Source organism: Sorex fumeus, unplaced genomic scaffold (genome assembly GCF_029834395.1).
Source record: "Sorex fumeus unplaced genomic scaffold, SorFum_2.1 ptg000036l, whole genome shotgun sequence".
Taxonomy (NCBI): Eukaryota; Metazoa; Chordata; class Mammalia; order Eulipotyphla; family Soricidae; genus Sorex; species Sorex fumeus.
This window is the reverse complement of record NW_026606093.1, coordinates 1,241,339-1,308,269: the sequence shown is the minus strand read 5'-3', so window position 1 is coordinate 1,308,269 and position 66,931 is coordinate 1,241,339. Positions and strand designations below refer to the sequence as shown.

Below are 66,931 nucleotides of genomic sequence, written 5' to 3'. Positions count from 1 at the left end.
AACTCCTGGTACTAATCTCGGCCACTCTTGGGTGTTAGTCTCCTATTTTCTTACTTTATGTTCCCCAGATAAATGCAACCTTTCTATGTCTGTCCCTCTCTTCCTGACTCATTTCACTTAGAATGATACTTTCCTTGTGGTATACCCTTGTATATAAATTTCATGACTTCATCTTTTCTAACAGCTACATAGTACTCCATAGCAACAATTTTTTTAGTTGTCTACTTTAAAAAAAATGTATTAGTGAATCACCACGAGGTACGGTTACAGACATACAAACTTTCATGCTTGAATTTCAGTCATACAATGATCGAGTACCCATCCCTCTACCAGTGCCCATCTTCCACCATCAATAGTCCCAACATCCCTCCCACCACCCCCACCCTGTCCCCTCCAGCCCACCCTGCCTCTGTGGCAGGGCATTCTCTTTTGCTCTCTCTCTTCTTTTGGATGTTGTGGTTTGCAATACAGTAGCCATAGTGTTAGGCCTATAGTCTACTTTCAGCCCGCATCTCCCATCCCGAGCGGGCCCTCCTAGCATCCTTTACTTGGTGGTCCCTTTTCTATCTGAGCTGCCTTTCCCCCCAGCATGTGAGGCTGGTGAAGCAACAATTTTAATAACTAATTCGCCTTGAGTAATGAAAGGGAAGTTATGAGAACCAGAATCATAGGACGTTTTTCGAGCTAGCCAAGGAAAATACATTCTTGTGTGAGTCTAAAGGTACAGTATCCTTCACATTTTCAAGCCATGGAAGCCCAAGCACCCAAGTGCTATTCTGCCTGCTCTTCTACCAGCCAACAGTTCTTAAAATCTCTCTTTTCTGACACTGCTCTTAGGTTAGTTTTCTATCCTATCACAAATTCTAAGGTTAGAAAACTTTTCTGCAGGTATCATCATTCAGTGTCATTGCCATTGAGAATTAGTGCTAGAGGAGAGTTTATCCTTGATCTTTAGATTAATGTTAAGGACAAACACAAAACCATAGATAAAAGCATTCCTAGCAAGGGAATCTAACATTTCCTGAATGTTCTCATTTCACACCAGTAGGTGTAATCTCATAAGGCAAAACAGACTAAATTGACCTGTTGAATACTAAGTTTGAACACAGCTAAGCCTTTGTTAAAGGAGAGTGCTTTTTGTTTTGCTTTTTGGGCCGCATCTGGAGATGCTCAGGGCTTACTCCTGGCTCCGCACTTAGGGACCACTCCTGCATTTCACGGGTGACCATATGGGATGCCGGTGATCAAATCCAGGTTGCCACATGCAAGGCAACCCCCCTGTCCACTGTCCCATCACTCCAGCTCCCTGGTAGAGGAGAATGATGCATTGTTTTTTGTTGTTTGGTTAGTTGGATTTTGTTTGTTTGTTTGTTTGTTTGTTTAAGGTCATGTCCCAAGTGCTTTGCCTGCAATTGCTACCTCTTGCCACCAGGTGGGTCTCTGTTTTTTCAGCGGACAGAACAACCAGACACAAATATTCAAATCCTCAGGCCCTTTACTAATCAGCTCAATAAAAAAATCACAGAGATTCAGATAAGTAATTTATAAACACAGTTTCGCAATGCCTAGCAAGATTTAAAGAGCCTAGACACAGTCAGGTCTTTCTTTTTACTCATTCAGAAGATTGTCCCTGACTGGGAAGTACCGATATGTCACTTTCTAAGAAGAACCAGTATCTCTCTTCCATGCCTTTGAAATGCATTTTTCTGGAGTTCGTCATCAGATTGTATCAAGATCTTCTGGAGTTTATCACTAGATTGTATCCAAAAAGTAAGGAATTTTCTTCCAATTCTTAATTTTTGGGTAGTGTGTGTGGTTTGGGGGCTACACCAGGTGGTTTCAGGGCATACTCCTAGGTCTGTGCTCAGGAATCACTTCCGGCAGTGCTGTGGAACCATAAAGAGTTCTGGGGTTAGAACCCAGGATGGCCATTTGCAAAGCTAATGTCCTCCGTACTGTACCATCTCGGCTGCTCGTTCCAATTTTTGATCTTTCCACAACTGCATCAAGCTTGTCTTTCATGATAACTTCAGAATTTCCTATTCTTTTTTTATAGTCCCAGTCACACATTTACAATAGTTTTATCATTTATGGTTTCTGTTCACTTCTTAGGCAAAAGTTGTGCCTCAGAATTGGATTCCTTTATCCACAGTGCAAAGTTTCCTTTTGAGGTAATATTAGTAATTTGTGAATCCAGAGTTTGTGTTGCTAAGTTATTTAAAAACAATGAAAACATCTTCAAGGACCAGAGAAAACAGTACAGCGGGTAAAGCTCTTGAGTTTGACACCCCGACCCCCACCCCAGCACCACACCTGATTCCCCTGAGTACTGCTGGGAATGGGCTGGAGCGATAGCACAGCAGGTAGGGCGTTTGCCTTGCATGCGGCCAACATGGCTGACCCGAGTTCGATTCCTCCGCCCCTCTCGGAGAGCCCGGCAAGCTACCAAGAGTATCTCTCCCGCATGGCAAAGCCTGGCAAGCTACCTGTTACGTATTGACTATACCAAACACAGTAACAACCAAGTCTCACAATGGAGAAGTTACTGGGCCCGCTCGAGAAAACCGATGAACAACGGGATGACAGTGACAGTGACTGCTGGGAAGGAACCTTGAACATGGAGCAGAAGCAAAACCCTACATGACTGGATGTAACCCCAAAACAACAACAGCGGCCAAAAACCAACTACAAGCCCCCCCCCCCACACACACACAAACATCTTCAGTTCTACACCTCAAATTTCAGGCTATTTATCAATCAAACAAAACCTTATTCATTGCAATAAACACTCATAAGAGCATCCTACTAGACAGAAATGCGAACAGAACTCAGCAAAATAAAACCAGAAACCTGCCAGCTTTTTTGGTCTGTTCGCGACTGACATTCTAAGGAAGAAGCCACAGCACACTGCGAGGAGCTGCAGCGTTTGGCCCTCGCAGGAAGCCACGAGCAGATTGTCTTTGTCCCTCTTTTGCCCCCAAGGACAGAGCTAGAAAGGGCAGCTGTGCCTAATCTGGACAGGCTTAGGGTAACACTTAAAAAAAAATTATCGGGGCTGGAGCGATAGCACAGCGGGTAGGGCGTTTGCCTTGCATGCGGCCGACCCGGGTTCAATTCCCAGCATCCCCTATGGTCCCCCGAGCACCACCAGGAGTAATTCTTGAGTGCAGAGCCAGGAGTAACCCCTGTGTATCGCCAGGTGTGACCCAAAAAGCAAAAAAAAAAATATCTTAAGTAGAAAAAGTTGGTGGGTTCCTGGGCCACTTGAGGATGACATTTGAAAGAGCTCTTCGCTGTGCTTGCACAGAAGAGAACCGGGTACAAGTGGGGTCTTCACGCTCCATCCTCCGATAATGCAGCCCCTGTCCCACTTGCTGGGGATTGCAGGGCAGGGTCCCCACGGCAGACATTGTGGGGGCTTCAGGGTGTCTGGTTTGTGTTGCTAGAGGAAGAAATGTACAACTGGAGCAAAGGTGGGTGGAAGAAGGCTGGACTCTTGCTCACATGGCCTCAGGAGAAGCACGACGAAACAGAGGCCGTTTTTCCAAGGCCAGAGCAGAGAGCTTTGATAGAGTGCTGCACTGTGCGGTATTACAGCACATTGCAGTGTATTATAATGCTTTAAAGGAGTTGGGCTCTTTATGTAAATAACTGTGACAGTAATATCTTGGAAAGTCTAATGCCTGGTTCTGTGTGTCTTCCACACCACCTCAAAATGTCTGGGGAATGGTTGATGCTCTGCGCGCTTGGAGTAGAAGGAAGTCTGGCTGAGAAGTATTGGAGGAAGGAACTTGAGCTGAGAAGTATCGGAGGCATGAAAGAGGGACAGGAAGGAAGAACGAAAGAGAGGAGACAATGAAAAAGGACTCAGGAGATTTGAATGCTGGGAGTGAAGGGTGTGATGGGCAGTGGGGAATTGTCAGTCGGGAGCTTGGTCCAGAGCTGGAGAGGGTCCTCCCCATCCCTGGACAGCTGCCTTGAGCCTGGCAGACAAGGTGCCCTGGCTGGGTTGGCATGGGGAAGGGAGGCACGCACGGTCCCTTCTGTTCCCTCCTGAGGTTGGTTTTGGCAGCAGAGCCATGAGAAGCTGACCACACGTTCCCTTGAGCTTTTCAAGGACTTCCTAGAGGGAAGGCCCACCGCACTCTGTGGGGCAGAATGAACTCGTTTCCCCAGCACTTGGGTTCCCTGGTGGGTGATACCTGCTAGGTCCAGAGGCATGTCTCCCTCCTAGATTCTTGTGATACTTCGGTACTTCTTCCTTTGATACTTGATACTTACCAGGAAGAGGTCATGGGTCAGAGGTTAAGGGGCTGCTTCTGAGAGAGACGTGAGATGTCACGCCCTATCCTGGGAATTCTTGATGAAAGCTCCAGAATGGCCATCTTCGTAACATCAAGCCCACTTTCTTTTAGGTTGTACTTTATTTATTTAAAATCTATATCCGCCCTAGTGGCCTTCCCCCGTTCTTCTCAAATAACCTTAGTTCTATTAGCAATGCGCACTAGTTCGTCTTTTTATTTTGTCTGCTCATCAAACGTATATCCTTATATTGTACACAGGGGTGGAATCAGTCAACATTTATCTTTCCCTTCTGATTACTTTTTTTCACTTAATTCCCCTGAGCTCTTTTCATTCTGTTGATAATGGCAAGATTTTATCTTTTTTAAAGAAAAATAGCTGAATTGTATTCCACTGTATTAAGTTGCTGGGCCCAGCAAGCTACTGAGAGTATCCCGCCCACACAGCAAAGCCTGGCAAGCTGCCCATGTGTATTCGATATGCCAAAAACAGTAACAACAAGTCTCACAATGGAGGCGTTACTGGTGCCCGCTCAAGCAAATTGATGAACAATGGGACGACAGTGCTACAGTGTATTAAGTTACCACAACTTTTTTGTTCATTTGTTTGTTTGAGGGCCACACCTGGCAATTCTCAGGGGTCACTCCTGACTCTACACTCAGGGATCACTCCTGGTGGAGCTCAGGGGACTATCTGGGATGCCGGGGATTAAACCTGGGTCAGCCATGTGCAAGAAAAGCACCTTATGCGCTGTACTATGTCTCTGGTCCCAGTATCGCAGCTTCTTTATCCAATCATCTTTTGAAGGGCACTTTCATTGCTTCTATTTTTCTTTAATTGTAAATAATGCTTTTATTATTATTATTATTATTAACTACTGAGAATATCTTGCCCACATGGCAAAGCCTGGCAAGCTACCCATAGCGTATTGGATATGCCAAACACAGTAACAACAAGTCTCACAATGGAGACGTTACTGGGCCCGCTCGAGCAAATTGATGACCAACGGGACGACAGTGCACAGACAGTGCTTTATTATTTATAACCACTGGAATGGTTATAACTTTTCATTTTAAGATTTTTTATATTACTCTGATAGAAAGATACACCAAAGTGAGATTTCTGATCAAATTAAATCTTCTTAAATTAGCTCCAGAGCACTTCACAAAATGTTGCCCTAGTACACTTTCCTGCTAACAGCACAGGAATTTCGTTTTTCTCCATATCTTCTCCAACATGTCGTTATTGCTGTTTTGGGGGCACTTAATCCCACTTCCTATTGGAGAAATGGAACATGGGGATAGTAACCCCCTGCCTACTTCTGAGAACAAACACTCTACCCTAGGCAGCAGGGTTTCAGCCGACCACCTCCTTACACCCCTGTCTGTCCCTGTTCTCACCCTCTTCTCAACCGCTATTTAGCTCTGGGCCCCTCCCAGCTGGAGGTGAATGCATCTAGTGCATGAATGAGTCCAGCTGTCTGTAACTGCGCACCCAGACTCTCCGTGACCCAAGGCCAAAGCATCTGCCCAACAATAGCTCGACCATTACTTTTATTCTTAATTGACACGTGAATTATTTAGACATCTTGGTGAAAATGGACATTTTGATTTAGTAGATTCTGCTTCTCAAACAGGTTCCCACGATAAGTTTAAAAAAAAAGTTATTTTGGTTCTTGGGCCACACCGTGTGGTGCTCAGAGGCTATTCCCAGCTTTGCTCAGGAATCTCTCCTGGCAGGCGTGGGGCACCTTACAGGATGCCGGGATCAAAACTGGGCCCACCACAAGCTGCATTACCCACTATGAGACAGCAGCAGTCCCCCCCCCCCAAATTGTTTTATTGATTGAGATTCTGTGGTTTATACTACTATTAGCAGTGATTTCCAGGATAAGTTTGAACCACACTTTCAACAGAAAATTTGAAAGACTGTGACAGCACCATGCTAGACGTGGGGAAATGTTAAAAGTGTATGTTATTGGGACTGACGTAATAGCATGCATGGTCCCTTGATCACTGCTGAGAGGACCCCTAAGAAATCACCAAAAGTTGCTACGATGCCGCCAACAGGTCCACCTGTACCTGCGGGGCGAGTGCATCAACAGCCTGATGGTGTCTTCAGGCTTCCTAACACCCCAAAATCGCCGCTGTGCCTTTGGCAGGACCCCAACAACTTGGGCCCAAGTTTACCAAGAAATTAAATGGCCAAAAGTCAGGTATGTGGGAGCCATGCCCAAGCCACCTCTGGCTCAGCTATGCGAGCTCTTTATTGGCCTTGTCTCAGAGACCCATCGATAAATCTCGAAAGAGACCAAAAGCCAGAGTTAATTTTGGACCTGTGCATGGCTGAACAGACTGGGGTGAATTGAAGCAGCGGGTTGGCCTGTGCCTGCCCAAGCAGACCCCCCCCCCCCCAGCAGCTGCTTGCTCCCACGATCCAAAATCGCCGCATACCCCTGACCTGATTTCACCATCTCAGGATGGATCTCACCAAGATTTAATCTGCTGAAAATCCGGGTGTGCGGGTTTTCTGACTGGAGTCTTCAGGCTTCAATGGAGTTGGAGTTGGCTACCTGCCCCCCACTTCCCAATCAATACACATGGAAGCACTGGCTGTCACCCCCACAAGTCAACTCCAGCACTACCCTCTGTAAACTCTCTTCCTGGCCTTGCTTCAGAGACTAATAAATAAATATTGAAAGAGATCAAAAGCCAGAGACACAGCAGTGAGCCCCAGAAAACACCACAGAGCTGGAGATCTCTCGGGGCCCCATACTGAACCAATTTCACCAGGGCACCCCAGATGGAGCAGGTGTGCTCTCCCCACCTACTCCAGATGGAATCCCAGCGACCAAGAGCTTCCACAAGCAAGGCCCAGGCACGCTAGTTCCTGCACTAAGTCTCCAGGCCGCATGGCAGCAGAGGACCTGGGCTGTCCCTCCCCGGCTCCCGGCCCTCTCCTCAGCCTGGCTGTCACCCCCACAATGTGCCTCCAGGCGCCATCTTAGTGTACCAAAAGCCCTGGTCCAGAGACGCCCAGTTGAATCACAAAATGGATTAGTGCCCTACAAAAATGTCTCTGGAACCCAACCATTTACAATCTAGGATTTCAGAAGCGGCGCCTGCAGCACCCAAGATTTTCAAAATGAGCAATGGAGAATAAATGATCTAGCATCTGCCCCTGGCAGGCAGGCTTGATTTGTGATGGAAAACTTGAGCAAAACACAAATGCCCAAAAGTAGAGAGAGAGGACTGGGGAAATTGCCCGCCATGGAGGCAGCGTGAGAACTGGGATGGGGTTGAGGGATGTACTGGGAACATGGTGATGGAAGGTGTACCCTGAATCTCGCACATGAAAGCTTTGTAACTGCATCTCACGGTGACTCAAAAAAAATAATGTGGAGTTCATGCCCAATTGAATCAGCTTGATCAATGGCTGAATACATAGCAGTACTCCTACATTAAAAAAAAGAAAAAGAAAAAAAAAATGTACCAAAAGTAATCCCTGAGTACTTTGAACCACAAGAGTATGACTTATAGCCTCTGTTTTCAAGGAAGATTAGAACTTCTCTATATACTCAGGAATGAATGAATGTATGAATGAATGACTTCAGGTACAACTCTATGATACTTCTTGGAGTAATAAGTGAAAAAAATAATTTTTTTAATTTATTGTGTGGCTCTGGGAGGATCTAATTCAGACTTCACACAAGTAGGGCGTGTGGTCTGCCATTGAGTTATAGCCTCAGCTTCTACACGTGCAAAGATTTTAAGGGAAGGAGACAGATGAGAGGTGGAAGTCATGCATTTTCCCCTGTCCATTTGTTGGTCCTTCAGAATGTGTCCCCTGGAGCCACTATCCATGACTTTGTGTGTTCTCAGAGCAAACACACTCCGGCTTTTAGAGATGGCTGTGGCTAGACAACCAACAGGTACTGTAATTTCATTGCACCTCTGCACAGAGTGCTCCAGCATCTCTGCATTGGACTTTTATTTTAGTTTTTTGGGGTCACCCCCAGTGGTGCTTAGGATGTACTTTTGGCTCTGTACTCAGGGATCACCCCTGGCGTGGCTCAGGGGACCAGATGGGATGCCTGGGTTGGCCACATGCAATGTAAGTGCCCTGCTCGCTGCACTGTCGCTCTGGTACTACTAATATTAGGCTTTTGCAGTCTTTCACTCTAGAGCCATAAAGAGTTGATGGAAGAGATGCACTTCCCTTTTTGGCTTTTGGGCCACACTTGACTATGCTCAGGGTTTATTCCTGGTCCTGTGCTCAGGAATCACTACTGGCCGTGCTTGGGCGACCATCTGTGGTGTCGGGGATTGAACCTGGGTTGACTATGTGCAAGGCAAATGCCTCACCTGCTATACAATCTCTGTGGCTCTGAGGTGCGTTTCTCTGAAAGCCACAGTTCGGCATTTTAAGAAGCTGCAGGGAAAAGATTCATTTAAAAAAAAAAGTGAAATGGGAAGCTCGTATCTGTCTAAATGACAGCCTCTTCTTTAAAAAAAGTCTTTAAAAAATCAGATATCTTCCTTTCACCACTCTTACCTCCTACTCCCAAAGGCCTATCTAGCAGGAGATAAGTAGAAGAGTGGGTTAAAGAAGGAAGGGACTTCTGGGCCAGGCTCTGTGACAAGCAGTGGCAGCCCCGGAATCTGTCTCTCATGCCAGGTAATGATTTGATTCCTACTGCCATGTCCTACTCCGGGTCGACCCTGTGACAGCCCCACCTTGCCCCGAGACCCCTACCCTGTCTCCGATTCGTTGGTTCTTCTTGGGAAAAGCCATCCAGAGCACTCTGCTCTTAAAAGCCTCATTTCTCCTTGGAGACTTGCTTCTCCGAACTCTTTCGAGCTTACTTGATGATTTTCAGGAAACTGATTCTTCTTCTGCTGTTTGTTTGTTTGTTTGTTTGTTTTTAGGGGACCTTTTTGCAGTCATTTCCCCCTTTCTACGACACATCCAAAGACTGCCTGTTAAACCCTCTGTCGCCCCGTTTCGTACAGAAGTCGGCGTTCAGCACAAGCACTAAACCGAACTCCTATGGCACTGGAAGAGCATCGAGGAGACTGGGTGGGGTTCTTAATGCTGTTTGCATTTGTGAATACATAGTAAGACATTTATGCTCTGCTGGAATGGAATGTACACCATAAATCTGGAAACGTTATCCTGGACAGTTCTGGTCCTGTTCCTCTGCCCCGCAAATGCCAAAAGAAAACATAAACACATCTTGAAAGGATGTCTAAGCTGACTGCAGCCAACAGAAGCTGAAGGCAGCCTGTGAGGGTGCCCCTTTCTTTCTCTGTCCACCGCTGTGTCGTGTGAGTGCGGCCAAGGCAGGGTGAAGTGTGTGCGTTCACCACCTGCCATATTTGGGGTGGGCTTCTTGCTCGGAATGTGGACCCTTCCTGGCTTTATCGCTATTTTAAAACGAGATCTGTGTAGAAGGACAGAAAGACCTTTTCTTTACCGTCTACCTCCAAATTTCTTTCCTAATGAGGGTATGTCTACATAGTCTAAATTTAATATACCCATGAAAGAAAAATAAATAGAGGACTTTTTTCCCCCTACACTTCACAAAATGACCGGATGAATCCATCGGTTTCACTCAGTTTGGTCTCCTTCGGGGAAGATGCAATGATTGTGTGTGTTAATTGTGTCTGTTAATTACTCACAGTTGGACCCGCTATTGGCCACGAAGCCCGTGCGGGGTTTACTCAGGTTCTATTCGGGCATCGACGCTTCTCTCCTACCAAGGCGGGTGGGGGGCGCAACAGCTCTTGTCCTTCATTTTCCCTGTTTCTGCCGTCTACCTAGCACTGCTAGGATCTAAGATTTTTCACCTTCCACCAACACACATCTGCTTTGTGCTTAATGGGGTCCTTTCAAAAATGGAATATATACGTTCCTATTCCTTTGAAGAGACCATATTTAATTTGAATACTTCACTGGATTTTAAATTCATCATTATGAACCACAGGGTCTGCAATAGATATTTTAAATCATAAACTCTTTAGAATTGCTGAGGATTGTAAGTCTATCGTCCTTTAGGCTATCACATTAAAAAATTCTTTGTGTCAACCTTGTTTTGCTCTCCTGTCTGTCTTTTCTTTTATCCTTTTTTATTTTGGGGGGGGGGGTCACACCTGGCGATACACAAGGGTTACTCCTAGCTCTGCACTCAAGAGTTACTCCTGGCGGTGCTCAGGGGACCATATGGAATGCTGGGACTCCAACCCGGGTCAGCCGCATGCAAGGCAAATGCCCTACTGGCTGTGCTATCGCTCCAGCCCCTCTTTTATCCTCTTGCTGTTTTCCAACAATTCTCCTCCGTTATATCGTTTCCTGTACCTTGTTGGTGACTTTAAATGTCATTACCTATTAATACAATATCTAAATTATAAATTAATGAATACAGAGTATGAGGGCTGCTGCTATACACAAAATGCTTTAGTGAATTCTGGCTAAGAATTTTTTTTGGGGGGTCACACCCAGCGATGCTCAAGGGTTACTCCTGGTACTGCACTCAGGACTCAGGAATTACTCCTGGCGGTGCTTGGGGGACCATATGGGATGCCAGGAATCGATCCCAGGTCGGCCACGTGCAAGGAAAACGCCCTACGCGCCGTGCCATGGATCCAGCTCCTCTAGCGAAGAATCCCCCGAGGTGATTCTCCCCTGCTCACAGGCACATACTGAACCCGCTTAGAAGGCAGATGCTCTACCTCTGAGCTACATCCCTTGGTCCCTTTGTTTGCTTCGTTGCTAAGTTCTGGAGATTGCTGGACAAGTAATCTCCAGATCAGTGATTCCCTGAGCCCCCCATCTTGTCCTCCCCCCCCCCACACACCACCACCTCGTCCACTCATATAGGTTCAGTCCCAGTCTGAGTCACCAATAAGAGATTCTACAATAGTAGTTGCTTGGATTCATGGACATTTACTTTAGAATTGAATCAATTTACACAGTTTATTTTGACTTTGCCGATTTAAAATTCAAATTTTATTTTGCTTTGGTCAGCTCTTATCTCAGATGAAGAACTTCTTTCCCACCACAGGGAGTGAGGAATAAAACTGTGTATTCACAGATTAATCATGAGAACTGGGAATTCTCCAGAGCTCTTTCATGTGGATTCAATTCACTGTCAGATCCCAGTCACAGAGACAGGATGAAATCAAGAGCAACTTAGCAATAGAATTCTATATATCATTGCTGCCAATGAACTCCATCAGTTGGAAATAGGCTTTATTTATTGCATTTTGGTGTTTCCACTGAAACCTTTGTTTGGCTTAATTATGGCTTTATCTATATGAGGTTCATTGCATAAATACCCAGCCTTACTGTTACCTATGCATTCTGCAAGTCATATTTTGCATCTAAATGCATTAGTCTACGAGGGGGTTACTTAAGTCCACATACATGCTGAAGCAGTGTTCAGCATTGTCCTGCCCTTGGGCCCTTCCTGACTCATTGGTAAAGGGAGAGCAATGACTTCAAAGGAGGCAAAAAACAAAACACACTCTCTCGCACACACACAGTAGGTAACTTAGATTATAATCGTGGATAGAGATATCATTACCCAGGGGATTAAGAAAGGCGGAGGGGCTGGAGTGACAGTACAGTGACTGGACGCTTGCCTCACATGGAACGTACAGGGTTCGAGCCCCAGCATCCCACATTGTCCCCGGAGCCCTCCCAGGAATGATCCTTGAGAGCAGTCCCTGAGCATCACCAGGTATGGCCCCAAAATGCAAACAAAAAGCAATTCAGGAAGGCAGAGACTGTTGTATTGTTACAAATATTAGGGGCGGCTTCTCAGTCTCTAGCTAGGTGGGCATGAGAAACGTGCCTCAATTGACCCTTCTACCATCCAGGTGGAGAAGACAGGCTTCTTGGCCCCAGGCAGGGGTGGAGGGGGGCGCGCAGGAAATGGAGGGAGTGAGACCAACTTTCTCCTGGCAACGGGTGGAATTAGAGAAAGGTCCAGATGTTACTGTAGAGGAGGATAAGAAACAAGCCGAGGAAGGCTGAGCAGGTAGGAAAGATGTGACCTGGGGCTCCCTTCCACATCCACCTTCAACCACACTGGACAAAACATGGATGATAATGTATATGCATAAATATATATATACACACACACATTTGTTTTCTAGCCAACACCCTTGCACAGAAATCCTATACACTTGGAAACTCAGAACTCTAAGAAGCTTCCAAGAACACAACAGAGGGGGTGGGGGTGGGGCAACCCCCCATGGGAGCCTGAAGTGAGGATGGTGAGAGAAGTTTCTTCCAAGCGCTCTTAGCTTCTAGAAGGAAAATTCGACACTGCCTGGAAAGGGGTGGGGGGTGGGATATGAACTCGAGACCCCGATTCAGAACGTCTTGAGAATTTACTTTTTGCCTAAAGCCCTTGGGGGGGGGGGGGCTCCTAGGTCTTCTAGGGACAGAAAACCTCTTCAAGAGAGTCTGGTGGGGACTTTCGCTCCAGGTACAGAAGGAGACACCGAAGGCCTGGGGAAACTCAGTTGAGCCCTAGCCCAGGTGCGCGGCTCCCCTGGACAGGGGTGGGGAGGGAGGAGCAGAGGGGTGCCTTCTCGGACACAACTAGGGAGTTTTGGCTTCTCCACCGTCTCACCCACCGGACGGGGAGGCCGCCTTGGCCAGCCACCTCTGGCGAGACCCGCTCAACCCTGGCCCGCAGCGCCCACTCCCGCCTTGGGACCCCCGGACCCGTGTCGGGAAGACGCCACGCCTGAGCCTGGAACCAGAGTCCCACCTTAAGCGGCGTGCACGGAGCGCCCCTCCCGCCCCCCGCCTCATCCTCCTGCGCAGGGCCTGGTGCCTCCCCACACACGTTCCCACCGGCCTCCCTGTGCGGCTACGCCCGGGCCTCTCCCCTGGCCACGACCGTGTCTGCCCCCCGTTCCAGAGGGCGCCTAGCTCCTGACCAAGCGGGCGCGGGAGACGCGCGCCCGGGTGGGGTGGGGTGGGGTGGGGGGCTCGCGCCCGTCGTGCAGAGCTCCCAGGTGAGGGCCGGGCCTGGGGGCTGGGAGTCGGGGCGCGGCTGGGACCCCGGGAAAGGGCTGGAAGACAGGTCGGGGCGCCAATCTGCAAATCTGCAGCGCCGTGGGCCGTGAGGCCTCAGGGCGCAGAGGGCGTCCGGGGCTCCCCCGGCGCCAGGCCCGAGGTGCCCGCCCGCGGCGCCCTGCGCGCGTCCCCTCCTCCCTGGCGAGGCTGTCCAAGTCCCCCGTCGCGGGCTCTCGGCCGGGCCTCTGCAAACACCCCCGCCCCTGCAATCCGGGCACGAGTCCGAGAGGGAGGGGTCCCGGGCTCCCCTTCCCGCCTGCGGCCCCGAGGGGCGAGCGCCCCGCCCGATCAGGCCACTCCGGGGTGGGCGGCGGGAAGCGGGGCCGCGCGGGCAGGTGCGGGCTCGGGCGGGGGTCTCGGGTTACAGCCCGCGGGGGGCCGGGGGCGGCCCGCGGTTTGGGCACGGCCGCCGCCTCCGGAGCGCCCGGGCGCATATAACGGCGCGGCGCCGGGGGAGGCGCAGAGAGCGCCGGGCCGCCCGACCTCCCGCCTCTCTCGGCTCGCGGCCTGCAGGAGGGCGCGGAGACCCCGACCCCGCCGCGCTCCTGCCGCCTGCGCCCCGCCAGCCCGCGGGGACCATGGCCCGCCTCGGGGCCCCCCGGACGTGGGTGCTGCTGACGCTGCTCGCCGCCGCCGTCCTGCGCGGCCAGGGCCAGGATGCCCGTAAGTCACCCGCCCTCCCCGCCCCTCCCCGGCCCTCGAGGGGCGCGTCCGTGCCCCGCGGCGGCGGCGCCCCGGAGCGACCTCGGCGAGCCCCCCACCCCACGCCCCCCGAGCGCGGCGGACGCTGGAGCGCGCCGGGCCGGCGCTCGCCAGGCTGGACCCCGGGCACCCTGGCACGCGAATCCCGAGCTCAGCAGGGCCGGTCGTGGCACCTCGTCGGGGACCGCTCCTAGGAGCGGCGGCGCGGCCGGGCCGGCGAACTCGGGGTCGCGTCCAGGCGTCCGGGCGTTGGCGGCGGGGGTGGTGACCGCGGTTGTTCCAAGGGGCACTGAGACAAAGGCGATGCTCTGAACCCAGTGGCCTGAAATTCGAGGCCACAAAGAGCCCTCGGCGCCTCTCGCAGGACCCCGCTCCCGCCGATCGAGCCCCCGCTCCCCACCCCCACCCCGCGCCGAAATGTGCAGGGACCTCCCGGAGAGGCGTCAGGACGGCGGTAACGTCCCACCCCGAAGAAGGTGCCTTCTCGGACCCCGGGAAATAGCGCCCGCCTCCGCGCGGTCCCCCCGCTCAGCCTCCCTCCCGCGAGTGGCACTTTCGGTGAACTGTTTTGCTCCCAGAGCTCGCCGAGCCGTGTGCGTGTGCGTGCGCGTGTGCGCACCGACGGCTCTTCGCAGCCGAATGCGGTCACGGGCGGGGCGGCTTCCCCGTCAGCCCCCCGCCCCCCCAGGCCCCGGGGACCGCACCTTCCCCGCGCCTCCTTCGGGAATGACGGCCGCTGTCTGGGATTATATTCAGAACGGACGAAGCCTGGAAAGTGTATTAGGTAGAGAGGATTTTTTTTCCACGTGTTTGGGCACTTTCCGTCGGCTGGGATTCTAGCCCCGTCTTTGTACGGTGCAGATTGTAAATCAATCGCAGGGGGGGATTTTTTTATGGGGGGAGGATCAGAGCTCCTCTTGTCCAGGAGGCGCTGGGCGCTCCCCCTGGCCGTCAGGCTGCCTGCAGAGAAGGCTGTGACGGGTGCGCCCCGAAAAGACTTTGCATTCCTGGTACCTCTGGCCGAACCGCCGGCAGAGCCGGGAGGGCGTGGTCCGGGCGCGCTGGCCGGCGGGTGCCCGGGCTGGCGGCGGCCCGACCCTCGCTGGAAGACAGCATTGTCCGAAAGCCCTCCTTCCCGACCGACTTTATTTTTGTGCTGCATTTGCATGTCCCCACGCACAGAGCTGTCCTCTCGGCGGTGTCCGCCTTGGAGAGCAGTGGCACTGTGCGATCCCGGAACCCTCCCAGGCCCTCCATCTGGGACTGGAGCCGCTTGGTGTGGCAGGGCGCTCGCCCCGTCCCGACTTTCCAGGGCGGGAGTGAATTCCACAGGTTGGGTTTCTTTCTTTCTTTCTTTTTTCCTTCCCTCTGGCCCAGACTTTCCAATAGCTTCTTCTCTCTCCAGGGGGCGTGCACTCGAGCCACTCGCCGACTCGAGCCCTGGCACCTCCAGGCTCGGTCACCCCCTCCCTGGCTCAGTGACGCGGAGCAAGTGCGCTGCGCGCGCGGACGTGGGGAAAGTGGGGGACGCGGGCCCGGGCGCGCTGCTCTGGCCGGTCCTCCCGGCCCCGACCCGCGGCTGCCGCGCACTGCCCGGGTCTCCGCGCGCTCCTGGGCCCGGGGGGCCTCCGCCCGCCTTTGTGCCACTCGTCTGCGCCGGCGGATGGAGGCGATGACTTCCAGATGGGGCTGAAACGCCGCCCGTGTTTGTGCAGACGGTCCCTCGCGGGGACCGTGAATCGGGCTCTGTGCGCTCGAGCAAAAGCCCCTTTCATGAGCGCGGCCGGGTCCGGGGCGCCCCCTCCCACCTGGCCCCCCTTGTGCCTCTCCAGGCGCCGCCTCCCGGGCTCCAGCCCCGCGCCCCAATTCCCCGAAAGAGGTGGCGGCTAATTGGCGGCGAGGCAGCCCCCCCGGCACCCCCCAGTTCCCCGAAAGGGGCGACTGTTCCCCGGCTCGCCACAAAGAGCCGCTTATGCCGCCGCGAGCGCGCGGAACCCGATCGGGCGCGCCGGCCGCTATCGGCGCGGCCCACGCGGGGGATCCGGTTACCGCTCCAGCCCCGGCCCACCCTGCCGGGGTCCGAGGGCGCCGGAGCCACCCGCGCCGGAGCCACCCGACCGCAGGCCTCTCATTTGCTTCTCCTCTTTCTCCTTCCCGCCCGCTATTTTGGCGGCGGGCGCGCCCCGGCAGCTTCTGGGGTGCGGACCTGGAGGTTGAGGGGGCAGGGGGGCAAAGCTGAGTCTGAGGTTTTCGGTCTCGGTGCGGAGCCAAGGGCAGAGCCGCTGCGCCCCCGCCCGCCGAGCCGTGGCTCCCGCCCAGGGTTCGGCTCCCGCCGCTGCCCCCGCCGTGATGAGGAAAACAGCGCCCGGCTCTCCGAGCGCGCGCCGCCCGCGCCGCCGGGGTCGCAGGGGGAGTCCCGAGGGCAGCCCGCGGGTCCCGGGCCGCCCACCGCCCCACCGCCCGTCCTTTGGCTTGTGGGCCACACCCCGGGTGTTTAGGGCCACACTCGGAGATCACTCCCGGCGGACTCGGGGCGGTGGAACGCCGGGAGGAACCACGGCTGGCCGCCTGGGAGGCAAGCGCCCTCCCCCGTCGCTCTTCGCCAGGGCGCCTGGTCCGCATTCTTCTTCTTCTTTTCTTTTCCTGTTTTTGGGGGGTGGGGGGTCACACCCGGCCATGCACAGGGGTCACTCCTGGCTCATGCACTCAGGAATTACTCCTGGCCGTGCTCAGGGGACCCTATGGGATGCTGGGAATCGAACCCCTGTGCAAACGCCCTACCCGCTGTGCTATCCAGCCCCTGGTCCTCATTCTTGAGGGACTGGTTCATCTTAGAAGTACAGAGGAGGAGACCCCCCCCAGCCCCTCCTGTCCCTGCCTCCAAATAGGACATTTTCTTCTGAGAGGGTCAGGGTGTCCAGGGAGGGCTATACTTACCCTGCAGCTGGGGGGGGGGGGGCAGTGCAGAGCAGGGGCCCTTTGGGGGCCCATTGCCTCCCAAGGCCTTGTAGTGGCAGACCTGAGGTTCCAAACAGTTTTTCTCCTTTCCTTTTCTTTTCTTTTTCTTGTTTAAGTTTTGGTTTTGGGCCACACCTGACTGCTGAGGGCTGACTCCTGGCTCTGTGTCCAGGGGTCACTTTATGTGGTGTCAGGGATGGAGCCTGGGTGGGCCCTACCCACTGTACTATGTCTGTGGTCTCCAAGTGTCTTACTTGAATGGTGCCCCCTCCCAGAAAAAAAAAAACTAATCCAGATCCTAACCAGGTTAAAGAACGGGGTAGGACCCCAATTCAGATAACCCACCCGTTTGCACTCTCAGGCCTGGCTGTTCATAAATTCTAAAGTTGCGAGTAGGATTTTCTACATGCCTTCCAAATTTGATTTGTTTTCCTTTTTGAGTCACATCCAGTGATGCACAGGGGTCACTCCTGGCTCTGCACTCAGGAATCACTCCTGACAGTGCTCAGGGATGCTGGCTGGGACTTGAACCCGGGTCAGCTGCATACAAGGCCAGTGCCCTCCCCGCTGTGCTATCGCTTCCAGCCCCTGCTTTCCAAATTTGAGCTTTAAGTTGTATCTCGCAAATCCCATGGTCCTAAGAAGGCATTAGAAGTAAGAATAATAATAAGGCGTCATCACTGCCGCCCTAACAGGCGTCATCACTGCCGCCCTAACAGGCGTCTTTCTACTTACCTCTACTTTACCTCAGGGAACCCCAAGTTCCCACCCTAGCACCCCTGGCCGCGGCCACCTCCCCGGGTCAGTGGGGAGCGTGGGGTCCAGCAGCCCATATCGGCCTTCCTTGCGGACTCAGGGTTCTCCCTGGTGCATGGGCAGCCGAGGGCAGGGCACGCAGTGTTTGTCGGATCCATGGGAGGATAAAGTCCACCTCAGCTAAAGAGTTTCCAAGTCCTCCGTGTTCCCATGCCCGCTGCCGGTCGTCCCCCTCGTCGGAATGCCACCAAAGTTGACTGCGATCTTTTTCTCTTTTTCTTTTCCGGGTGCCCACCCCTCCCTCCCCTGCCCTCTGTTTCCCCTGCACCCCGGGTGCAGAGGAGGCCGGCAGCTGTGTGCAGGACGGGCAGAGGTATAATGATAAGGATGTCTGGAAGCCCGAGCCCTGCCGGATCTGTGTCTGTGACACTGGGACCGTCCTCTGCGACGACATAATCTGTGAAGAAGTGAAAGACTGTCTCAGCACTGAGATCCCCTTCGGAGAGTGCTGCCCCGTCTGCCCGACTGACCTCTCCACTGCCAGTGGTCGTAATTTATTTATTTCCTGTTCCACATAAATAAATTACTTGCAGGGGGAGCAAACGACTTACCCATGGATACCGGCCACTTCTGCCAACCAGAGGAGCTGGTGATTCATGGGGCCCTCGCCTCGGAGGTTGAAAGGAAAGGCCACTTCTCGCTTGCAGGGTGACACTGAGCCTGAGTTATTCGAGGGTCCCTCCTCATCAAATATCCTCCCCCCCCCCCAAAAAAAAGAACGTTTCTGAGACACAGGGGAAGACAGATCGGGGATACCAAAGCATCCTCTCGGGAATCGACTCTGCCACTGGCTATGGCCACCACCAAGGGGAAAAGGCCCATTTGGCGAGTCCAAAGATGACTTTGCCCTCTAGTACCACACTTCAGCTTGTCCATGGAGGGATGCAGAGTCCATGGGGGGGAACACCTATTTGGGGGGTACACTGGGCAGACCGGGTCCCTGTCTGAGACACATGAGCTTTTGTCTAACTCTCCTGGAGTTCCCGCCATAATTAGGAAACCGTGAGGGACGGGATGGGACAGAGCCTCGCGCCAGGAGTTCAGTGGTGAGGGGTGGACACAGACAGGGCTGGCCCAAGCCCCCACACGCACGCTAGCATGCCGTCACTCACTCCCAGCTCCAACCAGGCTGCTGGCCGGCGCCCACGCAGGGGACAGCTTCCCTATGTTCAGATGCTCGTTCCATCTCCCGGCGGTGGGGGTGGGGAGTGGAGACACGTCTAGGCGTCTCAAGTGGACGTGACCGTTTCCTGCTCAAGGCGAGAGGGACTGAAAGGGGAGCGAGAAGTCGCCTTTCCTTAACACTTCACCCATGCCAGGCAGCTGCGTTTATGGCCCAGGTCATTTCTGAGGGGCCGTTGTGAGTGAAGTGTTGATTTGCTGCCACCAAGGGGGAAGGGTCACCGCGGTGGGGTGTCGCTGGCTGCGTTGCCTTCTCTAACTCCTCTGCTATGCTGTTTTTTTCCCTCTTTCTTCCCCCGCTGTGTGCTTGCTTCCAGGAGAGCCAGCTCAAATGTAAGACTTTCCTAACTACTAACTTTTCCTGGGAGGGCCTGGGCTCCGAGGAAGAGCTTCCTAGCCGGTGGGAGAAAGAAAAGACGGACCCTGTGTGGGTTTTGTGCTTTCTTTCTCCGCGGCTGATTAGGCCTCACGCCTTTCATGCTCCCCCTGCCTGCCCCTGCTCCATTCTGCATGCCCCCTGCCTTTTGAATCACAGAGCCTGGGGCATCGTTATTTCCCTGGGTCCTCCGCCATTTACCCCAGTTACCCTCACTAGGACCCCATTTACCCCAGTTACCCTCACTCCCCAACTGAAGGGCCCAGTGGTGCACCAGGAAGCCGCCTCCTTCTCTGGTTGTTCCCTTTTCTTTGTTCGGTCCCTTAAAGAGTATTTGAGTGACAACTTGTTCTTCCTGTCTTACATTCTCTATTTTTTTCCACTTGCAGGGCAACCAGGACCAAAGGTGAGGGTTTGAGTTTTTTGTTTGTTTGTTTGTTTTGTTTTGGATTTATTTTTGCATTTGCCTTTTTATAATCTTAAATGACAATAATAATTAATAATAATCATAATGACAACAACAATGCCACGCAAATGCAGCCTGTGATTTTTGAGCTTCAGGCAGAGGTCTGGGCAGGGCTTTCTCTATCTGGGGTGTGGTACACTCAAATGGTCCAGTCTTCTTTCATGGATTCCTTGTTGATATTCTAGGGCCAGAAAGGAGAACCTGGAGATATCAAGGATGTAAGTACAAATTATACTCACACTTTGATCACGCCAAGTGGCTCATCTTCTTGGGCTTCCCACTCACTTACCATCCTCTGGGGCTCTCTCACAGATTGTAGGACCCAAAGGACCCCCTGGGCCACGGGTAAGTTGAGGACACATTCCCTTTCCCATCCCTTCCTTGAGTGACTGAGGAGCAGGGCTGCTGTCTCGCTGGGACCATAGCCTCTTTCTGTACCTTCAGGGACCTGCAGGTGAACAAGGACCTAGAGGTGATCGTGGTGACAAAGGTGAAAAAGTGAGTAGACCAACCGCGCTCCCAATGTGTGTGTGTGTGTGTGTGTGTGTGTGTGTGTGTGTGTGTGTGTGCGCTCCCCGGGCCTCCCAAGTGCAGCCTCCAGCCTCCCTGCCTCCCCAGGGGCAGCCGGCTCTTGTAGCAACATTGCTTCACACTGACACCTTTCCCTCTTTCTGCTCAGGGGCCACCTGGACCTCGTGGCAGAGATGGAGAGCCTGGAACCCCTGGAAATCCTGGTCCCCCTGGCCCTCCTGGCCTCCCCGGTCGCCCTGGTCTTGGTGGAGTGAGTATCCTTAGATCCCCTTCCTTTGGGCTGTCCCCCCAGAAATGTGGCTTCTAAATTGCTATTCGCGTTCACCTGGCCGGCTCCCAGGGCTGCCAGCAGTGTGTGCAGAGCCTGGCCGCAGGCTTCTCCCCAGGCCTGTAATTCAGTGGACTCACATATTAGGCATGAGACGGTGGAGCTCAGGGCGGACTTTTCTCACTCCCGGGTTTCTGTAAGGAAGGTCTTCAGTTACCTGGCTCCTTGGCGTCTGCACTGTGTGGTTGGGTCTTGGGAGTGGCTGCGGGGGCCGGGGGAGAGGATGACTGGGCGCTTGTAGTTCCCTGGAAGAAGAGTGACCACTGTCCTTGGAAGACATTTAGTCTTGGTCCCTGCCAAGTACATTCCAAGCAGCTATTCATTCTCATGAAAGAACCTCACTGAGCGAAGGTGTGGGACTGAAGTCGTTTTTGGACTCAAACCAATCAACAAATCATATTATTGCCCAGTTTGTGCAAGTTTGCCATTTTGATGTTTGCTCTGTTTTGAATTTTTTAAATTAATGGCTCACAGACGCCTACTACATTCCTTGCTAAAATATTTCAAGACTGTTGATTTTAGCCTTTTGCTGGGTGCTTCAGGTACTCAGAAGACCTTTAGAAGTGATGCATTATAGCATTTTTGCAATTTAGGCTAAACGCACTTAAGGCTTTAAATTAAAAATAATTTTAGAAAATTGAATGCCGGTGCTTGACGCTTTGCCAAACGTCCCTTCACCTCTCAGGACAAGCAGTGATTATGCTGCTATCATCTCCAAAACTATTTCTCGGGATCCGCTGGCAATTCTGATCAATGTGAGGTTAATCACTGACAATTCAAGTTGATCTCAAAGGAGTTTTTGGCAGCGATAGCTGACGTAGCCAAGCAGGAAAAACCTTGGACCTTTCAAATTCCTCATGCTGTTGGGTTAATTTGCAGAACTTTGCTGCCCAGATGGCTGGAGGATTTGATGAGAAGGCTGGTGGTGCCCAGATGGGAGTAATGCAAGGACCAATGGTAAGAAAAGACACCAGTGCTTTGCGGCCAGAGGGGCAGCAGGAGGTGGCCCTGAGCAGGGCCAGAGACTGACACTCCCGCTACAGACAATTGCTGGGAGCAGCTCTTCGCCGGCACTCACGTAACGCTCAGTTAGTCAGCTCGGTGCGTTTCTAATGGCCAGGCCTGCGTTTCCATGCTGGCTGGAAGTGACTGAGAAGGACGAGGGGAGGGAGATGTACAGAGCCTGATGTGTTAGAGGGCCAGTAGCCGTTGCTCTTGGAAGGAGAACTGAAGGATGCAGACAGCAGCCACTGCTCTCCAGATCCATGAGACTTCCCGCAGGAAATCTCAGCCCTGCTGCAGCTCGACTTGGCACTGGCTAAATGGAACTCAGACGTTAGTAAACATGGCCGCTGTCCAGGGGAAAGCCAGGCCAGCTTCTAGGTCTAAAGGGCGCCCGCAAATAACAATAGATTGTGCATGAGGAGTGGGAAGTGAGCAGGGGCAGTCCTGGGAGGCCCCTGCCCACAGGCAGCTCCTCGTCCTTTCTCTGGGCCTTGAGCTCAGGGAACAGGCCCTCGGGAGCCCCGAGAAGCCCTGGCAGTCAACCTCCTCCTTTCCTGTTTCAATGCAGGGCCCCATGGGACCTCGAGGACCACCAGGCCCTGCTGGCTCTCCCGTGAGTGCTGGTCTTGTTCTTTGGGGGTTGTGCAAACGCTCTCCAGTTCTCTGGTAGTCAATTCGCCTTTGCTTTGCTGTTGTAGGGTCCTCAAGGATTTCAAGGCAACCCTGGGGAGCCTGGGGAGCCTGGAGTCTCTGTAAGTACCGACATGGTGTACCGGCTGTTCTCCCAGAGAGCTCCCAGGGGGTCCCACTCGCCGGCTTCTCTCTACCGGTCGGGACCCATAGGAAATTCAGTGTCACTTCTGCACCAGTGGGACGGAGAAACATCTGTGGCCAGGAGTCCCTGCTGCTCCATTTCTTGAGCTCCCTGGGTTGGCCACCGGCTGCTTCCTCACAGAACCGTTTGGGGGACGTCGGTGTGGGTGCTTTCCCATCTGTCTTCTTCATAGGCTAACTTGTTTTCCAAAGTTCCAGTCTCAGAATTCTGTCCTCCGGCGAGGTGTTTGCTTCCTTCCATTCCTGAAACTCTTTCCTTCTGTTCGCAGGGCCCCATGGGACCGCGTGGTCCTCCTGGTCCTCCAGGAAAGCCTGGTGATGATGTGAGTAGAACCGAGTCACAAGGCCAGGGGCAGCCCCGGGATGGGCTTAGAGTGGGTGTGCATTGGGGCAGTGACCTGGGTGTCTGGGCATTCTCAGGGGGCAGGACGGGGCCCTCGGGGTACTTCAGACTAGCAGCTTGGCCCACCTGTGTCCTGAAGACCGCTTTGGACCTACCCGTGGGGAAGGGAAATAAAACATCACCAGCTCCAGGGAAGGAAGTTGAGAAACGGAGAAGGGAGAGGGGAAATACGAGAAGGAAAGATGTAAAGGAAGAAAAACAAAGGGAAAAAAGAAAGCAAAGAAAGAAGGACTTCATAGCCCCAGGTTATCTTAATTGTAAATAAGTTGGGAGCCGCTCAGCCCTGAGTCAGGATGTCTGCAAGGGATGCGAGAAGTGGCGAGCCAACGGCTGGCGGCCGGCAGTCAGGAATCCCATCGGACTGCGAGTGTCCCTGGGGTCAGCGCGCTGGCTGTCAGCCGCGGGAGTCTGCCAGGCAGGCAGGGGGACAAGGGGCTTGCTCGGGTGACGAGCAGCGGTAGCAAAGACTGCACCCTCAGCCAGCCAGACTCCCAGGAAGGCTGGCGTCTGAGGGGTGAGGGGATGAGGAAGTCGAGGGTCGTGAGGACAGGCGCTGTCCCGAAGGGTCCCTGGGGTGTCCCTGGGGGAAGCTGAGGCATGTCTCTGTCCCTGCAGGGTGAAGCCGGGAAGCCTGGGAAGTCTGGTGAAAGAGGCCCTCCAGGCCCTCAGGTACAGCCCCCCCTCCCCAGCCCCCTCCCCCCGCCCTCCCCGCCCTCCCACGCCCCGAACATGCAGTTCACGCAGCTCCAAATTCGGTCTGAAACCAAATACGTTTGTCACGTTCATGAGCCTGGCAGGCTGGGGGCGGCGGGGGCTGGACAGTTGTGTAGACCCACTTTGCATCAAGAAGGTACAGGTACAGTGGGGGGCATGTGGGATGCACCCCAGGACCTGTCCTAGGCTGGGCTCCCCCTCCGCTTCCCGGAGGTCCCTGGGAAGCCAGCCTGGAAGCCTCCTGGCAACCCGAAGCAGCTTTTTCCTGGTCGTTTGTTCGGTGCCCCACACATCTCTTTGGATTACAGGGTGCTCGCGGCTTTCCCGGAACTCCAGGCCTTCCTGGCGTCAAAGGTCACAGAGTGAGTATCCTGGACAGGGCGGTCGGGATGAATGGGTTGCCCAAGAGGAGAGAAAACAAGTCCTGGGGGCATGTGATCGAATGGTGTACTGCTATAGAATGACATGTGTCAGTGGGGAGGTCGAACGCTTTCTCTTGTCCTCTAGGGTTACCCGGGCCTGGATGGTGCAAAAGGAGAAGCTGGTGCCCCTGGTGTGAAGGTGAGGAGAGGGGCCAGGGGGCTGGCTGGGGTGGAGCGAGTTGAGAACCTGAGCAGCTCAGGCTCAGGGCCTGAGCCTCCCCCAGAGGAGCAAAACTCAGGGAGTGGTTCTCACCGTGCTGCAACTTTTTCGCTGGGAGTTTTCTGGGGACTGACGGTGTGTCTTTTTCCAGGGTGAGAGTGGCGCCCCTGGGGAGAACGGTTCTCCAGGCCCCATGGTGAGTCCGCAGGCCTGAGGCCTCCCTCCGTGTGGCCCCGCTCAGCATCTGTGGTGCCTTTGTGTGAAGCAGACACTCCATTTTGTAAATGCCGCCTTGTTCTGAGCAAAACGTTGAATGGGCGTCAGTTCCCCGAGATAGTTCCGTTAACACACTGCACACGTGTTTCAGTTTGGAAAAGCTTTGTTTATCATACAGCTGACCCGAGTTCAATATGGTCCCCAGAGTATCGCTAGGAGTGACTCTTGATCACAAAGCCAGGAGTGGCCCCTTCAGCACTGCTGGGCGTGGTCCAGACCAAAAAAAGAAAAAGAAAACCCAAAACTATAGTTTGGGGCTGGAGAGAGAGTGCAGGGGTTGAGGTGTGGCCTGGTGCTTCCCCGCCCCCATACCCTGCCCCACAAGGTCCTCCAAGGTCACTGTAACAGCTCTTCGCCCTGTTGGGATTAGCCCAAAAACCAGACGGAGAGAGAGACAGAGAGAGACAGAGACAGAGAGAGACCAAGAGAGGCAGAGAGACAGAGACAGAGAGAGACAGAGAGACAAAGAGACAGAGAGAGACAAAGAGAGAGACAGAGACAGAGATAGAACCTTCAATGATCCAATTTCTTCCCACCCAAATGCACATTTCTTTCTGTCCTGACTCCTGATGGAGTGGGAAGGAGGAGGGTCAGGCTAATGAAAGTCGAAAGCTTTTGCATATGCCTGGGCTAGGGAGATAGTACAGTGGGAACGGCTGACGCGGGGTTGATCCTGCCACTACATCTGGTCCCCCTGAGCACAGAACCCAGAGTGAGTTCCGAGAACAGCTAGGTGCGGCCCTCACCCCTTTCCAAAACAGAACCGAGTAAAAGCCGTCGGGCTGTTTGGCCATGGTGGAGCTCGGGGTTCCCCATAGTCCGTGTGCTTCTGGGGAGAAAAGCCTCCGGTGTGGCTTAAGCAGCTTCAAGGCCTGGCGGGGGGGCGCCTTCGTGGCCTCTGCGTGAGTGGGAGGGCGCAGGGACTAGAGCCCCAGTAATGCCGCTTGTGTCTTCCTGGTGTGTGTCAGGGTCCTCGCGGCCTGCCTGGTGAGAGGGGACGGACTGGCCCGGCCGGTGCTGCGGTGAGTAACCCACAGGGTCCCCTCGGCCCAGAACTTTTGGGGGGGAAATGCCTCTCATTTCCGTTATTGATCCGGACCCCCAACACCCCTGGCTTCATCCCAGGTGAGGAGGGCAGATGTGTGCCCTGAGCCGTGCGGGAGGACGCTGTCCAACCCCGTGTGCCCGTGCAGGGACTCCCTCAGCTGATGCCCCGTCTCACTGTAGGACAGACGTCAATCGAGGCCGCTGCCGTGCTACTTTTGGTTCTTTCTGGTTGCTCAGAGGCTTTTGGGGACGTTTCTTGACAGTCTGGCGACCACTCCTGGTGTATCACACTCAGCAGTGCCACACTGTGTGAGTGGCCTGAGCTCCCGGTGCCGCCTGTGTTTGATCCCCTGCTCTGGGGCCGGAGACACGGTCCAGTGGGGTGCTCTGCATAGGTCGCGGCTCCCTCGCTCCCTCGAGCCCCGCACAGGAGCAATCTCTGAGCACAGAGCCAGGAATAGGCCCTGAGCACAGCTGGCCTTGCCAAAAACCAGAGCCACCCGCCCGATCAAACAGAGCCCCCTTGTTCTCCTCACATCCTGAGAGGTAGCTGCCATTGTCCTCCCCGAGTAAGAAGTGGAAGCACGGAAAAGTCAACCGGCTTAAGACAAAAGGGCTTTGCAGGCTCACACCCCGTGGTCTCGGGTTAACATGGGGAACGGGATCCGGGGTGTTCCAGGAATGGAGGCCGAGGCGTTGAACTCCGATCCCACAGAACCAAGAGCCCCTGAAGGCGGGGGATGTAACAAGAGTCACGCAGCCCAGAGATTCTGCTTTTCAGAGCCAGCCCCGCACCTCACAGGGCTCTTTGCAGGGCAGGATAAATCAGGCTCAGCCACAGTATTTGTGCAGCTTCTCAGAGAATGCACTTGTGGGGCAGTAACTTCCCTCAGAAGCAGATCAGTAAAAGAACAAGCAAACTCAAAGCGCCACGCCACCCCCAGCCGGTGTCAGCCAGGACTGCTGGACAGGATCAGTACATATCTACACACACACACACGCACGCACGCACGCACGCACACACATGCACACACATGCACACTCATAAACATGCATTCGCACACGCACGCACACGCATGTACACACACACACTCACACACTCAGTGCACATCTGCTGCAGAATAACAGGCTTGGGGCCAGTCTTGGAGCCAAGGTGACTGCACCCTAAGGGTGAGGGCGAGACCTATTCTGTGCGCCCTCCTTCCTGGGCACAGAGGTCCCTGCATCCTTGGACCTTCGTGACGGCTCTTGCCCTCATGGGGATCAGCCCGGCAGGGCATGCGCAGGGCTTCCTGCTGGAGGCTGACAGAGCCAGTCTTGAGGCTGGCCCGGAATCGACTGGTCAAGGCCCAGATTGGGCCTGCCCCCGGCCCTGCCTGCTGGCAGCCCTGTCCCACCCCTGTCCCTGCATGGGAGGTCACTCGACGGCTTCCCAGTGCCACCGGGCTTCCGTTTTCCCTGACGCTTCTCTGTCAAGTCTTCCCGGGATGTTTGGCACCTGCCCCCCCCCCCCACCCCGTGGCGCTCTGAGCCAGCTGGGGCACGTAGCCTGCAGCCGTCTCTGCTCCTCAGGGCAGTGCATGGGGTGGGCCTGGGGCTGGACCAAGCTCTAACCCCAGGGCAGCCTGGCCAAGACCAAGCCGCAGGAGGGTCCGCAGAGGGGGGTCCCTGCGTGAGGGGGCTTGTGGCTCAGCCCGATCCCGGAAGCCGTCAGAGCGCCCTGGGGGCGGGGGCTTCTGGATTCTACCTGGAATTCAAAAGGAGCCAAGAGCTGGGAAATGACCCGGACACCGTTTCAGCCGACGACGGACGCAGCTGCCTGAGCAGGGCTGCTCTTGGTTCACGCAGCCACCTGGCTCGGGGTCCTGGGCCCGGCTCCGCGGGGCTGTCCCTCACGTCCCTCGCCTCGCGCCCAGCTCAGCGGCAGCCATGCGTGCTGCGGGGGGCAGCGGGACAGTGGGGGCCACGGCGCCCTCCCAACGCCTCCTTCTCTCTGCCCACAGGGAGCGAGGGGCAACGACGGTCAGCCTGGCCCCGCCGGGCCTCCGGTAAGTGTCCTCTACCTCCTGGGTCCTTGTGGCGCCTCGCTGGGTGGTCGGGACGCTTGTGCGGCCCAACCTCAGTGGCCTGCTGCCTTCTGCTGCGACGCAGGGCGTTGAGGCACAACAGCACCAGAGCCTCTGTGTGTGAGAGTGTGTGCGTGAGTGTGCGCAGGGGTGGGGGGGGGGAGCCCTGCGCTGTGCGCTCCTCTCTTGGCAGGTTCGTCTTCCTCCTTTCCTCCCTCCCTCCCTCCCTCCCTCCCTCCCTCCCTCCCTCCCTCCTTCCCTTCCTTTCCTTCCTCCCCTTCTTCCCTCCTTCCCTCCTTTCCTCCCTCCCTCCCTCTCTCCTTCCTCCTTTCCTTCCTTCCTCCCTTCCTTTCTTCCTTCTCTTCCTCCCTCCTTTCCTCCCTCCCTCTCTCCTTCCTCTTTTCCTTCCTTCCTTCCTTCCTTCCTTCCTTCCTTCTTTCCTTCCTTCCTTCCTTCCTTCCTTCCTTCCTCCCTCCCTCCCTTCCTTTTCTTCCTCCCTCCTTCCCTCTCTCCCTCTCTCCTTCCTTCCTCCCTTCCTTCCTTCCTCCCTCCCTTCCTTCCTTTTCTTCCTCCCTCCTTCCCTCTCTCCCTCTCTCCTTCCTTCCTCCCTCCCTCCCTTCCTTCCTTCCTTCCTTCCTTCCTTCCTTCCTCCCTCCCTCCCTCCCTCCCTCCCTTCCTTCCTTCCTTCCTTCCTTCCTTCCTTCCTTCCTTCCTCCCTCCTCTCTCTTTTTCTCTCTTTCTTCATCTCTCTTTTTCTTTCTCTCTCTTTCCTGCTTCTTTCTTTCCTTTTTGTGAAGTAAGGTAGTTTTACTGAAGTCTGTAAAGGAGGACGTGAGGGGGGAGGGGGAGGGGGGAGGGGCATGCAGGCTTCTCCAGAGTGGAAATGAGCGGAGACAGGCAAGACACGGATGGTGCCGCTTGCAGAGGGAGCCGTTTCGTTCTCTTTCGGGAGGGGCTGAGGGACCGGTCTGCCTCTCTCATGGACATGGTCAGAAACTTGCTCTGCCCCTGGGGCAAGGCCCGGGACTGCAGCTGGAGACAGTGTCAATGTCCACCCGGGGTTTCTGCAGTATCGGCACGAAGACGGGCTGGGGGTTGATGTGCGGGAGTGACTCACTGCTGCCCAGGAGGTTCTGCCCAGAAGCTGCTCACCCTCTCCCCTTTCCTCCCCCAGGGTCCCGTGGGCCCAGCCGGCGGTCCTGGCTTCCCTGGTGCCCCCGGAGCCAAGGTGCGTGCCCGCCTGTTGGCCTAGGAACCTCTTGCCTGATGGTCTCCCCGTAGTCGGCCGTGGTGTGTGGTGGGGGAGGGGGAGGCATTTCACGGCACAGTTGGAGGAGGGTCAGGGGGTCAGGGGGTCAGACACAGCGGCACCCAGGCTGTGGCTCAGCCCGTTCTGCTGTCTGGGGTGGGTGAGAGGGGGCTGCCCCTCCAAACGGTGGAACCGAGGGCTTCCAAGGATTGTTCCAGGCCAGTAGGTGGCCGGCCATGGGGGGGGATGGACACACAGCCCTGGGCCCCTGGACGGCGCATGTGCCGGCAGCTCTCAGGGGCAGCGAGGAACAAGGCGCCTCTGAGTGGTCACTGGCATCAGGTTGCTTTTCCCCTCGGGGGGTTTCCATGGCAACCAGACAGTGTCTGAGGCCCTGGAGCCAGTGAAGGGGACCCATTGTGAGGAGGGGCAGCGGAAGGTGAGGGGCCTGACCTTTGGAAAATCATAATTACTCGAGTGAAACAAGAATGTTCTCTCTGAGGCGAAACCTGAGCGGCCGTGTGCTCGCTCGTGGCCAGCGGTGCGCCCCCCCCACCCTCCCCCCAGCCCCCCAGGGCCTCTGCCGCGTCCAGAGCACTTTCAGGAAAAATGAAAGCGAAAACGAAGGCCACGGTGGGAAGGGGGTGGGGTGCTGAGCCGAGTCCCAGTGAGTGGCAGCTGGAGCCAGGAGCAGCATTGGGCGTTTGGGGGCCTCTCGCGCCCTGGCTCACGGCAGAAGCAGGAGCCAGAGCCTGGGGGCAGCGCCCAGGCCAGAGCCCTCGGGCGGGCAGGTGCTGAGCTGAGCAGGGGTCTTCTCTCAGGGGAAGGAGGAGGACAGGTGCTGAGGGGGAGTGAGGTGCAGCCCCTGGGAGGCAGGGAGATGTGGGTGGGCTCTGCAGGGGGGCCGTGTCCACCCCCACATCCTCATCCCGCCCCTTCCTCGCCTCTCCCTAGGGCGAAGCTGGTCCCACTGGTGCCCGCGGTCCTGAAGGCGCTCAAGGCTCTCGTGGAGAACCCGGCACGCCTGGGTCCCCGGGGCCGGCCGGCGCATCTGTGAGTGCTGCTCTTCCCCGAGGGTCCGGTCTGGGGGGCGGGAGTGGTCCTGACTCAGTGCCCCCCTGGGAAGCCGCCTCTCCTCTGTGCCCGTCTCCTCCTAGGGGATGGCGGCAGCCCTGGGAATCCTGGTCTGGGAGGGCTGGGAAGGCCCCAGGGCCGACTGGTGGCCCCTGACTTTCCGATGACCCCGTGTCTCTTTTCAGGGGAACCCCGGAGCAGATGGAATTCCTGGAGCCAAAGGCTCAGCTGTGAGTGCTCCCGCCCCTGGGCTCACCCTGCGGGTGGGGTACCCCACCTGGCCCCCTCCTGATGCCCCCCTCACGCCGGCAGGGTGCTCCCGGCATTGCTGGTGCTCCTGGATTTCCCGGCCCCCGTGGACCGCCCGGCCCCCAAGGTGCGACTGGTCCTCTGGGCCCCAAAGGCCAGACGGTAAGAGCCTGGCGTGAGTGTGGGTGCCGTGAAGGGGGTCTGCAGCTGAGCGCAGGGACCCCCGTGAGCGCCTGCCTCTCTCTCGCAGGGCGAACCCGGCATCGCTGGCTTCAAAGGCGAGCAAGGCCCCAAGGGAGAGCCTGTGAGTGCCCATCACCCGCCGCGGGCCCCTCCTCCTGACCTGGGACTTGTCTCAGACGGGCACTCAGGTGCCCTCTCGGCTTGGCCGGCCGGAGCTCTAGCATGGCCACCCGCTCAGGGCCACGGCCACTCGTCCCCGCCCCTGCCCCAGTCCCTGGCCTGAAGCGCAAGCCAGCCGTGGCCACGCCGCTCCAAGGCCAGACCGGACTCACACCCTCCTCTCTGGGGCCGCTTTCCAGGGTCCTGCCGGCCCCCAAGGAGCCCCTGGTCCCGCCGGCGAAGAAGGAAAGAGAGGAGCTCGGGGCGAGCCTGGGGGTGCTGGTCCTGCCGGGCCCCCTGGAGAGAGAGTAAGTGGGCGAGGGCCCCGCTGCCCCTGCGGTGGGCGGTGAGTCCAGTGGCCTGCTGGGCCTCCTCCCTGGCCCCCTTCACTGAGGGGGGGGAGTCTGTCCCTCCCTTCTGCATCCCCAGGACGACATGGGGCATCTGAGCTCATCGGGAGCTGGAACAGGACAGAAAGTCGCATCTCACGGCTGCCAGGGGTAGCAGCTGCTCCCAGGAGCCGCGGGCGGGCGGGTGGGTGCCAGGAGCCACGTAGGGACCCTTCCGGCTCACGATCCCTCTCTTTCCAGGGTTTGCTCGAGCTCGAGCGGACCCAGTAACGTCTCCATTGGAGACTTTGTGGTTACTGTGTCTGGCATATCCAATACTCTCGGTAGCTTGCCGGGCTCTCCGAGAGGGGCGGAGGAATCGAACTCGGGTCGGCCATGTTGTCTGCCTGCAAGGCGAACGCCCTACCGCTGTGCTATCTTTCCAGGGTGCTCCTGGCAACCGCGGCTTCCCAGGCCAGGACGGTCTGGCAGGGCCCAAGGTGAGCGGGGATGAGGTTCCGGGTCTCCCTGTCGCCCTGAGTCATAGAGTGTCCTGCTGACTCCCATTTGTCTTGCGTAGGGAGCTCCCGGAGAGCGAGGGCCCAGCGGCCTTGCTGGCCCCAAGGGCGCCAACGGTGACCCTGGCCGTCCTGGAGAACCTGGCCTTCCCGGGGCGCGGGTAAGCACGGGGTGGCCCTAACTCCCCGCTCCGAGCTCTGAGCACGCCCGTCTGACCCTCCTTCCTGATCCTCCAAGCCTGTTGGCCCGACATGGGGGTTCTGGGCCTCTTCAGACACTGTCTTCTCTCTCCCCCAAACAGGGTCTCACTGGCCGCCCTGGTGATGCTGGTCCTCAAGGCAAAATCGGCCCTTCCGTAAGTCCAGCCTCGGGGCTGTTGTCGGGGGACAGGGAGTGTTTGGGGGTGGGGGGTAGCTGGGGAAAGACGGAAGGTTGGGCTCTGAGGACCGGGGAGGCCTGGGCTGTGCATTTGGGCCTTGCCCTGGGTCAGGGCAGTCTAGTGGACGCGTCCAGGGGCAGAACGTCAGAGCTCCGCAGTGCCTGGTCCCCGGGGGCACCCCGTGTGTGGTGTGGGGTCCGGCTCGGGCCCTGCCCCCTCCCCGGGGCTGTGTGCCCGGCAGCTGTGGATGGTGGGTGCACAGTGGGGTGAGTGCTGGTTCTGAGAAGGGAACCCTCTCTTCCAGGGAGCCCCCGGTGAAGACGGCCGCCCTGGGCCTCCGGGTCCTCAGGGGGCCCGCGGACAGCCCGGTGTCATGGGTTTTCCTGGCCCCAAAGGCGCTAACGTAAGTAACAAGCTCATGTTGGGGGATGCTGCCCTTCCGTGACGGCCCGCGAGGTGCTGCCCCCTGGTGGCCCCTCCAGGAAAGGACGGCTTCTGACCGTGAACTCGGGTCCTGCCGGCTTGCTGGCTCCTTGGTCGTGGCCCCCATGCCTGGAGCTGGGTGTCTGCGCAGCACCCCTGCAAGGCGGGTCTCCAGCCTGGCCCACCGTCGCTCACCGTCCCGCTCTCTCCCCCAGGGTGAACCCGGCAAAGCTGGCGAGAAGGGGCTGGCTGGTGCTCCCGGCCTGAGAGTAAGTGCCTCAGAGAACCCGGCAGCGGGTGGACACTCTCGAGGGGGAGGGGGCGGGAGGGAGGCGTCGCCACCACCTGGATCCCCGGCCAGCTGTTTGGGCTCCTGTGGCAGAGCCTGGGGGAGGGGAGGATGGTGATGGGGGGGGAGGCGGGAGGGGTGGGCGGTGGGAAGCCCACCCAGAGGGCTACGGAACTGAAGGGGGGTCCTCGAGTCACCAGCCTCCTCCGCACAGGGTCTTCCTGGAAAAGATGGTGAGACAGGAGCTGCTGGGCCCCCCGGACCTGCTGTGAGTACTGCCCAGCCCCTCGGGGCCCTGTGGGGGTGGGTGGCCTCGGCCCACCCAGGATCAGGCTGCTGGCTGTGGATCAGCGCTGACTCGGGCGGCCAGGAGGGGGTCCCAGGAGGCACGTCGTTGGCCTGTCGGGTGCTAAGCCCCCTTTCCTCTGCAGGGGCCTGCCGGCGAGCGAGGCGAACAGGGTGCTCCCGGGCCGTCGGGCTTCCAGGTAGGCAGCTGCCATCTCCTCTGTCTCGTCTGGTCTCCTCCAGCCTGGCCTCTTCCCATGGGGCACCGGGGCCTCCTCTGAGCGGGGCCTCCCGGAAGGTGGGGCGCCGAGGTCGGCCTCTTTCTAACGCCTTTCGCTTGGACTTCTAGGGACTTCCTGGGCCTCCCGGTCCCCCCGGAGAAGGCGGAAAGCCAGGCGACCAGGTGCGTGTGGGCCCTCGGGGTGGGCCGGGGAGTCGCTGTCCTGCGGGTTGGCCCAGCGTGGCCTCGGGCCCTCACACTCTCCTTTGCTCCCCAGGGCGTTCCCGGTGAAGCTGGAGCCCCAGGCCTCGTGGGCCCCCGGGTGAGCACCTCCGTGGTCCTGGGCCCACCCTCGTCCTTGTCCTCCACCCGAATCTGGCTGGGGCATGGGGAGGGGGGCGCTCTCCTGCCCCCACCCCCTTCTTGCCTCTGACTGCTCCTCCATCTGCCACAGGGCGAACGAGGGTTCCCAGGCGAACGCGGCTCCCCCGGCGCCCAGGGCCTCCAGGGTGGCCGCGGCCTCCCCGGCACTCCCGGCACTGACGGGCCCAAAGTAAGTGAGGCCGGGCCTGGCGGGGGCCCCTGGGTGACTACTGGGGGGGGGGGAATCAGGGGAAGGAGATGCAGCCGGGGTCGGGGCAGAGGGGCAGGGAAGGAGGGTGCTGGGTGCTGGGTGCTGAGTGCTGGGTGCTGGGTGCTGGGGGGCAGAGAGGCAGGGAAAGAGGGTGCTGGGTGCTGGCAGCAGGGGGTGCTGCCATCTCAGGCTCTGCTCGCCCCCCACCCAGGGTGCATCCGGCCCCGCTGGGCCCCCTGGCGCTCAAGGTCCCCCAGGTCTGCAGGGCATGCCAGGAGAGAGAGGAGCCGCGGGCATCGCCGGGCCCAAGGGAGACAGGGTAAGCTCCGGCGGAATGTGGTCTCTGGCGCTGGTCCTCCCCAGGGGTCTGAGCCCCCCACCCCGGGTCTGACTGACCGGCTCCCTCGGACCCCCTGGCCCTTTCCGGGCCTTGCCCTTTCCCAAGGAACTTGGGGATCCCCCAAAGTGCCGATGTCCTCCCCAGCCGCGCCCAGCCTTGGCCGGTGCTCGGTCCCTCCCCGCCCCAGCCTGATGGAGGCTGTTGCCGGGGCGCGGGGGGCCCTGACCGAGCCCCTCTTCTTGCTCCCACAGGGCGACGTTGGTGAGAAGGGCCCGGAGGGAGCCCCCGGGAAGGATGGTGGGCGAGTAAGTGGATTCTGGGTCCTGGGGGTCGTGTGGGGCAGGTGCAGGGGACCCCCCGGTGATGGGGGACAGTGTGGGCTTGGCAAGCACGGGGGCTTCCTGTCGGAGCCAGGGACCACTGGGCGGCTTGGCATTCTGGGACCTGGGGAAACGGGCACAGGCCTGTGGGGTGCCGAGTCCCCGTGCCCCACAGGGCCCTCATTCCGCCTTCTCTCTCCTCAGGGTCTGACTGGCCCCATCGGCCCCCCGGGTCCTGCGGGCGCCAATGGCGAGAAGGTGAGTCTGAACCTTTCTCTGGCGGCTCTTCCCACTCGCTCTCCCGCACACCGGGGGGCTACAGAGAGCGAGAAGGGGTGCGGGGGCTTCTCAGAGCAAAGGGAGTGCGGGGGGCAGAGCCGGGTTCAAGAACCTTCCGTGAGGGCATGATGGGGGTGCAAGTGAGGGCCGACAACAGGCGAGGCAGGCCTGTGGGGTCCCGGGAACACTCGGCCGATGGGGTCCCGGGAGCACTCGGCCGTGGGCAGAGCCCACTCCATGTGCTGTACCCCCAGAGGGCCCCCGACCCCATTCATCACACCCGCCTCCTCCTCCCCACTCAGGGAGAAGCCGGGCCTCCGGGTCCTTCCGGGACAGCTGGTGCTCGAGGCGCCCCGGTGAGTGTCTGCCCCCCTCCCAGCCTTTCCCTATGCCCCTGGGGACCACTGCCGCTGCCTCTGCTGCCGCCTCCAGGGCGGGGACCGTCAAGTCAAGGTGGCATCTTGACTTGGCTTCTAGAATGCGGCCACGCCCTCAGGGAGGCGCTCAGGTGTCCGCCAGACACTGAGCTTCCCGGAGGCGCGCCGCTTCCCCGGGGCTGCTGGGCCAACTGGAGGGTCCCGAGCGGGCCTTGACCTGCAGGCGCCCCTTCCCCACAGGGTGAACGTGGGGAGACTGGACCCCCCGGACCTGCTGGCTTCGCTGGCCCTCCCGTGAGTATGCCGACCGTGCCTGCTGCTTGGGCCAGGCCAGGGGGCACCTGGTGGCTGGGGAGGGGGGTGGGTGGGAGGGAGACAGGGCGTCAGGCAGGAGGCGACCTTCCTCCTCCTCATCACAGCTCCAAGCCCACAAAAGTCTACACCAGGCCTCAAACCCAAGGGGACACAGTCACACAGACACACACAGACACACACAATTACTTACACACAGACACACATTCTTGCACACACAGACACACAAAAACACACAGACATACACACAGACTCACACATAGGCACTCTCATGCTCTCTCTCTCACACACACTCATGCTCTCACACACACACACTCACAATCTCTCCCTCTCTCACACACAGACATACACTCTAACACACGCACTCACACTTTCACACACACACTCACACACAGACACATTCTCTCACACACAGACACACACTCTCTCACACACTCACACTTCCTCTCTCTCTCTCTGACACACACACACACACACACACACACACACACACACACACACACACGGGCCTCAAGCCCTTTCGGAAGGGCCCGGAGCGTCTGACCTGGCCATCACTCTCCCTTTCTCCTCCGGGACAGGGCGCTGATGGGCAGCCAGGAGCCAAGGGAGAGCAGGGAGAGGCCGGCCAGAAGGGTGACGCCGGGGCCCCAGGTCCTCAGGGTCCCTCCGGAGCTCCCGGGCCTCAGGTGAGTAGCGGGGGCTCCCCGGAACTGCCCCTCGGGGCGCCTCAGCCCCGTCCCCTGCCTGCGCTGCAGCGGAGGGTGTTCTCGGGGTGGCACCAGCTCCACCGGGGCGTGTGAGGCTGCAGGCGCAGGCCGAGGGCAGGGGTCTCCGAGGGAGGCAGAGCACGGTGCTCCCCGGAACGGGCCTCCTGTGGGCGAGATGCCAGGCCCGCCCCGCGGCTTCCCTAGCCGGGGCGAGTGTCGAGCGAGCCCCCGGGAAACGGCCCCTCGAGCCATTGCGGGCTACTGGCGGCGTCTCACTCCCCTCCTTCCTTCCCAGGGTCCTACGGGTGTGACTGGTCCCAAAGGAGCCCGTGGTGCCCAGGGCCCCCCGGTGAGTGAGGGGCAGGGGACGGGCTGTGAGTGGGGGGCTCCCACCCCTCCGGCACCTGCCCCGCCGCCTCCTGTCTCTGCTTTTGTCTCCGGACCAAGCCTGTCCCATCGCAGGGGTGTGAGTGTGAGTGTGAGTGTGTGTGAGTGTGAATTTGTGTGAGTGTGTGTGTGTTGGTGTGAGTGTGTGTGAGTGTGTGTGTGTGTGTGTGTGAGTTGTGTGAGTGTGAGTGTGTGTGTGTGGTGGGGTCTCCTCTCTGCCACTGTGAATGTGACTCAGGGTGGCCTAGCTGCACCCCTGACTGTGCTCCCTGGAGCACCGGCCGCCTTTGACCCCTCTGCAGGTTCTGGAGGCCAAAGAGCCGCTGCCTGACCCCCGGGCGACCCCGGGGTGCCCCCCACTCTGCTCTTGCTCTCCCTTGAGGCTTTCTGTTCGCCCCCACACTGCAGCCCCCCGCTGGACCCCGGGGTCCTCTGGGCTGCGGAGTCAGGACTTTCCTCTCCTCACACAGGGAGCGACGGGCTTCCCAGGCGCTGCCGGCCGAGTGGGACCCCCTGGCTCCAACGTAAGTGCCGCGTCTGCCCCTCCCGGCTGCTGGCCAGGCCCAAGGCCGGGCCTTTCGCGCAGCCCCAGTCCACGGGCCAGGAGGCGGGAGCTGCCCGGGAGAGCGCAAAGGGCCTGGCATTGTGAAGGCTTCCTGGGGCTCTCGTGGGAGGAAGATGGAGGAGGTGGAGGGGTGCGGGGGGTCGAGCAGCCGCCCAGGAGGCCAAGCGCTGGCCCTGGCTCGTTGGCGCTGGCTGCCTGGCGGACGCGAAGGGCATGACGAGTCACTTGCCCAAACTGCTCCTTGCAGGGAAACCCCGGCCCCCCTGGTCCTCCGGGTCCTTCTGGAAAAGATGGTCCCAAAGGTGCTCGAGGGGACAGTGGCCCTCCGGGCCGAGCTGGTGACCCTGGACTGCAAGGCCCTGCTGGAGCCCCTGGCGAGAAGGGAGAGCCTGGAGATGATGGTCCCTCTGTAAGTCCCCCACCACCAGCACCGGGCCCTGGGCCCTGGGGCAGGGTCGGAGGGGGCGGGCAGGGCCCGGCGCTGGGCACCTGTGGGCAGGCTGGCCGATGACGGGGTGGGCTGCCCCACTCCTCACCACACCCCTCTCGTCCACTCCCCCCCCCACCCGTCACCACACCCCTGCCCTCTTCTCCCCTCCCCACTCACTTCACCCCTCCACCCCCTTCCTTAGGGTCCTGATGGCCCCCCAGGCCCGCAGGGTCTGGCTGGTCAGAGAGGCATCGTGGGTCTGCCTGGACAGCGAGGCGAGAGAGGCTTCCCTGGCCTGCCCGGCCCCTCGGTGAGTGTCGCTGGCCCTCCCCGGGCTGAGCCGGGCAACCCCTCAGCCCACGTCCCCGCCCCTGCCCCGGCCTGGCACCCACTCTCTGCCGTCCCCCAGGGTGAGCCCGGCAAGCAGGGTGCTCCCGGGGCATCTGGAGACCGCGGCCCCCCTGGCCCTGTGGGCCCTCCTGGCCTGACCGGTCCCGCGGGAGAGCCTGGACGAGAGGTGAGCAGGGGGACCGGGTGTGGTGGTGGGGTGGGGTGGGTGTGTGCGTGTGGGCGCGCCCAGCCTGGCTGGGGGCCGTGCCCGAGAGGCAGAATGCCCGTGCACCAAGAAACCACAGGCAGGCAGGCCGGCGGGACGGGGGCACAGGCGCTCAGAAGCGGTGGCCCCACAAGGCCCGGTCAGTAGGTGGAGGCTTGCCACAGGAGTGTGTGGGGAGCGAAGGGCAGTGGGGATGGAGAAGGGACCAGCAGGACAATGACAGGTGGAAATGATCTTTTTTTTTATTAAAAATTTTTAATAGTGAGACACCATGAAGTACAGTTGTAGACTTACAAATTTTGTGCTTGGGTTTCAATTATACAATGATCAAATACCCATCCCTCCACCAGTGCCCATTCCCCACCAGCATGGATCCCAGTATCCCTCCACCCACCCCCATCCCCCCATCCCACCTTGCCTCTGTGGCAGGGCACTCCCTTTTGTTCTCTCTCCTTTTGGGTGCTGTGGTTTGCAAAAGAGGCATTGAGTGGAAATCATGTTTAGTCTATAGTCTACTCTCATCACACGTTTCCCATCCTGAGAGGAACCTCCCAACACCCTTTATTCGGTGCTGCCTTCTCTATCTGAGCTGCCTTTTCCCCTAGCGTGTGCAGCTGGCCTCCAAGCCATGGAGTGAACCTCCTCGTACTTATCTCGGCTATTCTTGGGTGCTAGTCTCCTATTTTCTTACTTTATGTTCCCCAGATGAATGCAATTTTTCTGTCTGTCCCTCTCTTTCTGACTCATTTCAGTTAGCATCATACTTTCCATGTAGTACCACTCGTATGTAAATTTGATCGGGAGAATCAACATCATCAAAATGGCAATACTTCCCAAAGCACTGTACAAATTCAACGCGATCCCTATTAGGATGCCCATGACGTTCTTCAAAGAAATGGAGCAAACACTCCTGAAGTTTATATGGAACGATAAGCCCCCACGAGTAGCTACAGCAATTCTGGGGAAAAGGAAATGATCGTTTTTGACAGGAACCGAGTGTTGAGACGGAGACAGAGAGATCAAGGGAGAGAGGGAGGGCGAGAGGGAAGAAAAGAGGGAGAGAGGGAGGGAGAGAGGGAGAAAAAGGTGCCCGCAGGGGTGCGGGGAAGGGAAACTGGGGACACTGGTAGGAAATGAAGGGACAGGACAGGTGTTGGAACCTTACGTGCCTAAAACCCAATCATGAACAACTTGGTAACTGCATCTCACTGTGATTCAATTAAAAAATAAATCAAAAACTAAAAAAAAAATCCAAAGAACCGGGGACCCGGGGAGAAAGGCAGAAGCGGCTCGTGAGGGGCTTTGGCCGCAAAGCCCGAGTGGGGTGAGGCAGCCGAGCTTGGCCTCTGGGGAGGAGTGGGCGGGAGCGGAGTGGCGGGCCAACTCCAGAGTCCCCTGTCCCCCTGCAGGGAAGCCCGGGTGCTGACGGCCCCCCTGGCAGAGACGGCGCGGCTGGAGTGAAGGTGACTATCTGGGGGTCTCTGCGGGGGGGTCCCGGGCTACCTTCCTTCTACTCAGCCGGGCGTGGCGGGTGGGTCAGAGTCTGGGCTTGGTTCCTTTCGGACCTGCTCGTCCTGACTTCTTCTAGAACATTCTTTTCTGAGCCTGAGCTCTGTCTCCTACAGGGTGATCGTGGTGAGACTGGAGCCCTGGGAGCCCCCGGAGCCCCTGGGCCCCCCGGCTCTCCCGGGCCCTCTGGCCCCACCGGCAAACAGGGAGACCGGGGAGAAGCGGTGAGTCATGGGCCCCTCCGGCAGAGGCCTGCGTGGGGGAGAGAGGCTGGGGGCAGGGGGCTCCAGCCCTCGCCCTCGCCGAGCGGCCCACCCTGCCCTCTGACATTGCCCGCTGTCTGATTTCTCTCCTCTCAGGGTGCACAAGGCCCCATGGGGCCCGCAGGGCCGGCCGGAGCCCGGGGAATCCCGGTGAGTATCCATGGCTGTGTGGATGGCAGCTGGCACCGTGCATGGGGTCCCGCCACCCCCCGCCCCGGGCCCACCTCACCTCACCCCTGTCTGTCTGTCCTGTTCCCAGGGCCCTCAAGGTCCCCGTGGTGACAAAGGAGAAACCGGAGAGGCTGGCGAGAGGGGTCTCAAGGGACACCGTGGCTTCACGGGGCTGCAGGGGCTGCCCGGACCCCCCGTGAGTATTGGCGCCAAAGGCCCCTCTCTGCCCAGGGCCCCTGTGGCCGCATCCTTGAGAGTTTGCAGCCCTTCCTGGAGGCCGGGTGGGGGGCAGGAGCAAGTGAAAAGGGGATGAGGGTGGGACACTCATCTGCCCCCGTCACTCAGGATAGAGCCAGACTCACGAGGGTCTCCTGGCGGTGGGGGCTTGGGAAGGGGAGGGGAGGGGCCCTGCCTGTGCCAGATGCTGAGTGCGCCTCTTTGCTCCGCACAGGGCCCTTCTGGAGACCAAGGTGCTTCCGGTCCTGCTGGTCCTTCCGGCCCGAGAGTGAGTGGACGGGGCGGCGTGGGGGGGGGGGGGCGGAATCGCGCAGGGCTGTGTGCGATGACTACGATGGGGCAGTGCTCCCAGACGACAGGCTGGATGGCGTCTTGGCTGAGGGGGGGCGGGGCTGAGAGGTGCCCCCCCAGCCCCACTTGCCCCCTCTGCTGACGGCTCCTTTCCCGCCGCCTTGTTTTCCTCCCCCTGGACTGCAGGGACCTCCTGGCCCGGTGGGTCCCTCCGGCAAAGACGGTTCCAACGGCATCCCAGGCCCCATCGGCCCTCCTGGTCCCCGTGGGCGCTCAGGAGAAACTGGCCCCGCTGTGAGTGCTCTGATCCCTCTGCCCCAGCATCTGGCGGGGGGCGGGAGGGTTCAGCCTCTGTGCCAGGGGGGCCCCCCGGTCAGCATCCTGGACACTGGGGTCTCCCGGGAAGCACCGGGCGTGGTGCTGGGAAACAGAAGAGGCCGACGAAGGCGGGAGGAGGGTGCCGCGGTGCTCTCTGGCCGGATTCCCATGTGCTGCCTTCCTCGTGCGTGGGCTGGGAAGGAAACCCTCCGGCACATTCTAGCCGATGGGAGCACACGCAGGAGGGGCACCCCGAGCCCCGTTCACGGCTGATTGCTGCTTCCTGCTGCAGGGTCCTCCCGGAAATCCCGGCCCCCCAGGCCCTCCCGGCCCGCCCGGCCCTGGCATCGACATGTCTGCCTTTGCTGGCCTCGGCCAGAGAGAGAAGGGCCCCGACCCCATGCAGTACATGCGGGCGGACCAGGCAGCCGGCAGCCTGAGGCAGCACGACGCCGAGGTGGACGCCACGCTCAAGTCCCTCAACAACCAGATCGAGAGCATCCGCAGCCCCGAGGGCTCCCGCAAGAACCCCGCCCGCACCTGCCAGGACCTGAAACTCTGCCACCCCGAGTGGAAGAGCGGTGAGCCCGGGAACTGGAAGTCCGCCTGGAAGGCAGGAACTCAGCCCCCAGTGGGCAGGAAGTCAGGGTGAAGGGCAGGAAGTCATCCCACTGGGGCCAGAAGTTAGTGCTCAAGGCAGGAAGTCAGCCCAGGAGACAGGGAATCAGCCTGAAGGGCAGGAAGTCATCCTGGTGAGCAGGAAGTCAGCCAGGAAGGCAGAGAGTCGTCCCGGTGGGCAGGAAGTCAGCATGTCCTTCAAATCATGAGAGATGCCCCAGCGCACGGTTCACGGCACAGAAACCACAACACGGGCCCCTGTCCTGCCATGCCTGCCTCACAGAAGTGGCTTCTGGTACAGTGCTAGCCAGGGGCAGGCCTCCCCCTGCACTTGGGCCCCTGTCTAACACAGGGCATTGCCGGTCCAGGTCTCCTGGTCCCTGGGCCCCGGCATCCCTGACACCCTCCCCTAGGTCACCTTGGACTCCACACCCTGCTCCTTGCCCCAGCCCGTCCCCCCGTTCAATCCCCAGGAAGGTCTGACCCGGGGGGCGGGGTCTGCCCTCGCCTCGCTGACTCCTGGTGGCTGCTTCTCTCTTGCCCGGCAGGGGATTACTGGATCGACCCCAACCAGGGCTGTACTTTGGATGCCATGAAGGTTTTCTGCAACATGGAGACTGGTGAGACCTGCGTCTACCCCAGCCCAGCCACTGTTCCCAAGAAGAACTGGTGGAGCCGCAAGAACAAGGAGAAGAAGCACATCTGGTTTGGAGAGACCATCAACGGCGGCTTCCACGTGCGTGGCCTCAGCCCGACGTGGCCCTGTAGTCTTTGATGCTGGAATTTGCAACCCTTTCATTTTGGGGGGGTGGGGCGGAGATAGGGTGGGCACAGTTTACCAGGGCCTCACACATGCGAGGCATGTACTTGTCGCTGAGCTACACCTTGGCCCCTCTTCATGGAAGCTTTAACGCACCTTGACCCCTTCTCCCCAGTTTTCTATGGAGCTTCAGAGGAAGGAGGGGGGCGCAGATATTCTCTTTCCCATCTCTTTTTTTTCAAGATAAATAATATCATGTGTGATTTTATTTTTTATTTTTTTTCCAGGGATAATGTGTGTGTGTGTGTATATATATATATATATATATATATATATATATATAAAATTTTTATTAGTGAGACACCATGTGGTACAGTTGTAGACTTACGATGTTTTGTGCTTGGGTTTCAGTTAAAAATATTTTCACTTTGGTTTTTGGCCATACCCTGCTCAGGATTAGGGGAACCCTCTGGGGGGTACTCTGGCTTGAACAACCGAGTCGGACACAGGCAAGGCAAGTGCCCTACCTCCAGTGTGGTATCGCCTCCTGCAGCAATTTTTTTTCTTTTTGGGTCACACCTGGCGATGCACAGGGGTTACACCTGGCTCTGCACTCAGGAATTACTCCTGGCAGTGCTCGGGGGACCCTATGGGATGCTGGGAGTCGAACCCGGGTCGGCTGCATGCAAGGCAAACGCCCTACCTGCTGGGCTATTCCTCTAGCCCCTCTCTTTCCCATTTCTAAGTGGAGGAAGCTCCCAGCCCCAGCCCCAACCCCTGACTCCACTCCCAGACTCACCCCACTGCTCTCTGCCCCAACAGTTCAGCTACGGCGATGACAACCTGGCCCCCAACACCGCCAACGTCCAGATGACCTTCCTCCGCCTGCTGTCCACTGAGGGCTCCCAGAACATCACCTACCACTGCAAGAACAGCATCGCCTACATGGACGAGGCCGCCGGCAACCTCAAGAAGGCCCTGCTCATCCAGGGCTCCAACGACGTAGAGATCCGGGCTGAGGGCAATAGCAGGTTCACCTACACTGTCCTGAGGGATGGCTGCACGGTGAGTCCGGTGCTATCGTTTCCTGGGGCCTGGGACTCAGTCTAGAGCAGGCCAAGTGGGGTCCACAGCAAGTGGCAGAGACCGAAAGTGACGGGACTACTTAAGGTGTGTGCGTGATTTTGTCTGGAGAAGCCGCTCAGGATGGTGGGCGAGGAAGAGGGACCCCTGCTTCTAACTGCTCCACTCCCCCAGTGGAGGGGAAATTGGACTCTGCCCAGGCCTGCCAGGGATCGCATGGAGGGGATCTGGTGAACCGGGAAGACTCTAGGGGACCCGAGTGTGTTTTGTGCTTTGTGTCCTGTGATGCTCGCTGGCTGGCTCCGTCTGGAGTCCTGGCTGGCCGGCCCTGGCATTCAGGGTCCCAGCCAAATGGCGTCTGTTCTTTCCTCTCCTAGAAACACACCGGTAAGTGGGGCAAGACGATCATCGAGTACCGGTCACAGAAGACATCCCGTCTCCCCATCATTGACATTGCACCCATGGACATCGGAGGGCCCGAGCAGGAATTTGGTGTGGACATAGGGCCTGTCTGCTTCTTGTAAAGATCCAAACCCAGAAACATCACCATCCATGGCAAAACCAAAGGACCCAAGTACTTTCCAATCGCAGTCACTTAGGACTCGCCAATCAACGGCTGACCCGACCTGACGTCCGTACATCCCGCCCGCTCACAGTTTGGACTTGAACCCCCTCTCTTCCTGAGAGACCTGGGCAGACTGCAAAGTAAAATCTCGGTGTTCTATTTATTTATTGTCTTCCTGTTAAGACCTTTGGGTCCAGGCAGAGGCAGGAAACTAACTGGTGTGAGTCAAACGCCCCCTGAGAGACTGCCCCCCACCAGCCCAGACAAGAAGACCCCCACCTCCAGGTGCTGGGCGCGGGAACTGTGTGTGTCCTACATAATGGTGCTATTCTGTGTCAAACACCTCTGTATTTTTTAAAACATCGATTGATATTAAAAACAAAAAAAATTATTGGAAAGTCCATACGGACCTGTGCTTTGTTCTTTTAGTTTGCTTCCTGTGAATTTTTTCTCCACCCCCCCCTTTTGTTTTTTTGGGCCACACTCAATTGTGCTTGGGGACACTCCTAGCAATGGTTAGAGGGCTGAATGCTGCATCGGGAATCAAACCTGGGTCAGTCATGTGCAAGGCAAGTGCCTTACTGACTTTACTCTCTCTCTCCCGCCCACCCATTAATCCTTGGTTCTGTGGACAGAGCCCTGAAGCTTTCCAAAAGCTTTTCGGCTGACTTTTCACCCTCTCGGTGGAGGACCCTGAGACCACACTGCCAGGTTTTGATATCTCATACAAACACAAAATGAACCTTTCGGTAAGCCCAGGCACTGTGGAAAGCCAGGGGACGATGGGACACAGGTCTGGGGAGACAGGCCCAAAGGAGAGGAGGCCTTTCCTCACACAGGATTATGAAACACCACCCCCCGCCCCCACCGCCCCGGTCAGATGAGAGCAGGAGGGGCCACGTGAAGGATGAGGGATTCGAGACACTCCGAGGGACAGGCAAGGAGTGAACCCCACAGCGGCTCTGGTGATTGCACATGTTCACTTGTGTCTTTCCCTAAGACAGGTGGATGTGTTGCATATGACACCCCCCTCCCCACCACACACACAACACACACACACACATACACACACACACACACACACCCTAGCTATCCCTCTTTCCAGCCTTCACCCCTCCACCCCCATTTAAAATGTTCTGGGCCTGCGCATCACTGTCCTCTGAACTGAGCTTCTCCTCACTCTCAAACACTTCGCAGTTAAGGAGAATGAGGAAGTTGTTGCCTCCACTAGCGGCGGTCATGGTGGTGACTGAAGTGGACAGGGGACAGCCCTGACCTAAGTCTATGACAGTCGTATTCTGTAAAATACACTCACAAGGGGCTGGAGAGGTAGCACAGCGGGTAGGGCGTTTGCCTTGCATGCGGCCAACCCAGTTCAATTCCCAGCATCCCATATGATCGTCTGAGCACCGCCAGGAGTAACTCCTGAATGCAGAGCCAGGACTAACTCCTGTGCATCGCTGGGTATGACCCAAAAAAGAAAAAATAAAAAAGAGCAAGTCAGCTAAGGTCTGAGCCCTCTTTAAGCACAGGGAGGGCTTTCCAGCCCAGGGGCCATTCTCAATGGGAGTCCTGGTTTTGCAAAAAAGCAAAAAAAAAAAAAAAACAAAACAAAAAACAAAGTGAATTATAGTTTGGTTTGGTTTGGGGGGCCACATCTGGGGGTTGAACACTCATAAGGCTATTTGGCATGCTCGGGGCTAGAGACCCATCTCCCATCCCTACCTCCTCCATCTAGTAAGGCAGATAGTTTTTCTGCCAGTAAGAAAAATAAGACTATGTGAAAGATGCTTTTGTTGTTCGACTTGTTCTTGTGCATGAATAATCTGGGTATGGTGGAGTCTTTATGGACTATTCTCAGGGCCAGTACAGCACAGCAGGTAGGGTGTTTGCCTTGTATGCAGCCGACTCGGGTTCGATTCCTCTGCCCCTCTCGGAGAGCCCAGCAAGCTACCGAGAGTATCTGGCCCACACGGCAAAGCCTGGCAAGTTCCCTGTGACGTAGTCAATATGCCAAAAACAGTAACAAGTCTCACAATAGAGATGTTACTGGTGCCCACTCGAGCAAATCGATGAACAACGGGAGGACAGTGACAGTACTTGTCAAACAAAAACATGATAATTAAAACTATGTCATTAAAATAGCCACATCATGATTTAAAGTGAACAACACCTTATCTAACAGGAGGGTAAGGGGAAAATGTGGGAAGGCAAGGGTTGCCTGTGAAAGTATTTCCTTCAGCAACAGTTGGAACTGCGGAACACAGCCAACTAAAAGGCCTCTGTTGTTCCCAAGCTGATTTCACTTCTCCCTTCGGATGCAGAGCCACTTCTGGTTACTGCTTTGGGGCCGCACCTAGCAGTGCTCAGGAATCACTCCTGGAGGGGACCAGGGAGTCACCCGTGGGTGATGGGGATTGAACCTGGGTCGACTGCATGCAAGGCAAGCGCCTTCCCCGCTGTACAATCTCTCTGACCCCAAAGTCGCCTGTTTTAACCGAAGCATCTCAGGAGATTGTCGCCATCAGCTCAGACCTTTTAAAAGATAAACCCGTTTATTTCAGGATATCAAAGTGACCCCTTTCATCCTACTCACTTCTGGATACCAGCTAAAACTTAGAAATTATAGTCACTGCCCCCAGGCAAAGGCACCAGGTGGGGGGGAGGGCAGGAAGTGACCCTGGCCCTGTGGTCAGGCTGCAGTGCTCCACCAGGCCAACAGTGCTCCCTCCTCCCCAGCTGGCCCGGGGAGAAGGGGAGCACCACCAGGCTCATCCCCGATCCCCCGACGCTGGTGCCCCAGGAAAGGCAGCAGCTCTTCAGGCAGAACATGCCCCCCTAAAGCCCGGAACTGCCTTGCGAGGGAGAGGCCTCGGTTGGGTCCTCTCTCGGGCATCCTCATCTCAACGACAGGCGCCAGAAAGCTTTAACTTGGGGTCAGGAGTCTGAGCCTCAGCCCAGACATGCTCGGGTCCCCTGCTCTCCTGGGCAAGGCATGAGAAAACTTCTAAAATAACATCCTCCTCGAGCCAAGGAACAAAGTACTGGGGAGATGATGGAGAGTCTTATTACAAAGGCGACGAGTAAGGAATTTTGCTCAGAGAAAATACTTGGGGCCCTTTGACTCTCACGGAGCCTTCATCAATAGACGGCTTTGTTTCACACTTGGAGCTAGGACCCGCATTCACTGACCCAGAGCTACCAAGGACCTTACCTTGGAGTAATTAGGAAGGGGGGGCTCCCCAGGGGGCCCCGAACAGGACTTCAGGACCTGTCACTTCAAAATGACATGAACTATTTTGAGCCAGCTCATAAGAGGCTTTTACTGCTTAACCAACTGTCACTATCACTATCCTGTTCATCAATTTGCTCGAGGGGGCCCAGTAACGCCTCCATTGTGAGACTTGTTACTGTGTTTGGCATATCGAACACGTCACGGGGAGCTTGCCGGGCACTGCCGTGCGGGCGAGATACTCTTGGTAGCTTGCTGGGCTAGTAATGTAATTTTTCTTTCTGTTCTTGCCTTCAATCGGGTGACCAGGACATCTGACTACAAGAATAAAAACGAGAGGTTTTTATATCTGGAATTAGGGTTTTTCCTAGAAGTCACCTATCAGAAAAACTATGCAGCAGGGCAACAGCTATTTGGAGAACATTTCTCATGCCCCCTGAAGACTCAGGCCTCCTCAGCTCAAACCACAGATGCACGCCTCCCCCTCCCCCAACCTCTCCTCACGGACCCTGGAATTCAGATCCAAGGCAATTCCCCACATGTGTGCCATTAAGTTTGTCTTTTCCTCCTAGTAATATATTTGATTATTTGACCAGCCTGATACAACCCAGAAGAATAAGGGGAAGTTTCCTCTCTTAGCAGTAAGCAAACTGTGGCCTACATGAAATCTAGTGAGACTCAGATTCGTGATGGTTGTTTTAAACTTCTAGATATGCCAGGACAAAAGGGCAGCAGACGCTTAGCCTACTGCAGGTACTCAGTAATTTCACGTACTGAGTAAATGGGCAAATGAAAGGCTCTGAGAGGGGCTGGAGCGATAGCACAGTGGGTAGGGCCTTTGCCTTGCACACAGCGGCGACCTGGGTTCGATTCCCAGCATCCCATAAGGTCCCCCGAGCACCGCCAGGAGTAATTCCTGAGTGCAAGAGCCAGGAGTAATCCCTGTGCATCGCTGGGTGTGACCCAAAAAGCCAAAAAAAAAAAAAAAAAGCTCTGGGAATGGTTTGGAGATAAAATGGAACCCACTTTAAGTGTCCAGCTCTCCAACTAGCTCAACCATGTCTTGAAGCTGACTCTCTGGTGGCTGAGAGGTGGAGAAAGTTCACGAAACTTGCAACCTCAAACTTCCAAACGCCCTCTGATTACGATCACAGTCAGCCAGAAGTCACTGGGCCTCGGAGAAGCTGTTCCCACGTAGGCAGCTGCCCTCCCTCTGCCAACCTGCAGGGGGCATTATGTGCTCGGTTCTGGAAGAGCAAGAAGCCAGCCTGTCCTTGGAAGCAGCTGGCGGCTGCCTGGATAGAACTCACCACCAAAGCCTCTTCCCTGCCGGGCTGCACGGACCCACACAGCGGGCAACTATGGGTAGTCCTCTGGGACGCTGACTAACACGTCCACCCAATCAGAGGAGACACCGGTGAATCAAAAGCAGGCTTTATTTTCCGACCACATCCCCGATCCATGTTCCAGCCAATGGATAAAGGGCAAATCAAGCCTCAGGTAGACTCTTGATAAAAACAACTGTTAACTTTCTACAGAGGGAAAAAAAAAACCTGTCTTTAAAGCTGCTTAGACAAGTTGAAGCAGATGAAAAAATTCACATGTTCCGTGGTCTGTGCTTTCTTCATTCAAGTGCTTCCTTCCTGCTGCCTCTTCTGTGCAGACAAGACCCTGACAGCAATTCTGCAGCGGCACCACGATGGATGATTGGATAACACGTGATTCCTATTCGGAACCAAGCTGACCGCATTACATTCAGCCAACCTCAAACGCTCCTATTCTCCTTGCACTGTTTGCTGGGGACAGGAGAAGGGCCGGGCAGTGCAGCTGCTGAGGAAGGTTAGTGGACACGGAGGGAGATTTCCTCCCAAGAAGCAAGAAGACGCTTGCTGGGGAAGAGGGGACCCTATTTCTCTTCACTTAGACCACCTGGGTCGGGACGTCAACGCAGGCCCCGGCTACAGCCATGGCGTCAGTCTCATCGGACAGGTGCCGCCATGGATGAACCAAGAGCAGTTTTCAAGCACTTGTGGAATTGGCCCCACAATCCACGTAGTGATGGGTCTCCAAGGAGCTCTGCGTCACGTGGCCAATGTAGGAAATCTTCACGGATGTTCTAAAGGAAAGAAGCCAAGACAAATTGTTAGAGAGCACGTAGAACTGCCCAAATAATTTTGTTTTTTTTTCGCAAAAACAGGCAAGAATATCTACAGGTTCCAGATGAGTGGCTTCCGGTTACATAAACCAGGAGGCCGAGATCAGTTCACATTCACGAAGCAGCTGGGGCATGTGATGACCCTCCAAGGAAGTGGTTCTCAATCCATTTTATCGCACATTTCAAAATGTCTGGCGAGAATTTGCATTGGTTCAACTGAAGGGGTGATGGGGTCCCACACTTGACTGGCACCTAGTCAAGAAGCCAGCGATGACCTGAAACGCCCCACTCTGCACAACACATCTCTCCACCCCGCCCCAACCTCGCTGACTCACAATTTCAACAGTGCCGAGGCGGAGCAGCTCTACTCCAACCCTCCTAATTCAAATATTTGAAGCAGATCCTTGTCAGTTGCCAAGTAATGGTTCCAGGAATGACCCTAAAGGTCCATCTGTGTGGTGATCTGTGTGGCTAGACAGTGAGTTCAGCCAAATGTCAAGGACTGATTCCTTGAGAGAGTTTTATTTTATTTATTTATTTATTTTTGCTTTTTGGGTCACACCCGGCGATGCTCAGGGGTTACTCTTGGCTCTGCACTCAGGAGTTACTCCTGGCGGTGGTCGGGGGACCCTATGGGATGCTGGGAATTGAACCCGGGTCAGCTGCGTGCAAGGCCAATGCCCTACCCGCTGTGCTATCGCTCCAGCCCCCCTTGAGAGAGTTTTAGAACTCTAAGAGCAACAAGGTACTGAGCAAACTAGATTACAGTTCATGCATTAAATGGATTTGTTTTCTTTTTGGGTCCACCTGGCAATGCTCAGGGGTTAGTCCTGGCACTGCACTCAGGAATTACCCCTGTCGATGCTCAGGGGACCATATGGGATGCTGGGATCAAACCTGGGTAGGCCGCGTGCAAGGCGAACATCCCACCCACTGGACTATCGCTCCAGGCCCCCTCGTGCATTAAATGTTAAGTATTCACTGAGAGTCCCAGGATTTGTAACGGAGACACAGACGAGTCCAGAGAACATCGGGCTAAGCCAGCCTCTGCCTCTCAGCTCACACAGACCTCGCACTGCCTGTGTGGATTAGACACAAAGGCCCAGGGGAAGAGAGAGACTTACTGCATGAAGATCAGTATGCTGTGCACCAAGAGGTCAGGCAGCGTGCATAGGAAGCTGTTGAAGAACAAACAGGGAAGCAATCGGTTTGACTTTGCGTTTGAAAAAAGTTCAGCAGAAGAGCGCTCAGTTGCCTGGTCGTGTGGCCAGCATACTTCCTCTGCCCCCATCGGCCCTCTGCCCTGCTTCTGAGGCTCCACAAACACCCTTTCATGATGCAGGACAATGCCTGCTCTTCCCTTGTCTGCCATGATACTCCCAGCTTCACCCCCAACAAATCCGTCACACAAACTCCGCCGTTAGGGAACGTTCCTAGTGGAGTTGATACTCTCTTTCAGAAATGACAGCACCTTAGCCACTAAATGACAAAGGACACGCTCTCCGAACACACCCACAAGACAACCCTCAGGATGGAACGCTAGAACTTAAAGCAGGAGAAATTCTAGTCAGGTAAGTTCAGCTCAGAATCCCATTCAGCCAGCAGCGAACACATAACAGACAACATGGTCCTTACTACACATAGGAGTACTGTCTTCCCATCTCAGCTTCCATGGTAAAATTCACCTGAAAATAAGACACACGAGTCAGCCTGTGGCCGAACAAGTCTGACGACTGTCCAGATGATATTCCTACTAGCAGTCCAACATTCTGGGAGCATTCTTCCAACACACACCAAATATTTCCCCTAGGCTGACCCCTTGATACAACCTCTGGGCCACTAACAAATGTTTCCAACCTCTTTCCTTTTGAGGGGCCAGTGGCCCTCAGACTATTAGAGTGCTTCTTCTTGATTTGTGGCAAATCTTTCTTCTAAGTGATTTTGTTAGCCTAGTACTGTACTGTGGGCTGATTCTCCCACTCACCCACCCACTCACTCGGCTTCTCTTTTTATTTATTTATTTTTGGTTTTTGGGTCACACCCGGTGATGCACAGGGGCTACTCCTGGCTCTGCACTCAGGCATTACGCCTGGTGGTGCTCAGGGGACCCTATGGGATGCTGGGAATCGAACCCGGGTCGGCCGCGTGCAAGGCAAATGCCCTACCCACTGTGCTATTGCTCCAGCCCCTCACTCAGCTTCTCCTAATGACAGAGTTTCCCAGGACCGTCTTCTCAAATTGTTCTGCACTTGTACTTGTACTGAATGAGAAGAGGAGAAGGAAGTCACGAGACGACAGCATCCCCATATCCCTGCTCTTCTCTTTGGCCCATGCGGCAAGGGTTCTAAAAGAATGACACAGGCCTCGGTCACGGCGGTGACCGCTCTGTCGGGCCGCTACGTGGGCGGCTGGCTCGGACTCAGGGGCTTCCCCCGCCACGGCGTGCCCAAGGCCGTCACTCCTGTTCGACATAGCGGAGATCACCACGGAAAGAGACTGTTTATCATCAAGCCTTGTGGATTCTACGATATGCGGTTTTTGCATTTAATGTCATTCTACATTCTGTTGACGGGGACTCCAGTGGCAGTTGGCATAACTCTGGTCAATGTATTCACTGGTGAAGCTGAGCTAGCAGAAATTCCAGAAGGCTATGTCCCAGAACATTGGGAACATTACAAGCATCCTATATCAAGATGGATTGCATGGACTTTCTTCGACTGTCCTGAAAAGAATTATGAAAAAACAATGGCTGTTCTTCAAATCGAAGCTGACAAGGCTGAATTACGGTTAAAGGAGCTGGAAGTATGAAAATTAATGCGTGAGAGAGGTGATGGTCCCTGGTATCAGTATCCAACCATTGATAAGGCGCTTACCGATCATTCTCCAAAAGCACCTCCTGACAACTAATCTTCTATTTCATAAAAAGTATATTCTCTTTGGGGGAAACTATAAATATATTCTGTGGTTGCTGTTGTTCTGAATAAATGATGGGTACAAGAAAAATAAATAAATAATAACACACCATATGCTCGCTCCGAGGAGGAATGAGGGAGACGCTAGTTGTTGTGTGTGTGCCAACCACTGTGTTCATGTACTGGACCTGGCTGGACAGGCTGGTCAGTGCCACAGGATAGAAGTTGGAATTTCTGATTTTCAGTGTGGCCTGCAGCAGAGCAAAGGAGGAAATAGGTGCACTTTTCCTTACATCTGTTTGCACAAGACTTCCACGTGCATCCAGGATACCAGGCCGTCGGTCTTACCATGACGGTGAGGATTACGAGGGAGTCCTTCTTATTAAATATGACCTTCACCACTTTGATGCCGCCATCATCCACGAGGACTGAATGTGGGAACAGGAAGAACACCACCAAACCAGAGGCCAGGAGACAGAGAAGAACGGACAGAAGAACGTACTGCTTACTGCAAGTGACAAAGCACACGAGCCACCTGGTCAGCACAGTAGCAAAATCCCCAAGTCAGGATTAAACAGAAAACTGGAAATGAAGGGAGAGGGAAAAAGAAAAGGATCAAGTCCATCACCAGGCCAGCATGAGCGCAGCAGGAAGGATCCTTTTAAACCCTGGAGGATGCTGTCTGGGAGGAGAGACTAACCAGAGGAACTGTGTCGGGAGAAATATTTCCTCACCACCAAGGACACCCCACCCCTTCCTCTCCAGTTCCTTCTGACTGGTCCTCAACGTGTTTCTGATGATGAAGGCAGAGGCACCTTGCTAGAGCAAAGAGTTTGAAAGAAAATGGGGCAACGAATGCCAGAATATAGAGGAAGGGACAGTTTCCAGAGAGCCAACCGACACTAACGCATATAGAAGGGACTAGAGAGAGAGAGAGAGGCCAGCACTCACGTTCTCTGAGGGCGCAATCTCTGGTCACTGTGTGGGATCAAAGCCACCAGCTCATTCACTTGCTCTAGAAAAGAACCAAACAATTATTCAGGTAACGTGAATCCCACTTCGTCAGAACTTTCCTTCATATCATGCCATATGCCATATCCCATCACAATGTGTACTTGTTTGGAACTGAACATTTTTGTTTGTTTGTTTGTTTTGTCTTTTGGGTCACACTCGGAGACACACAGGGGTTACTCCTGGCTCTGCACTCAGGAATTACCTCTGGCGGTGCTCGGGGGAACCATATGGGATGCTGGGAATGAAATGGGGGTCAGAACTGAACACTTCTAAGATGCTAGTTTCATACTTTGAGTCTAGTGAACAAGACAGAAAGTAAATACAAAATGCTGCAAATTATAAAACATTTATCAGTGGTGCGAGGGTAGTGGACATGGAAGTTGAGAAATTCGGACTCTTGTTTTGGTGTGATGCCAGGGCCTTAAACTGCTGCTTGGCCTTGGGACATCATTGTCCCTCAGGCCAACTTGTTCGCCTCATCTGTAACAGGAAGGCTTTGGAACAGATGATTTCTAAGCTCCTTACCAGGTCTGAACCCGTGTGACACTCCATCTCAATTGTTAAGCCTGAGTGTAAAATCAGACATAAACGATTCCGCACCAAATCCAGTCTGCCATTCTTGAGCATGTGTGTGTGTGTGTGTGTGTGTGTGTGTATTTTCTCCTACATTACATTTTCAGATCTTACAGTTTCATGACTCACTGTTCTCTTAAAAAAAAAAAAGTTTGGGGCTGGAGTGATAGCACAGCAGGTAGGGCCGTTTGCCTTGCACGCGCCCGCCAGGGGTTCGATTCCCAGCATCCCTGAGCACCGCCAGGAGTAATTCCTGAGTGCATGAGCCAGGAGGAACCACTGAGCATCACTGGATGTGACCCAAAAAGAAAAAAAAAATTTGTGGGCACTTCATCCCCTCCTTAAGAGAGCAAAAGAAGGGGTGAGACGGGGAGCAGACCCACAATGCACAGCAGGTGGAAGGCCACAATCCCAAGGAGAAAGGCCTCCTGGAAGGCGCCCATCCCGTCCCCCGCCGGGCCCAAGGGCACCCGGCTCCAGCATCCCCGCTCGCTCCCGGGACCGCCCCGCGGGCCGCCCCCCGGCGCCTCACCCGCGCGGATGAAGCCCGTGCCCTGGCAGGTGAGGCAGGTGACACTGTCCCGCCCGGTGAACTCCACGTAGGGAAACTGGGCGATCGCTTCTTCCCGCTCGCGCGCGGCCCGGGGGTCCTCCCCGCCGTCCTCTCTCCGCCGCGTCCAAGTCCGGGCCGGGGGGCGCGCACAGGCCGAGGGGCGCGCGCCCATGGCCCGGCGGGCCCGCGGCCTCTGCGGGGGCCGCGGCGGGGGAAAGGGGGCGCGGGGTGGGAAACGTCACCTGGGGGGCTGGCAGGGCGAGGGCCAGCGACCACCCCGCCCGCCCCCCGCCTTACCTGCCTGGGCCCCCGGCGCGGCCGCGTCGCCAGCGCCAGTGCGCACGCGCACGCGCTTCAGGGCCGGGGCCGGCCGGCGGCTCCGGCGCCTGCGCGCGCCCCGGCCGGCAGGGGGCGCCCCCGCCCGCCGCGCTCGGGAGGCCCGGCGGTGGCAAGGACGCGCGGGGTGGGGGGCGTCTGCAGACGGGCGGGCCGGGAGGCCCCGGCTGGGTCGCCCCCCGCGGCTTGAACCTTTCCGGGTTTGAGCCGGAGGCCGCGTAGACCCTGGCCAGCACGCCCAAGATGCCCAAGAGCCTTCCCTCCCGCCCAGAGCCGCCCCCTCCCCCTCCCCAGCATCGCCGGGAGAAGGGGGAGCGGGGTGGCGGTGGGGGGCGGGGAGGGGAGAAGAGGGAGGGAAGGATAGGGAGCACTTGAGAGGCTGGGTTCCTTCTTCTTTTTTTTTTTTTTTTTTGCTTTCTGAGTCACACCTGGTGATGCCCAGGGGTCCCTCCTGGCTCTGCACTCAGGAATCACTCCTGGCGGTGCTCAGGGGACCCTATGGGATGCTGGGAATCGAACCCGGGTCAGCCGCGTGCACGGCAAACACCCTCTCCGCTGTGCTATCACTCCAGCGCCGGTTCCTTTTTTTTTTTAACTAAAAAATTTTAGAGCACTGTGATTTACAAAGTTATTGATAGTTGAGTTTCAGGCATACAGTATTTCAACACCAGCCCCACCACCAGCGTCAGCGTCTCTCCACCCAAGCTCCCATATTCCCTCCCCACCCCAACCAGTGCCTCATCCCCGCCTGTCAACCTGACAGGCACCTTCCAAAGTTCCAGTGGCTCCAGCTGAGAGCCCATGCTTCAGTTTTTGTTGAGTCTGGATGCATTTCTATACCACGCGCCCTGTCACCCATGTCCCCAGGAGGCTGGTTTCTTTGTACTGGGGAATGAGGCTGGAGACTTACTTCCCAGATCTCCAAATCTCTGGGATTTCTCATCCCCCCCCCCCCCCCATGGGGAAGTGGCCAGGCTGGTCTGTGGGACCATCTGCCTAACCCCTGGACATGATCCCTTAACTGAGCCTTCAGGGTAAGATGTTTTGTAAAAAACAAACAAACAAAAAAACCAATGGCACTTTCGTTGGAGACAATGAAATCAGACCCGGCAGTGGGGTCTTGCAGGGAAATAAAGAGATGAGGCTGATGTAATGGAGGCAAATGGGGTTGATAGCCAAGGCACAAGCTCAAGGTCAGTGGATAGAAAACTTTAAGGAGGAAATCTCAGGGTGAGGAAAGGAAACTCCTGGCTATCCTGACCTACTAGGATTCTTGTTGAAGACAAGTCAGGGTGATCGGACTTTACCCAGGGCATAGTGGAGGCTGGTGGAGTAGAACCTGATCAGATACGGAGGGTGATCAGATATCGAGGATCTGGCACTTGCTGAGCTGACTTAACACGACTCTTGCTAAAAGTGGTTTTACACAAATGAGCACAGACAGTGGAAAAATTTAGAAACCTGGCTAAAGTTAGGTCAAGGATAGAACCTTTGACAAAGCAACAAAAAGGAGCCATTGCTTCCTTTTTCTCTACTGCCAGCCTCACACTTCTCTTTCTTTACCTCTCTGCCAGGTTAGCTTTTCTTTATACAAATCTGGTTTTTGTTGGGATCCACAATACATGCAATGCAACACTCTTGCCACGTGATGCAGTGGAGCCAATGAAATGGAGGCAGAAGTTGTAGGTGGATTTTGGTCTTTGACCTTCTTCCTGTTTAGAATTGACACTTGATGTTGGAGATTGCCTAGCTACCTTGTGACCATGAGGGAAAAGAGGACTGCTTAGGAAGACAGGACAGAAGGCTGACAGGAGCCTGGGCCCTGATGGGGTTCGGTGCTGCATTCAGTCCCTAGACCACGTGACTTCTGATTCCTCGTTACGTGAAGAAAAATAACCACCCACAGAAATTGTGTTTTTATGCAGCATCTCTTTCTCATAGCGGGTGCAATTCTAAAATGAAGACACCAAGTTCGGTAAAGGGGAATTTCTGTATTTTAGCACATGCTGTCTGGCCAACTTTAACCCACCCACCACGTAGACCACACTTAAGTTCTATCTTCCTCTAACTTCTGCCCTCAAATCACGTCCCCTTTGAGGGAGAGGCCCTTGCCCATCTGAGGCGCTTTTCCTGTGTGAGAGTCCACTTCTCACTGCACATAGCCTTGTGCAATCTTGGGGGTGTGTCCATCCTTTAGTCCTCTGGGTGTCTTTGTACTTTGCAGCCTTGGTTGGAACCTTGCCAAGGATGCAAAAGTCTTGAGGTCTGCTAGTGATGGGCATCCCAGGGCTGTCTAGACCAGCATTTCTCAGCAGTCCATATGGCCCCAACGATTATTCCAAGGGGGCTTCTAGGAAAATTGCATAAATGGGGGGTGATGGTATGAGTCTAAGGGGATACCCAGTTGGTGGGATAGCGGTTGGTTCAGGGAAAAACCAAGGTCAGAAGAGGCTCATGGTCTGCAAAAGGTTGAGTAACCTGTCCTACCCGCCGGTCCTCTGGTCTCTGCCCTGGCCCTGTATTGATATGATCCTCACCTGCAACCCCTTACATATTGGCTGGAAAAAAAGAATAGTGGCTGGGGTGGGGGAAAGATACAGCCCCTGGTTGAGAAATTCTGGATGAGATAATCCCATAAGCAGGGAAAGTGAGGAGGCAGCAGCCTAACTTAAACCAGTTTGGAGGAGGAGGCCAGAGAAAGACAGAGATGTGAATGCATTAGAAAGAAAGACTGGGGAGGGTGTGTGGGAAAAAAAGGGGGGCTTTGGTTGATGGGCCATGTAAAGGGGCCCTGAGGCTTCATCAGCAAGGACCCTGAGAGGCTCTTGAGGCTTTCTGACCATCTGCTTCCAAAAGTATTTCTGTAACACAGGCTTTCCTTTTTTCTTTTCTTTTTAATTTTATTTTTATTGATTCACCGTGAGGTACAGTAACAAAGTTTTCGTGTTTGAATTTTTTTTTGGCTTTTTGGGTCACTGTTGTTACTGTGTTTGGCATATCGAATACATCACGGGGAGCTTGCCAGGCTCTGCCGTGGGAGCGAGATACTCTCGGTAGCTTGCCGGGCTCTCCAAGAGGGGCAGAGGAATCAAACTCGGGTCGGCCATGTTGGCTGCGTGCAAGGCAAACGCCCTACCGCTGTGCTATCGCTCCAGCCCTGGCAATGCACTGGGGTTACTCCTGGCTCTGCACTCAGGAATTACTCCTGGGGGTGCCCAGGGGACCATATGGGATGCTGGGAATCGAACCCGGGAATCGAACCCGGCAAGGCAAATGCCCTCCCCGCTGTGCTATTGCTCCAGCCCCTCCTGTTTGAGTTTTGATCATCCAGTCCTCCAACACCCATCCCTTCACCCGTGCACATTTTCCACCACCCAAATCCCCAGTATCCCCCTCTCCCCACATTCCCACACCTCCCCCTGCCAGTGTGGCAGACAATTAGCACAATACTCTCTTTACTTTAGTGACCTTTGATAGTTTGAGACCAGACCCATCACGACTCATACCTACCAAAAAGGCAATGCTAGACAATGTGTTTTGTATTGCTTGTTTGGATGCAATAAGCGGTGTGCCTCTAGGAATTCTAAAATTTTAATAATTAGGGTCTGAGGGATTGCTGCAGCAGGCTGCTCGGTCCAAGATTCCTTTGTGTGTCTCTGGATCCGGGCCGTGTGGAAGCTTAAGTGGATGGTGGTGCATCATCTCAGAGTCTCATCATCGGGGCAGGGGAAGGAGAAGGGCCCTCTCCTCCCCTGCCCGTGAGGCCTGACATTTGGCGTCACCGCTGCTTGTCCCTGGAGCTTATTGGTGACTTCTAGAAAATTGTGGTCGCCGGAGTTCCTAGGGGGTAGGCAGAGGGACAGCACCTACCCCTGTCTGGAGCAGCCCAGCGGAAATGGCCTATTGCAAAGTACAGGGTCGTCTCTATCTCTGTAGCAAGTTGCTCGGGTCCGAGGTTCGTTTGTGTGTCCCAGGATGTCCTCTTTAGCATGGCTCTGATCCCCCAGCACCTAGTCTGGTGTCTGAGACATAGTAGGGACATAGTAGGTCCATGGTAGATGCCTGCAGAACCACTCAGCTGGAGGATGGCCAGCACTGCCCGGGGAGACATCCCAGCCTCATGCCCAGCCACCTGGTAGGCAGTTTTAATTGGGCAGCGCATTCCTGAGCAGACACCCATCACTTCTCACCTGGGCCTGGCTTCCAGGGTTATCTCACCATCCTGGTCATGAGCAGTGAGGTTTCTGCAGACATGAGCTCACTGGGGCTCTCCGGGTGGGCCAGCACAGAGTGGGAGCCCCTGGAGACCCCCAGACTCTCAGCCTGAAATCTTCAGTTTCTCCTCTACACCCCTGGCTGCTGTCCTGAAAGGCTTCGAGGGGTCCCCAGGCTCCAGAGGCTCGATCTATTCAGTTCCTCAGCCACCCCCTCTGCAGGGAGCAGGACTGTGCAGGGGAGTCGGTCTCTGCAGTGTCAGGGAGCTGAGTGTGAGGGCTGGAAACGCACTTCATGGTCTTCATTCTGCATCTTGTGTTCCATGACTAAGAAAAGTTGCTGAGGTAAAGCATCCGGGGAGCAAAAGAATTGGGACCAGAGCCAAATCTGTTGTTTCCTTGCCGTATACTTTCCAACGTGATTGTGCAGGCACTTGGAGAGTGTGAGGCAGAGCCTGATCACAAGGGCCGAGGGTAGGGCCATACAAACTTTTGTCTTGAGTCGATTCTGTGTTTATTCAAGCGTGGATCAGGAATTTCCCTGTGCAGAGCTCTAGCCCATGTGTTGTTCGGCTAAAGAGAGAAATGGTTCTCTTTGGAGAACCAGATTGAATTCTCCACGGTGAAGGTCTGAAGGGAGAAGGGAAGAAGCTCTTTCTTTCTTTCTTTTTTTTTTTTTGCTTTTTTGCTTTTTAGGTAACACCTAGTGATGCATAGGGGTGGGTACTCCTGGCTCTGCACTCAAGAAATTACTCCTGACAGTTCTCAGGGGACCATATGGGATGCTGGGAATTGAACCCGGGTCGGCCGCGTGCAAGGCAAATGCCCAACCCGCTTTGCTATTGCTCCAACCCCGCTATTTGTTTCTTCGACTGTCTTCTGGCAGCGTTTGCCATCAAGTAGCACCTCCTTGGGTGAGAAGCAGCAGCTTTTCCAGTTCCATGGAAACCCAGGGGAACAGATTGCCCCAATGATAGCAGGCAAGTCAGACTTGATCATGGGTTTCTGCACCAAGTCCCTCTATTTTTTTTTCCTGTGCTATCTCCTATAAAGAATGGGCACAGAAGAATATTCTAGGAAGCGGGAAGAACATGTAAATCCCAAGGGAATCTAAGGAGAGAGCTCCGAGAGAGCTCTGAGAGCTCATGTGTCATGGATAAAATGTAGGGGCTCAGGGATTTGTGGGTTTAGGGAACTGACATCCACCAGAGCCAAAGGGGACCTTGAAGCCACAGGCACCGAGTGGTTTGCAAAGCCAAGGTTCCTCAACTCCTTCCCTGAGGGGCTAGAGGAAGCTGATTATGGGGCGTAGGTGACCCTGGCTCAGGGGTGCCCCTCCCTGCCCATCAGTGAACATCAGTGAAGTTCTGTGACTACTGCTGCGGTAGGAAGAAGACCTCTTCCCCCAGAAACCCAAATGGAAAGAAGTCGTATTCTAAACCAGAAAGCACCGAAGTAAATGAGCCCCATCCTGACAGCCCAGCTTTCCTGCACCGAGTCACCTATTCTGGACAATTGCTTAATGTGTCCAGGAAGCAGGGGAAACTGCTCGTCTCTGACATGAAGGTGTCCTATTCCCTCCTCCGTGTCTGGCAGGTCTCTCAGAAAACTGTGGTGTGTTGGACAAGGTCCAAGGAATAGGCCTTGGGGTATGTGTGCTCCTTGTCCAGTCCCAGCAGAGCCCAGGGAAGCTTTCTCCATGAGCAGAAAGGGGCAGGCATTCAGGAAATGTGTCAACGAGGGCAGATACTCACTTTCAGACCACTAGGATCATTCGAGAGAGACGCGAATGTGACAGTGAGTGAGCAATGCGAAGACCCCAAGATTAAGCGGGAGTGACGGGAGTGACGAGTCCACCTTGCAATATCGCAGAACAGTTTCCATTTTTTTCTCTTAGGAAGCTTTAACTGCTCAATTTTCCAGTGACATTGTGATAGTAAAAAGGACATGAACCGGAACCGACGTGATTCGGACCGTCTATAGTTTGCTGTACTTAGATGTCACGCTGTTAGTTAGGGTTAGCCTACTAAGAGTGCCAGGGATTGGTCCTGGTCACCTGAAAGATACTCAGGAGGTAGGAATCACTCAGGGAAGCGTCTGTGTCCACACTGTAGATACAGAGCACAAATGTGCATCCAAAGTCATTGAGGAAGAAATTGTTCAACCACAAACTGCCATGGTCTGTGTGACTCCTTCAGAAAGACTAACCAAGGAGCTGGCTACCGTTAAGTGACTGAGAATCAAATCACAACTAAAGAGAAACAGGGACATAGTGAGCATTATTTTATTTTTTGCCTTTTGGGTCACACCCGGCAATGCACAGGGGTTACTCCTGGTTCTGCACTCAGGAGTTACTCCTGGCGGTGCTCAGGGGACCATATGGGATGCTGGGAATCGAACTCGTGTCAGCCGCGTGCAAGGCAAATGCCCTACCCGCTGTGCTATCACTCCAGCCCGTGAGCATTATTTTAAAATCCTGAAGATTTTATTACAGATTCTGAGATAAAAGATTATTCTATAGGAACTGGAGAGATGGTACAGTGGATAAGGCACTTGCCTTGCAAGCATCCAACCTGGGTTTAATCCCCAGTGTCCCATATGGTCCCTCCAAACATGCCAGGAGTTATCCATGAGTGTAGAGTGAGAATTAAGCCCTGAATACAGTTGTATGTGCCCCAAAAGAAACAAAAAAAATCTGTTAATTAAAAAATTTATAATAAATACAAGGATACCAAAATTCACCAGAGAGATAGTATAAAGGTTAAAGTACTTGCTTAGCATATGGCTAAGGATTCAGGGATTCAGACATTTGTCTGAATCTCTGGCATCATATGATTCCCTGAACACTGGCAGTTGTGTCCCCCAAACCAAAACGAAACAAAACCGAGAAGATCTAAATCCAAGGATTACACACACACACACACACACACACACACACACACACACACACACACACACACTGGAAACGTAATATGGAATTCTTTTTCCGTGATCTTCAGTCCTATCAGACCCCTGGGCGCTCCATTTGGTCTAGCTGTGGAGCTCGGATCATGAGCAGAAACATCTGGCAGCAGCCTGCTGTTCTCTTTCTGGAAAATAGTTTCTTTCAGGAAGCTCAGAAACTGGAATAGCTGGAAAGACAAGTTATTCCACAACCACAAGGACAGAATTGCGAGGCAAGTCCAAAGCTTAAGGGTGGCTGGTGAAAGCACCTGGCCCAGCCTTACAGGAACAGAAGACTTCAGGTTCCTTTCAGCCTCCAAGGTGGCAAGGGCACCGTTAGAAATGCCGAGTGCTGTGCTCTATACCAGATATATGTTCCAGTGTTACTCACAGCTTTCAGCATATGGAGACCCAAGTAGTTGCCACAAGTTCCCCCCTCCCTCCTGTGAGGAAATAGTAGGAAGTAAATAGCACGTCTGAGAGAGATGGGGAGACCGGACTTCAAATGTGGGGCCTATGGGAGATTGTGGTAGCATTTCATGTACCTATAGTGAGGATCCACCATAAACCAATCATTATAAGATTGCAATTTTATTACACATTTTAAGTAACCAAGTATCAGTTTTCATAAGCTGTTATAAATGGTTTCTTTATTTTACTATCGTGCACTGCACTGCCCTCCCGTTGTTCATCGATTTGCTCGAGCAGGCCCAGTAATGTCTTTATTTTGAGACTCGTTGCTACCGTGATTGGCATATTGAATACGTCACGGGGAGCTTGCCAGGCTCTGCCACGCGGGCAAGATACTCTCGGTAACTTGCCAGGCTCTCCTAAAGGGGCAGAGGAATTGAACCCGGGTCGGCCGGGCTGACTGTGCGCAAGGCAAACGCCCTACCGCTGTGCTATCACTCCAGCCCTTTTACTAGCATATTATATTATATTATATTATATATAAGGCCCTCCCGTTGATCATCGATTTGCTCGAGCGGGCCCAGTAACGTCTCCATTGGAGACTTTGTTGTTACTGTGTCTGGCATATCGAATACTCTCGGTAGCTTGCCGGGCTCTCCGAGAGGGGCGGAGGAATCGAACTCGGGTCGGCCATGTTGGCTGCGCGCAAGGCAAACGCCCTACTGCTGTGCTTCCGCTCCGACCCATATTATATTAATATATGCCAAAGATTTATGAATTACCACTTAATATTTTCATACTTACTATTTTGTTCAATTGTCAGTTTTGTTTGCTAAAATAATTATAATGATTATAATGATTCAATCATTTTAGTTTGATTTGACATTAATTGAATACTATTAAATTGTGAGTTAATTAAATATGATAATGTATGAAATTTTCTATTAGCATTTGATTCATTTATGATTAGTTAAGAAGCATTGTCTTTACAAGAGATGAGGTTACAGACTCCCAAACACATTTTATTCAAGTGATTAAGGCATCACACTTTCAAGCACAGACTGTAAATTGTGTAAGTAATCTGTTTAGAAAATGTAGATATGTTACTAAAATCACTTAATATATATTAGTTTTTATCACCAGGTCTTCCATTCCTTAAGTAAACCTAGTCCTGGTTTTAAAGGAACTGCAATCATGGAAGTTTTTATATTAGTTTCAAAATCTTTATTACTTCAGTTAAATGGATCATTAAGTTTTATTTCATAGTAAGTTAGTGTGTTTTAAATATTTTAATAGCTCTGACAAAGCTTCCTAGAAATCAAAACTCTAAGAAAAAATAAAATATTAATTGATTAAAAGAAAAATAATCTATACAACATCTTAGACGCTCTAAGGCATCTCATAATAATTGTAATTATGTAATTTCCTGTAGAAAGAAAAATGCATATGAATTAGACCTATTTGGTGTGTTGAATCTTCATGGGAAGCATAAATCTATAAGGAGAAATATTTAACCTTTTTAACGTATATGTGGATAATAATATGAGGAACCAAGAAGCAATTCAATATTTCAGGCATTTCTCTTACATGAAGCTGACTCAGGTTCAATTTCTGGTACTGCACGGTCCCCTGATTACAGTCAGGAGTGATCCCTGAGCACAGAGCCAGGAATAAGCCCTGAGCCCTGCTGAGTGGGCCCAATTTCCCCTCCACCGACCAATAATTTTAACATTATGTGGAATTCTGAAGATCAGACATGATCTGATCCATTCTGGATTTCATTATGGAAAATGTTATGTCACAAAATTGAACAACTTTCTTATCTATCATATCATAATAAAATATTTAAGTATGAGCATCTTACAGCTTTTGCCATGTGCACAGTTGTAATACTTGGTGTTCAGAGAACTTTGTAGGAACAGACCTTGACAAATACCCCACAGAGCAGATTTCGCCAGGGAACTGACAAAAATTGCAGAATTTATGGAAGAAATTGGACCTGTAAAATTGTAGATTTTTGTGCCAAGAAGCAACCTTAGCATGCTGACTTGCATCTTACTCTAGGTAGAACCGAAACATTTCCTTTTTTTCTTTTAATTGAACCACTGTGAGTTAGACCCTTACAAAGCTGTTCATGATTAGGATTCAGTCATACTGTGTTCCAACACCCATCTCTCTACCAGTGTACTTTTCCCAGCACCAGTGTCCCCAATTTCACTCCCATCAGCCTCCACCCACCCGTCTCCTAGCCTGCCTCTATGGCAAGCACCTCTCTCTCTCTCTCTCTCTCTCTCTCTCTCTCTCTCTCTCTCTCTCTCTCTCAGAGTTTGTAATACAAATATTGAAAGGTTGTTGTGTATATCCCTTTACTTACTTTTAACACTGGAGCGATAGCACAGCAGTAGGGCATTTACCTCAGTCAAGCTGAGTTCGACTCCTCCGCCCCTCTCGGAGAGCCCGGCAAGCTACCGAGAGTATCTTGACTGCACGGCGAAGCCTGGCAAGCTACCTGTGGCGTATTCAATGTGCCAAATACAATAACAACAAGTCTCAAAATGGAGATGTTACTGGGCCCGCTCGAGCAAATCGATGAACAATGGGAGGACAGTGTTTGTTTGTTTGTTTGTTTACTTTTAACACTCAGTTCTTGCCCAGAGTGATCTTTTCCATCTGTTATTGTCATACTGGCCCCTTCTCTATCTTACCTATCCTTCACCCCAAACACACTTATGGTAGATTCCAACCTTTGAACAGTCCTCCTAGCCCTTGTTTTCCCTGGTCTTGGATATTAGTCTTCTACTATATATTTTTATATATCGCAAATGAATACAGTCATTCTGTATCTGTCTCTCTCCTGACTCATTTCACTCAGATGATACTCTCCATGTCCATCCATTTATAAGCAAATTTCATGACCTCATTTTTCCTAACTGCTATGTACTATTCCATTGTGTAGTTTCTTTATCCATTTGTCTGTTCTTGGGCACTGGGGTTGTTTCCAGATTCTGGCTATTGTGAATATTGCTGCAATGAATATAGGAGTGGGATGGTGTTTCTACAGTTTTCGGGATCCCAGGATATATTCCCAGAAGTGGCATTGCTGTGTCATATGGAAGCTCAATTTCTGTTTCTTTGAGGAATGTTCCCATTGTTTTCCAAAAAGTTTGGACCAGTCGGCCTTCCTATCAACAGTGAAGGAGAGTCCCTTTCTTTCCACATCCACACCAGCACTGGTTGTTCTTGTTCTTTTGCATATGTGCCAGTCTCTGTGGTGTAAACTGATATATCATTGTTTTGATTTGTATCTCCCTAATGTTCAGTGATGAAGAGCATTTTTTCATGCACCTTTTGGCCATTCAAATTTCTTCTTTGATGAAGTTTTTGTTCACTTCTCCCCATTTTTTATGGTGTTGGATGCTTATTTCTCGTGAAGTTCTACCAGAACCTTGTATGCCTTTGATATTAGCTCCTTATCAGAAAGGTAGACGGTGAACACCCTTTTCCATTCCGTAGGCTGGTCACTGTTCCTTGTGAGCTGCAGAAACGTCTTAGTTTGGTGTGGTTCCATTTGTTGATCTTTGCTTCCACTTGTTGGTCTGTGGTGTTTCATCTTTGAAGATACCTTTAGCTTCAATATTGTGGAGAGTTTTGCCAATATTTTCTTCCATGTACCTTATGGATTGGGGTCTGATGTTGAAGCCGCTAATCAATTTTGATCCGACTTTTGTGCATGGTGCTAGAGGTCTGAGTTAATTTTTTTCTGCATGAAACATTTATTTTTTATCTTTCTGACACCATCAGAACTTCTTGTATGTATTTTAATACTTTATTGCAATATGCTTGTTTGTACAAAATCCAGGAAAAATCTTACTCTTCATAATAGATGCTTTGGAAACTTGTTATACCTCCAAGTCTTTGACTGGGCTATCAGAGACCTTCCTGCTTCAGAAATTGAACTCAGGAATGTAACAAAAAAGAAGCAATCTGCCGCATTACTTACAGATTCCAGTCCACTTAAAGGACACCAAATCCAGGAACCCCAGGACATTTTAAGAATCTCAAGAATTGAGGAATTAGCCCCCAAATATTAGCATTACAGGTGGATCACGAGAGTAAACAAAACGTCTTTTAGCAGTTGGGCCACACCTGATGATGTTCAGGCTCTACCCCTCGTTCTGTGCTCAGGAGTGATCCCTTCTGGTACTCAGGGAACCATATGTAATGGAAGGGATTCGGCCGCAGTAGCCACATGCAAGGCAAGTGACTCATCTCCTGTATTGTCTCTCCAATCCAGCAAAATGCCATTTTATGAAGCCCTGGATTCTTAATTCATAAGTCTTGCTTATACCTCAGATAGCCTATAAAGTTTTAGCTTCTTCCCTTATTCCCTTCCTCCCTTCCTTCCTGCCATACCTGGCTCTCATCTGGTACTGCACTCAGGGAGCACTTCTGGTAGTGCTCAGGAGACCACTTGGGGTGATGGGGATAGAACCTTGGTCAGCCATGCGCAAGACAAACACCCTACTCTCTGTACCATCTCTGTAGCCTCTCTTTTTAGCTTTCTGAACCCCAGAGTTCTTCATAGGTGTATTCCAAACACCTATGCATGAGTCCCATCAAGAGCCTAGGTGGAGCAGGCTACCACATCATTCTAGAATCAACACAAGGGGACCTAAAGGCCCCCAAGTAATGTAATTATGGTCAGTCACGAGCGCTGTCCTTTGTGAAACTCAAAAAACAAACAGGAGAAGTATAATAAAAATGTTATTCCCTTCTTTCCACCCCCAAATGGGGAAGGAATTTGGGGTTAAGAAAGTGACACAGATTGGCCTCAGGCCTGTAATCTAGAGACATCTCTTGGGAGAATCATCTTGTTCTGGTTGGTTC

The 66,931-nt window shown here is 54.7% G+C and overlaps 2 protein-coding genes and 1 pseudogene across 3 annotated transcripts; 2 read left to right on the top strand and 1 right to left on the bottom strand.

Moving 5' to 3' along the window:
- The first annotated feature begins 13,973 nt into the window (after nucleotides 1–13,973).
- On the top strand, nucleotides 13,974–44,070 carry COL2A1 (collagen type II alpha 1 chain). Its single transcript, XM_056117835.1, has 54 exons — nucleotides 13,974–14,058; nucleotides 18,151–18,357; nucleotides 19,819–19,835; nucleotides 20,081–20,113; nucleotides 20,208–20,240; nucleotides 20,340–20,393; nucleotides 20,575–20,676; nucleotides 21,634–21,711; nucleotides 22,328–22,372; nucleotides 22,458–22,511; nucleotides 22,863–22,916; nucleotides 23,612–23,665; nucleotides 24,019–24,072; nucleotides 24,218–24,271; nucleotides 24,444–24,488; nucleotides 25,537–25,590; nucleotides 27,619–27,663; nucleotides 28,856–28,909; nucleotides 29,885–29,983; nucleotides 30,190–30,234; nucleotides 30,317–30,415; nucleotides 30,504–30,557; nucleotides 30,796–30,903; nucleotides 31,371–31,424; nucleotides 31,505–31,603; nucleotides 31,745–31,798; nucleotides 32,127–32,225; nucleotides 32,461–32,514; nucleotides 32,749–32,802; nucleotides 32,966–33,019; nucleotides 33,169–33,222; nucleotides 33,317–33,361; nucleotides 33,494–33,592; nucleotides 33,825–33,932; nucleotides 34,205–34,258; nucleotides 34,478–34,531; nucleotides 34,855–34,908; nucleotides 35,170–35,223; nucleotides 35,820–35,927; nucleotides 36,244–36,297; nucleotides 36,806–36,859; nucleotides 37,148–37,309; nucleotides 37,533–37,640; nucleotides 37,740–37,847; nucleotides 39,296–39,349; nucleotides 39,512–39,619; nucleotides 39,755–39,808; nucleotides 39,918–40,025; nucleotides 40,281–40,334; nucleotides 40,544–40,651; nucleotides 40,968–41,256; nucleotides 41,842–42,029; nucleotides 42,876–43,118; nucleotides 43,514–44,070. The coding sequence occupies exons 1-54, from the start codon at nucleotides 13,974–13,976 to the stop codon at nucleotides 43,658–43,660; spliced, it is 4,464 nt and encodes a 1,487-aa protein (XP_055973810.1). The 3' UTR covers nucleotides 43,661–44,070.
- A 4,281-nt stretch (nucleotides 44,071–48,351) lies between these two features.
- Nucleotides 48,352–54,312, bottom strand: TMEM106C (transmembrane protein 106C). 2 transcript variants are annotated; one of them, XM_056117836.1, is made up of 7 exons: nucleotides 54,120–54,312; nucleotides 52,952–53,015; nucleotides 52,349–52,508; nucleotides 52,111–52,251; nucleotides 50,724–50,773; nucleotides 50,213–50,266; nucleotides 48,352–49,049 (listed from the first exon to the last, which is right to left on the bottom strand). In XM_056117836.1, exons 1-7 carry the CDS (start codon nucleotides 54,310–54,312, stop codon nucleotides 48,953–48,955), a joined length of 759 nt encoding a protein of 252 aa, XP_055973811.1. In that variant the 3' UTR covers nucleotides 48,352–48,952. The 2 variants fall into 2 exon arrangements, with proteins under 2 accessions (XP_055973811.1, XP_055973812.1); XM_056117837.1 differs by lacking the exon at nucleotides 50,213–50,266 and having other exon boundaries at nucleotides 48,963–49,049.
- Nucleotides 51,441–52,064, top strand: LOC130027244 (NADH dehydrogenase [ubiquinone] 1 beta subcomplex subunit 5, mitochondrial-like; annotated as a pseudogene).
- Nucleotides 54,313–66,931: the final 12,619 nt, after the last annotated feature.

Bases quoted from the DNA above. Each gene is read 5' to 3' on its own strand.
- TMEM106C (XM_056117836.1), bottom strand. From the start codon at position 54,312: ATGGGCGCGCGCCCCTCGGCCTGTGCGCGCCCCCCGGCCCGGACTTGG. The intron at 53,016-54,119 runs GTGAGGCGCCGG...GTTCTTTTCTAG, and splicing joins CACGGGCTTCATCCGCGCGG to AGCAAGTGAATGAGCTGGTG. The intron at 49,050-50,212 runs GTAAGTCTCTCT...TCTTTCCTTTAG, and splicing joins AGCATACTGATCTTCATGCA to AACATCCGTGAAGATTTCCT.
- COL2A1 (XM_056117835.1), top strand. From the start codon at position 13,974: ATGGCCCGCCTCGGGGCCCCCCGGACGTGGGTGCTGCTGACGCTGCTC. The intron at 22,917-23,611 runs GTGAGTAGAACC...CTGTCCCTGCAG, and splicing joins CAGGAAAGCCTGGTGATGAT to GGTGAAGCCGGGAAGCCTGG. The intron at 31,604-31,744 runs GTAAGCACGGGG...TCCCCCAAACAG, and splicing joins CTGGCCTTCCCGGGGCGCGG to GGTCTCACTGGCCGCCCTGG.